Here is a 60,948-nt window from a genome sequence, read left to right on the forward strand (position 1 = left end):
AACAAAAAACAAAATCAGAAAGAAATATCAGGTTTAAAAGCATATTATCAGAGAAAACCCAATAATGCAATGATGAATGATTCAGATCAATAGTAAGCATAAGTTTTTATCCATTATGGCTTATATTTAGGTAATTAATGATCGGTAACATCATCTTGTACCTCCTTTCTGATTTGCTGCATACTGATGTGATGTCCACTGGTAATTTCATCCATATCACTCTAATACCTTTGCATAATTCAAGGATCCAATTTTTGTTGGAACTTCTCTGGTAACTTAATGATTGGACTAGATAAATAATCAGGCTATCAGGTCTGATTCTCATATTATTTGCTTCATTAAGCACACTAGGAGAAAGCCTCCGGATCGAGGATGTACAATAAAGAAAATAATTCCAACTATTGTTCATCCTAAAATAACTATAAATATATATTGCACAAAAGCATTCAGAGGAGAAAGAAACATGTAAAGGCTTATACCCACAAAGTTTAAACCATTTTACATGGTATGTTGTCGATTGCCAATTTAAGTACCATTCTGAAAACAGAGATAGCGATATATACCTTGACAAATCCAGTTCGGCGATCCAGATTTAAATGCAAATTCTTGACCTGACCAAATTCACGAAAAGCATTATGGAGATCATCTTCTTGTGCCTCCTCATGGACTCCAGTTACGAGTATTATCCACCCCTCAATGGCTGTATATATTAAGAAGGGAATAGATAAAACAAAACATAATTAACCAGATAATGAAACAAGCAAAATTTTCATTCTGCAGCTCAATGGACAAAGGAACACATGCAACCTCAGAGTGTAGAATGAATGCAAGCCTGTTCTGCAAAGCAATTAAAATATTCTAATGGACCATAATATAGAACTGCCAAAAGAATAGTGGTATATGTCAATCTCAAAGTAGAGAAGCTAAGCTGCGCATGATTTTTCTTACAGTCTCTCAAGGGAAATTCAGTTCACAAAAGGTTATTCTTAAATTAACATAATATGTCAATGTATAGCATTATTCCTAAATTAGTATCATATGTCAATATATAGTCCAACAAGAAATAAGTGCATGATGTTCCCAAACATCAAAATAAATTAATAGTTCAGGTAGAGAAGACAGATCTAGCACCCATTTATCTTAGAATTATTACTTATTGTTGCAAATCTCAACAACTAATATTCAGAAATGCTTGTACAAGATTCAAATCTTTGACATCCTCAACTTGTCATGCTAACATCATTAAGCAACATAATAGTATTCACAAAATAACAAGGCCTGTTCTTTAAATGCATGAGTGGAATCAACAAAAGAACTTCTATGGAAAAAGTAAAAAACCATAAACATCCAAAGAATATAGGAAAAGTAAAGTGCGATAAATTAAGCTAGAGTGATTTAAAGGCCATCTTGGCAAAGCACGATTTCAGAAATATAACTGGGAAGGATAGAGTATACATGCTTTATAGCAAACATTTTCCTAGCAATGCTCAATAAATCAAATTAAAATCTGATCTACAAAGGTGTCCATGTCAATAACAAAGTTGCTGCCAATCATTAGATGTAACACTATCAGTGACTGAGCAAGGATGGTCCAACATACATAATGATAAGAGATGTAACAGAGAGGCCATGAATTATCCTACACTACATTTGTACACAGGGGTCATGAATCATCCTATCCTCCTTCTTGCATATATAGATTTAACGACTATTCATATCATTCTTATATATCTATATATTGTTTTAAAATACTTCCACCTTAACATATAGGCTCCTTTTTCAGATAAAATATAACTAAGCTCTGTTTATGTCCTGCCTAGCTTAGTATCTCTTATCATATATTAGCATATACATCAACTTTAAAAACTTGAATTATTGTACATGCTGATAAACTAGTGGATTCTCATAACTTACTACAGTTCTTAACAAGAATGTGTTAGTATATTGTCACAGATTGTAGGTACTAATTTTAACTTTTTCTCTAACTATTATTTCTTGTATTTGTTTATTTTTTAACCTTCTTGAATTTTGGGTGCCTAGGCAGGCACCAGCCTAGCACTTAAGCGCTACATGATTCCTTGTCCGCCTGTCTATCGCCTACAATCTTTTAGAACTTTGTATCCACAATAGCAGCGCACTAAGCTTTCAAGCACTTGTCCATAAATATGATTGAAATTAAAGAAGATCTAAACAAACTCAAGATTTTCCATGTAGGGGGTGCATCTTTTAACATAGCTAACCTCGATAAAGCTCTCTTTTTTGCATCTAGTGTGGTGACCAGAACTGAGTATGTTGAAACCCAAATTATACTACTTCAAACCGTGCTGGCTAAGAGCATAAAGAAAAAAAAAAGGAAACCGTAGAAAGAAAGAAGCACACAATGGATGAGAAATTGTAGGAAATCAGCAAGATTACTCACATCGCTGTGGACCAGGACCGCCGTCGGAGGCGAGGGAGTCGAAATCTCTGGCCGCGAAACGGGAGTTTCGGTCGGCGGCGGCGGCCTCCTCGCGGAACCCACGGCCCTTGGTCTTCTTAAAAGCTGCCGCCGGGGTGTCGCCGCCGGTGATCGTGGAGCGGATCTTGGGGACCACGGGGGAGGGCTCCACCGCCTCGCCGCCGCCATCCTCGTCCATAAGATCGTCTTCGTCTGGCTCGAAATCCACCACCTCCACGTCAGCCGCCGCGTTCGCCGCCATTGCCTAGACCTTTCTTTCTTCCTTCCCTCCCCCTCTCTCGAAAGAAACGGAGACACAACACCGAAAGAGAGGTGGGAAGCAAAACTGCGAAAGTTAGTTCTAAGTAACTAAAGTCGGCTTTGTTTTCTAACTGATTGCTGGTGCTATACCTTGAAGTCGGCGCTTCTTCTTAAATGGTTTTATAACTTTAAAGCCGGCAAATAAGTGATGAAGAATATGCATATACTTTAATCCAATCCGTTTCGGATACAGGTAGAATATAATTTTTAAATTCAGATACAAATATTAGATATTTATTTACCTGCATATTTTTTGAATGATTTACAATTTTTAATTTACTTATTTAAATAGTGAATATTGATATTGTTACTAATGATGTGTTACATATTATTTGCAAAGATTATTTTTTTAATTTTATATGTATTTGACATACAATTTTTTTTAAAAAACTCTTAATATTTTTGTGTTAATTATCTCTAAATAAAAGAACATAATTCAACTAAAATTTGATCAGCATCCATTTAAGATATGATTCTACATCCAAAAATTATTCATATCCTTTTAATTAGAATATTATTTTAAATTTTGCTATCTATCTAATATGTATAACCAAATTAAGAATATGAATTTGAATGTGAATTAAGCACTATCTGATTTATATCTAATCTATTTTCACCGTTAAGTCCAATACTCATCTTTGGGCTTCCGTGAAAGTGGTCAGTAGTTCGACTGGCTAACTATGCTCCTATCCTTACAAGAATAAGATATAGCTAATTCAAAGCTGTGGCAGTCCAAGAAGCTTTTGCAGCATTTGGAGGATTAAGAAAACATCAATAAGTGGAAGTGAGATTCACTTCTTCTAGTCAATATTTTGAAGGGTGAACACCTCTTAGGACTCAATTTTGGATGATGTTAGTACATTAACTCATAATTATTAAAACTATATAGAGTTACTCACCGCTATAGAGAATCTAATCCTGCTATAAATTTGGGTAGATTCTTAGTATATGGTTGTACTCGGGACGAGGGTTTTTATAGTAATATACGCGGGATGACTCTATGGAACATTTTATAATTGTGTGGTAGCTAATTTACAAAATTCTTTTCTTTTTTTTTATAAAAAATAAATAGAACTTGTAATCGCTAATATATCCTTAAAAAATATTTTATTTATTTGTGTGCCCGCCTCTAAAATTTATATTTACATATATACCCCTCAAAACATATATTATTTGCATAGATACCTTCTGATTTATTTTCAAGTTAAGCCTAAAAAATTTAAAAAGACAAATATATATATATACCTTTAACTTAGAGAAATACTTAAAATTTAAAAGAGTTTTAACTTTTTTAATTTAAATTATTCAAATTTTAATGGTTAATTAATTTCAAGGGTATTCAATCAAAAAATAAGAGTTTAAAAATGTATACATGCAAAAATAATATACTTTTAAAAGGCATATATATATATATATAGCCCTTATATTACTTGCCTTTTATCTCTTAGTAACACCCTTTAATATATTTGTTTCAATGAAACAGGACCTTTGTGACCTTATTAAAAAAACAATCAAATTATTAATACATCTATTAGTCGAATTGGGCCTTCGGCCTCGAATGCCATGGGCTGAACCATTCCGGCCTGACCCAATATTGACTCAAAATTTTGGCCCAAAACTTTGCCCAAGTTATCGGTTATCTCAAATATCATATACCCAAAATTGTTGTTTGCTTAGTACATTATCAATCTTTTCAAAAAAAAAAAGACTCTTATATAATTTAATCGAGTCGTGATCGAGTATGAATATAATAGTTATTTTACTTATAATTACTCTATCAATAGTAATTATTGCTTTATAAATATTGACGACGGAGAAAATAATATAAGACACATACCCTACCGAATTATTCTTAGCTAACTTAAAGAATTTATACTATATGAGTATTTTTGAGAGCCCAAAATTTTAGCTCGAATCCGACTCGATCTGATCTGATCTAACCCGGTTCGGTTCATTTCTATCATATGGTAATAAACAAAAGTTAATTAACACCCTGCCAAAGATTCAGATAACCACAAGGCTCTACTTCAAGCTTTTCACTCCTCATGTCAAAAGGCCATTTGTTTGGATCCCTAAATGGCATTTCTTGGAACTGGCAAACTGGCATTGTTCCATAGATCACAATGCCAACGAGTCAAACCAAAAGAGTTGTTTATATATGTATATATATTCTCTTGGGAATCCCTCCATATGGATAGGTTCAAGTATACTAATATATATCTATATATCTATGTGTGTGTGTGTGTGTGTTATTATTGTGTTAGTGTACTCCAGAATACCATGGGGGGGTGTTGGAATCATTGGAACAGTGTCAATGGCCGGCAGTCAAAACACTAGATGCCAAAGTTTAGCTGCAGTTCTTCAAGTCAAGGGGTGGGCATATTTGCAGCCATTCACATGCAGGCTATTTAGCTAAGCTTTTGGAAGATACCTAATGGCCATTTTTATGCACCGAATTTCATGCACAGGCACAAATTACTTTGGCTTTTTTTATTCAAATGATACAAATTAATTACATATGACCCAAAGTAACTTACTGTAGAAAAACTTTATCAAAAGCATAGCATAGGAGCTACTAGTTCATCTCTTTTCTTAGTTTTTTCTTAATGCTCACAATGTGTTAGATTAGTTTCAAGTGTAATAGATTGGTGTGTGAATGATGATGAGAGCATTAATTTTTGTTATGAAGAGCACTCAGGGTTGTCTCTTTTACTTCTTGGGAAGAAATGTGTGATTCGTACACGCATCCAACTGGTTAAGTATTGCTTGCTGTTGTAGCTTCATTATTTTCTTGCAACTTGAGCCTTTGGAGCATATGATTATTGTGTTATGTGTAGCATAACATAATATTAAGCTAAGTACATACATTTTGTTTTTATTATCTTTTAATATTTACATTTATTAATTTTAGACTCCATCTTTTGGTTTTACTTTCATTAATATGGTAGATTAACATCGTGAGATTTTTTTTTTAATTTTAAAAATAAAAGAATTAAATAGTCATCCATAAAGTTGTTTATTAAAGGAGGCAATGATATCATCACAAAGGTGAGTGGAACCGGTTGAACTTCTACTGTATAATTAATTTAACTCATCTTATATAGTAACCATTGATTAGATATAATAATAGGATATATTTTATAAATTTTCCTTGATAATAAAAGCAACATGCAGCTTCATAGAAGGGTAAAAGATTATAAAAGTCAGAAGCTAGATTGTATGCTTTCATTCTTCGGCAAATAAATACAGTGCTAAATCATTATCGGACCAAACCCTAAAACCCAATAGCTACTCTAAAAGTTTAAGCTATAAAAATTATAATTTTTATATTTTGTATTATAACAATCCTGCTCATCTAGGGTCCGACATATTACGAGAGACTTAAAAAGTAGATTTAACTTAATTTTATATTTAAACTCCTCTGATCCAGTCAAGATTACAACTGTTATATTTTCCTATCCACTATTTTTCGTCATGAATAAATTATAAAAAAAAATGATCAAATTAACCTTACCATCTCCAAATTAGACTATAGTTCTATGTTACATCTTGATTAATAGCTGACTAATAGTTATAATTTAATCCGGACCACAAGAAGAGAAGAGAAGACAAGAGAGGAGAAAGAGAAGAAGAGGAATAAGAGGAGGAGGTTTAAGTGCTTACAAAGAGAAAACTACAGGGAAGAATGTGGGCAATAGCTTTATAATGGGAGGAGTTGGTGATTGGGGGAACAACTAGCTTGGATTGATGATGGAGAGGAAGAGGGAGGCATTTGAAAATTTAAAAGGTTTGGGGGGTGGTGGGGTTTTGAGTTGGAGTTAGTTATCTCACATCTCCATCACATCCACTAGAGAGACAGCATGTCATTGCCATTGTCTTTCTATCACTTCCCTTCTTCCCCTTCTCCCCCTTGCCCACCCACAAGGACAGAAGCATATTGTAAGGCTAGATTTCTTGCGAGAATCCAGACCTTCTTGTTCCTCTTTTTGTCAGACTAGACTACCCTCCTCCCCAACAAGAGTTCTTTTTCTCTCTCTCTCTCTCTCTTTTTCTTCTTTTGTTGACAAAAAAAGATTTATACTTTGGCTATATATAATCTTTAGTTTATGGGATGTTTTGTTATTATTATTTTCTTCTTCTAATAGATACAATTGAAATTATTAGATATGCACGATCGATGGTCCAGCGTTTGACTTTTTATTTGTGGGATGTTTTGTGATTATAACTACGCTTGTATAAATGAAATTGTATATAAATACTCGGATGAACGAAATGAAAAGAATTTTTTTTTAATATTTTAAAAAAGGTGGACTTAATTATGTTATTGAAATATTCTTATTTAGACATTATGTTATCTTTAAATTGATCAAATTGTGGTATATAATTTATAGGCAAAAAGTAAAATTCTGAAATAAAATCAATAACTTAAATCTAAGTAATTGTTTATTAATTATATAAGTGCAAAGAGATTTATATCTGAATAATTAAGTTTATTCTTGCTCCACAATTTAATTGAGGCAAAGTGGTATTTGAATATTTACATTTTGTGAATTTGTGGATGATAATCTTTGGGTTGGATATTTTTAGGGTAATTCAATGCAGTGCAACTTTAATTTAGGATTATATGCATAAGTTTTATTTTTGTAAGGAAATGTGTCTCTTCCTTGCAAGGAAAAAGGTAAGCAGAGATAGCAGCAGACCTAATCTGTTATGCTTTGTCCTTTTCAAATCTCACTAGTTGCCATGGCCAACTGGTACTTTTATTTTAGTTTATTTTTGATTAAAAACAAGTGATGCTTTAAATTTGAAAAACTATTTACTGGTAGGCATAGTTATAAACATTCACACTATGTTTTTAAGGTTTTTGTTAATATGTATCTTTACTATTTTCTTTATAATTTTTATTTAATATTATCCGTTAAATATTATCATATATGAAATAATTTATAAATACCTAAATTACTCGTGTCTTCTTTAGAGGAGAGGCATAGAGGAGGAAAAGATAATATTAAGAGTATTTTAGTAATTTGATCGATATCAATTAGTTAAGATAATGTTAAATAGAACTATAGAGAAAAAAAAGTAAAAGTCGAGTTGTAAAATGACGAAATATGAATTACAAAATACCTAATAAAATATTTAACCTTATACGTATAATATTAATTTTTTTTGTAGATTATAAGTTTAACGCGTAAATTATTTTGCCCTTGAGGGCAGAAATTATATTAAACTCTAGGTCGATAATTATAAACAATAGTTGAGTCTTATTTGAGATGACCTAGTCTTTTGTTTAGCCTATGATTAGCTTACGCGTTTATAATTAGAGACTTTTTAATGTTTTGAGGTTATGCCTATTTAGGTAAATAAAATTGTTATGGGTGCACTATTGACCTAGAAAAAAGAGTAGTTTAACACACACTCACACACATACCAAGTGGTCTACTATCTAATTGATTCTTTAATTGGAGGCTTCATAGTGCGCCATTTACTGCTTTGATGACTTTCTAGCCTTATCATGCACTTAGATTAATTATTCGTACATATTTGGGCATAAATTGAATGGTTTTATTTAATTTCTTAAAATCCAAAAACTTTTGAAATAGGAGTGTAAACGAAGCAAACTTAATTTCGAGCCAAGGCCTGTGATCAAGTTTGAATTAAAATCATTTCAATTCGAGTAAAATTCGAGCTTAAATAAGCTGCTCGATAAGTAATTTCAAGTCTTATCAATTTAAATCCTTCTCCAACCAAAACAAGCTTGTATTAATTTAAACTTAAATTAACTTCGAAATAAAACCTAATTCAATTATAAAAAAAAAAAAACTGAGTCATTAAATAAAAAAATCTAATGATTTATATATATATCGAGCCGGCTCGAGATCAAATTCAGTTGAAATTCAATTTCAAGCTTGACTCTCACTTATTTTCAAGCTAAAGGCTAAAGCTTGTTTTTCTTTTCTTTTTAAAAAAAAAAAACCTTTTAATCGATTGATAAACAGGCGATTCCACTGGAGGATCGATTAGTTTGACAACCCTAATTTGTAGTGCCTCATTGTCCCCCACGTATTGTAGCAAAACAAACATATTATTCAATGATATATGCATAGCGACCAACTTTGTGTACTTTTTTCCCCTATAGACTATAGTTCATGAACCAAAGTTGGGGACACAAAAGAAAAAGTTATCAACGTCAAATCAAGTCCCCCTAACATATAATAATAAATTATAGACAAAGTTCTACATAGGGAACGTGCAAATCGCCATCACTTGCTTCCCAAAAATAAATTTTGTCCGCGAGCTATATATATATATATATATATATATATATAATGTAGAGAAAGAGCATGTGACTCACCGCTTCGTCTCTATTAATTATTTTTTATGTTAAATTTTAACTATAGTTTATATTTTCAAAATTATAAATATAATTTTATAAGTCCAACCGCTGACATAAGTAATACGAATTACTAACCTTGTTATCTTCCATGTGACTAAAGAGGTTATGGGTTCAACTCTAATTCCAAATAATATTGTGAAAGAATTGTTTGGTGGTTTGATTCGATTCGGTCGATGACTCGGACAGTGCGGTTAGTTTGGAGGAACAATTCGACAGCGCAACGATTTGGAGCAAGTCTCGACGGCGTTTGGTTCGAAGCAATTGTTCGGCAACACATATGACTTAAAGCCTAGACTAGACAGTTAAAAGCTCGGTAGGACCTAAGTGCTTCTATATATAGGAAGAGTTTGACTTTTTATCTAGCTCATATCAAGTCTTTTAGGCTCACGAACGATATTAAAAAAAAAAATAGTGTCAACACTTTTTGTATTGCTTAATTGTCTTACGAATGATTTTTTTTTTTTTTTTTCTCTCCGGGTATTAATGTCTTTTATGCGAGCGGTGTTCTAATTAATGAATTTTCTTTATATAGGCTTGGAGGGATGAAAATGTAAATTTCCCAACCCTTCCATCCCCGTTAAGAAAACAAATTCCATCAAAACGAGGAAGAAGCAGCCACGGCAACAACCATGTGAGGTGGGGACCACTCAATTACATACATACACACATACATACATGCATACATTATTATGTCAATAAGAGCGAAGAGTTGTTGAATTTTATTTGGGTTAAAAAGTAAAATTGGCTGCGTTCACACGCTCTTCACGACTAACGAGAAGCTAAGCGTTATTATTTCACCTTGCATTCATGCATCATGTGACCTTGCTTGCTAATATTATTGGCTTAATTTGTAACGCAACAAAATAATAAAAAATAAAAAATAAAAAAGCCTTCCAAGATAAATGCTTTTCATTTTAACCCCAAAAATTAGGGTTAATTACGACTTTCACATACATCTCCTCGTTTTGCAAAATAGTCCCAATCTTTAACGTATATTCATCCTAGGCGATAGGCATTGTGATAAGAGTAAGCTTTCGTACGAGCACTTATATTGAACTTTGTGAAAGCACGCATGATGATAGGGAAATATATATATATATATATATATAATATATATGTAAATGTGAAGGACAAAGTCTATCTGATCTCGAATTAAAGCTTGATCTGAGTCTTTAGAAAGTATGGAAATGATGAGAAATATAAGCATGCTTGTGTAGATCGGATATCAAACTGCAATCATGAGGGCAAAAATATCGAGTCAAAAGCTTCTTTTGAGAATTAGGCAGATGTTGTAGAGAGGAAAGTTTATGATTCTACTTTTAAATTCTCCGAGTTAAGAATAACTTAATTCCCCGGCAAATGGAGCTAATTTTTGAAAATTAAGCACTCCTTTGGTGCGTTTTGATCACTAAATGATAGTAGAACAGAACTAGCTTTTAATTTTGACAATAGATTGGTTGTCCATAATTGAATTGTGTGAAAGATGCACCGAATTTTGATATATCTAATTTGAACCCCTCTAAGTGTGTGTGGGTATTTTGTTTTCAGTTCGCTAGCTAATGTGTATTTATTTTGATAATAGAAATCATTTTTTAATCTTCTGATGATCACATGATCGTGTACCTACCAACTGCCAGATCGTGATGGAGTCCCAGAGTAATCTTAGCTTTCCTATTATGTTTTGTTAGCGCCTATGTCTTATTTTCATATATGGTAGAGTTTACTGTTATAATTAAGTGGAGAGCTTATGTTAAAGAGGCGTCACTCTATCTGTTTTCTTTTATTATGTATTAGGTCGTATTTAGAGGATGAAATAAAATTTCGGAAGAAAATTAATTCTCACTCTCTAAACTATCATTTATTTTCCACAATAACTCATTAATTTTTTTTAATATATAATAACTATATGAATTATTAAAAATATCTCACTTTGATTTCTTCCGTGATAGGAATCGTTATGTACAGAAGTAAAATTTTAGAATTATTATATATAAAAAAAAGTTAGAGAGTTATTGATAGAAAATCATAATAGTTTAAGAGAGTGTAAATAAAATTATCTCTAAAATTTATGCCTACTTAGCTTTCACTCAAATATATAAAATAAAATAAAAAACCTGGGCACACAGAAGCTTCAGATATTTTTTATAGAAGGCCTCCATCTTTCTCTATCATTTAATCCAAAAATCAAGCATATCCAAGTAGATTACCGCCATGGTGAGCAGTTAATAAGCTTCACTCAGTATTTCAAGACCACCATGCTTTCTTTTCATCAACTATTCAAGCTAGCTCAAATTAGGTGCAGGAAAGTTGTTGGATCTATTACCAAAATTATTGAGCATTGATGGATCCATCCAACTTAACATCTTCCAGCTACTGTGAGAAAGAACAATAAAGCTAAGCTAGCAATCATTTTAAGGATAAAACTTTTCTGGTTGGGAAGCCACAACATAACAACCATATATGCAACTAGTTCAATCTTTGAAGCAACTACTCCCCAAGATTCAATAATGGCCCCCACAAAACCTGGAGTGAAACCCGGGAGAGTACCCTAGAAGATAAATCTTTTACTGTACTCCAACATCTATCTCCATAACTATTCGTCATTAATTAACCAAGTAGAGAAAGATGACAGCACAGGAGGAGAATGGAACACAACCCATTGCTATTATTATTATTATTATCTTTATTATCTTCATAAGATTTCCAACTTGTAGAATGACATATAAACACAATCCAACCATAGAAGAGCCTCCAACTCCTCCATTTTAGTCTTTCTAAACTTCTTTCACATCTTATATATATATATATATATATATATAAAGGGAGAGAGCCACAAGAAAAGCCTTCAATATAAAAACCCTATAAAGATCTATATAAGTAAATACTATACCTAACTTGAGCTTCAAGGGAGAAGATCTTTATAGCAAGATGAACACAAATTAAGAAGAAAGGGGGGGAAAAAAGAAGAGAAACTTAAGTTCCAGTTTCCATGTATTATATCCAGCAGCAGACTCTCCTCTGCACTGCACTCTTTTTAAACTTCTCCATCAGTTTGCTCACATAATTGAGCAGCTGTTTGGGTTCTCATCACTGAAGAAGTTAGTGTATGGCTCTCCATGGGGATGCTGAGGTGGCGGGGGCGGCATGTAGGGCGGCCGGCCGTACCCGTAAGCCATCGGCGGCGGGTACCCCGGCCCGCCGTGGCCATTCATCATCATCCTCTGCTGCTGCTGCTGCATCAAGGCAGCCATGTACTGCTGCTGGTAAGGGTTTGCGGCGGCGGCGATCATCTCCGGTGCCGTCGTCGAGCCCTGGTAATACCCTGGCGGCATCGCCCCGGCCGGGAGGCCCTGGACTGCGGCTGCTGCCGGGATATTGCCCATGTGGCCATTCATGGGCCCCATCTGGCCCATGCCATTGAGACCCATCATGGTGGGCTTGCCCATGGGATGGTCCCCTCCCGCTCCATCATTCTTCCCACCCCCCTTCTTCCCCGCATTGGATTGATTGTTATTATTTCCACCATTGCCGTTTCCACTCTGACCCCCCTTGCCATGATTCCCTCCACCATTCTGTGGCCCACCTCCATTTTTACCACCACCACCTCCACCACCTTTCTTACCTCCATTTCCATTATTGCCACCCATGGCCTTGCTCTGCACTGGGACTTCACTCCCACCGCCTCCCTTCTTCCCATCTCCACCATTGCCTTTCTTATCATTCCCACCACCACCACCACCCATGCCCTTCCCCTTGCTGGCTTGCTCATTCATAGCCTTCATCATCTTGGGGTCATCATAGAACTCATCATCAAACCCGTCATCAAAGTCATCATCCTCATCATCAAAGTCATCATACTCGTCATCATACTCGCTACCCTCGTCGCCGTCGTCCTCCGGCGGGAGGCTGAACTTGACTGTCTTCTGGTCCTTCTGGTCCTTCTGGAAGGGGAACTTGAAGTCCTTCAGCTGTGGGAGTTTCAGATCTTTGAAGCCTTTCATCTGCTGCTGTAGTTGCTGCAGCTGCAGCTGTTGCTGTGCAGTTGGCTGCTGGATAACTTTTTGGTCTTTGCCTCCACCTCCACCTCCACCTCCATTACCACCCTTTTGGCCCTTGCCATTCTCCTTGTGGCCTTTTCCATTGTCAAGATGGAGTTTTTGGAGCTGGTTGTTGAGGTTGAAGTTGGTATTACCACCACCACCCCCACCACCCCCACCACCACCTTTTGAGCCCCAGAGCTCTGCATGCTTCCCAGCCTTGTTGAGCTTCTTGATGATGGCAGCTGGGTCGACATTGCCAGAAATAGTCACCTTCCCATGCTCTGCATCTATGTTGGAGGTATACACCCCTAACAAAGAAGAAGAAAAGATTGTAAACTAAAGAAAAATGGAGTAAAAAGGATGGAATTTTTAACAAGGAGCAGAGGAAGTACCATCAATCTTGTGAAGCAGCTTCTTCACCTTCTTCTTGCATCCATCACAGTGTATGTTTACTTTAAGAACACATGTCTGCAGATTGAAAGGACAGCAACAAAACAAAACCAAAGCCAAGAAATCAAAATAAAACACAAGCATGAGTCCAAACTAAGAAAACAGGGAACTTTCTCATGTGGGTCTTGATTCTCAAGCAACATGAACACCATTCATGGAAGCAAAAGAGGCGGGGAGGGAGAAAAAGAAAGAAAGAAAGGTCGTACCTGTATCTTGAGGAACTTAATGTCTTCTTCTTTACTCATGCCTTCCAGCACCAAAGAGACCAACCTACCCCAACCTTATTGCACTCTAAAGAAGCAAGAAACTTGAAGAGATCTGGGTGACCCAAGTCTCAAATCAGAGGAAGAAGGCAACCTACAAGTACACAACCCAGAAAAGAGAGAATAAATTTGCCTTTCCTAGCCTTCCCAGCCTCAAGTGAACCACAAGCTCAGATATACAGATTATAATATATTATCTGTTCACGAGTAGAGAGAGAGAGAGAGAGAGAGAGAGAGAGTTGCAAGATAACTAAGAAGGGTAAGCTCTTGTACTTAGAAGGGTTAAGAGAAAGAGAGGCGAAGAAGGCGGAGAGCTTTTGCAAATGGCAAAGCCAGCTCTTAATAACTTCTCTCTTGCGCCCTCTATTTAGCTAACTTTCGAGTATTTTAAAAACATTTTCCTTTTAAGAACAAGTGCTTTCTAGTTTCCTCCCTCCCTACCTCCCTCCCTCCCTCTCTCTCAATCATCTCCGAGTCTCTTACCATCACTCTTAATTTACCTATGCGCCCTTCTATGAAAGTATAATTAAGACATATATAGCAGTTAATAAAGCTATCCATCACTACAGGTGTAATTTGTGATTTTGGAGGGTATATAACGTAAGAAAGTCATCGGGGTTTGTTTGGAAGGTAGTAGTAGGTACTGTGATGAAATATTTTACGTTTCGAGGTTTAATATTATTACATCAAATGGGGAGTTAAAGTGCAAAACTCCAAGGAGTTTTTGAGGAACCTGAGCAGCAGAAAGCAGAGCAGCAGAAGCAGAGCAGAGTAGAGTATTAGAGTGGTCAGGTCACCGCACGGTGAGCGAGAGCCGCAGCGCGTGAAAAATAGTAGTCACATGGCGTGGAGCCGAGCACGGTGTCCCACCGTGTCAGAGGGAATGCACTCGAATTCGGCAACCGCATTAACTCCATTATTTATTGGCCCCTCTTCCCCCCTCTCCGTCCTTTTTACCGTACTACCCTCCCATCTTTGGCTTTATTACGATTTAGCCCCCACCCCACCGTGTCTACCGACTCGACTGTAGATCTTTGGGATATTTTACGATCCACACCTTATCCTTTTCCTTATTCACAAAAAAATAATTATATTTTATTGATTGATACTATATCAAATTTAATTTTGTAATTATAGGTTAGAAAAATAAAATAATCTTATTTTCTTTAATCAAGAACTCTTTTTAAAAAATATTTGATTATAATTTTTTTTTTTTTTTGGGTGTCCTTGTGAAATCACATGAATACATGATTCTTTATTAAAGTATATAATTTAAGGAGTCATAGTCTGGAAGGTGAGAAAAAGACTATTTAGCCTTGATATTTCCGAAAATGCCTTTAGATCGGACGGTGGAAAGATGGCGATGGAGAGAGTAAAGCGGTCGCCGTCAAGGGCAAGATGGGCTATTTTGTGTTTAAGTGGGCTGGGCTTATCGTAGAGAGGGTAATTTTGGGGCCCAATAGGTCAAATTTTTAAACTTATTATGTGAATTTCTAAAAAAAAATTAAAAATTATATATATATATATATATATATATTTACATACATACTTGTGGTAGAAAAACTAGAATAAATATATTTATGGTCTTTTATGAGGTTTTATCCAATAAATAAAAGAAGCCAGCTAAGGGCTAAGGTGGGCAAATGGAGAGAGACATTGCATTAACGTCTATGCATTTCCCTCATGATGTGCGAGCCTCTTATTAATGTCATAAATGCTTGGTTTCAAGGTCTTGTAAGGTATGCCATGTTTGCATTTAAAGTGGTCTTAAAGTTTAGCTATGTAAATAAAAAATTTAATTAGGTCATTTGTAAGTAAATAAAATGGTTTTCTATATATATATATATATATATATTTTTTTTTTTTTTCATAAGATAACCAAATTCAATTATTCTTAGCACAAAGTTACGAATCGAATCGATCCGATTTTTACTGCCTGATCTATAACTACACAGAAATATTGAATTACTATAAAAAAAAAGTTATTTATCTCTGGATGCATATGTAGGTATAGTGCTTAGCTCCATTCTTGTCTACTAGAAGGCCTTCAAACTATTAAAGTTTGGCGTTTCAGTGATTCTCTTACTGTGATTAAAGCAGTGAATGATGTCGATAAAATGATGGATTAGGTTATTTTTGGCATTGTCGGAGGATGATTTACTCTTCCTTTTTTTCTTCCTTATATTAAGGTGAGCTTTACGAGCAGATGTAACAACATTGCTTTCTATAACCTTGCCTGTCTAGCTATTGGGGGCCACTCTACTAAAGACTTGTATGGTTCCTTTCAGAGATCTTTACTGGCTTCTTGTCTAATAAAATTTGTGTCTATGGACTCTTCTAAGAAAACAAAAACATAAAAAAAAGAGTCACTAATTTTTCTTTTTCTTTTTTTCCTTGGACCCCAATAATGGTGGCTTGATCCGATAAAGATAACAACATTATTAATCTCCAAAATTAATCAAAATTGTAGTGAGATTAGCCGGCAATAAACCTCATTGGATTCCCAATAAAGGAATAAGCTGGCCTTATCAAATTATTTGTTACATCTTCCGCATATTATTATTATTTATATTATTATTCTGTCTCGAAGTTGATATAAAAGCCAAAGTATTTTCTTTGATAAAAAATAAAAGCCAAAGTTATATGATGATTGAAAAGGCCATCATAATAATAATAATCAAAACCTTCGAACTGACGTACTAACTGTAATAATAATAACTTGCACGCATTCTTTATTCTAATCTACACTCATTGGGCTAACCGATCTTTTAAATGTTACACAGGCGATTCATTTATTAGGTCATTCATTCTCTAATCTCTCTCTCTCTTGCGTGATATGATTGTTTGATTACGTAATGTAATTAAACTTTGGGTTCTGCCTTAATCTATCAGATAATACTATATCTATCAACAGTGCGATAGGACTCAATCACGAGAATACAGTAGTGATCTCATTTTACACTAGTTTTAATTTGATTCTTTGTCCTTCTATTTTTTCACACTTGGATTGATTAAGTGGATAGCAATCTTTTGATTTAGGATATAAAAATTAAAGAAGAAGAAGAAGAAAAGTCCTCTAAATCTTGTTTTTGTTCATAAAGAAGCATTCAAGAATCGTTTTGGATCTGAGATTCATAAGTGGGAGCTCAACCCTAGCTGTCAGCAATTAAATCTTGGCTGCCGACTTCCTTGAGAAACGCGGTTAGGATCCGCTGCGTTCGTAACTGTGGGAATTTGATGCAATCGATACTTGACGATTCCTCATTAGTGGAGAACTCAACTTACGAGAGTGCAAATTATATGAACAACCGTATCATATATTTAACTTTATATGGGCAACTAAGCACTATTTATATAAAATAACTATACATTAAACACTCTTTATATAAAATAACTATGTATTAAATAATGATGTAACGTAAAGTTATAAACTCGCATTACGGTATAATGCAAAATTATAAACATATACTCAATATAAAATAACCATACACTAAAAGAAATAAATAGTCACTGCGAGTTAATATAGTGTTATAAGCTTGTAATGCGGTATAGAGTGCGAAATTATAAACCCGCACTGCAGTGTATTGCCAGATTATAAGCCCATATTTTTTATTTTTGCAGAATTTACTAGTTCGAGAAAATATAATCTTAATATTTAAAAGAAGATATAAATGAGAAAGAAAACATTAGTTGTAGTTGAAATGACCGATATTTAATAGAAGAGATAGTTAAGAGAGAGAAAAAAAAGCTCAACTATAACTGAAATGATATACAATTAAATATTATTTAATCTAGAGACAAAATAATAATTATAAATTATTATTAAATTATTATTTAAAAATTGTATAGAATAAAATGAGAGAGAATGATGAAACATCATAGGAGAATAAGATAAATTATAACACTAGAATAAAGATAGGAATAAACTTATTCTTATTCCATATTCAAGTGAATGGAGCCTAAAAAGTTTCAGAAGAGATGTGAAAAATGGTTCTGCATTAAAAGAAACATGTTCATTATGGAGGCGGTCAAACATCCAGATATGAAACATCTAAAGATCTTATCCTTAGCAAACACACAACTTGGTTAAGTGTTGAAACACCGAGAAATTTAGAGGAGCAAGGAGCTTCAAGAGATATACCAATGTTAACTGAATACACCAACACCGTCCACTGAATGAAGAGTTGTTGGCAAACAGTTCTACTGTTTAGTTTGCAGCAATGCATGATCACATTGACTGGAAGAACGCTGTAATGTGACCCTAGAAATGTACAGAATTGTATGCTTATTTATCTACATTCCATTTAAAAAGGAATCTCTATGGTACAACAAGGGTAATCCGTCAGACGTTAAAGAACCCCATCTTTTGCCATTTTCAAGAAGTGGACGAGCGTAATGTTTGGAGGAATCTCTCGCGAGCCAGCTCTCTTCTTTATTCTCGTTGTCTTCCATACCTTTCCATCCCTCGAAGTTGTATCAGTTGCAGAGATTAGATTGTAGAACTGTATCCAGAAAGCGCAAGAAGGTCGCTGGTGTTAATAAATTTATCTTGAAATTCCACCAGGATGCAATGGAGCAACAAGATAGAGCACAACAAAAACAGGCCATAGGTCGTGACTATCTAGAATCCGCTACCATAGATCCTTTTCCTCCACTAAGATTACAGAGAATAGTAGCTTTCATTTCAAAAGGTCATGGAGTTGTATTAGTATTTTCATCTCGTATAAGAAGCTTCACCAAAAAAGGGAAGCATGTCGCTACCTTAATGGGCCTCAGCTTGTCTAATAAAGCCAGAGGACAAATTGATCCTGATAGCATCCATAGGGCTAATAAAATTTTACCTCACATACACCATGAAGCAGCAATCTGTGAAATGGGTCCTGAACATGCAGCACAAGAACACCTCCTTCTTCAGTATCTCTAATGAAGACCCGTACACGTTCCTGAAAGTATAAGCGATTTAGCAGTATCCTGGCAAAAGCATAATGTAAGCATGGCAAAATATAATGCATGATAAACTGGAATAAGTAAATCTACAAAGTAACACTCAAGATATTCTTAACTCAGTAACACAGTATGTTCAAAGCACTAGAATCTCATTGAGTGGCATTCAGATGTGAGCTTGTTTGTATTAAAGAACATGGTAATAAGATAAGAATGTTAAAAATATATCTAATGCAGAGAAATAATGTATCAGCACGGAGAAGTATAAGGTTGATATGAAACGTTTGGCTCCGGATGTGAAGATTGTCGCAAGATGGGTGAAATTTCTAGTTTTTGGATTATAAAAGATGCAATAAAAGCATAAGAAAAATGATTTAAAGAAAATATATAATTAATTTATAATAATATATATTACATCCTGACTATCAGATTAGGACTTTGAATTTCATGGAAGCAGAGGATATCATAAAAATAATGTATTTGCCATTAAACCTATAAAGGGACTGGCAGGCTAGATATATTTAACTGTTCTTTACTACATTGCTAGGCAACTGCTGAATCTTGAATATTTCTTCTATCACTTTCTATCTACTGTACTACATGTTAATGTCAGTACATCTGATGCTTATGTCATCACATTATTATAAGTCCAAATGCTTCATTTGAACATGTAAAATTACCACCCAAAACATGGAAATACATGTGCTATTAAGGTTAACGATACAAACAATAGAAATTACATGCCAAGATCAAAAGAATAAGTTTGCTTACAGTGTGCCAAGTTGAGGTAGCATTAGGGGGGAAAGCGGGTCGGATTAACTCCGACCTGACCCACTATCTGATCCGACTCGGATCGGATTCGGATAAAAAATTTCTATCCGATTCGGATTCGGATATGGATATCGGATATCCGTTTACCCGCATATTTTTTTAAATGATTTACAGTTTTTAGTTTGCTTATTTAAATAATAAGTATTAATATTATTACTAATAATACGTTATATATTATTTATAGAGATTAATTTCTCTAATTTTATATATTTGACATACAAAAAAATTATTGTTGTAAAACTCTTAATAATTTTGTGTTAATTATATTTAAATAAAATATTATAATTATTTAAAATTTAATCAATATCCGTTTAAGATCCGATCCTTTATCCGAAAATTATTCGTATTCGTTTAGTTAGGATATGGTTTTAAATTTTGCTATTCGTCCAATATCCGTATCCGAACTAAAAATACGGATCCGGATATGGGTTGAGCACTATCCAATCCGTTTTCACCCCTAGGTAGCATTCATTCAACATGTAAACATACCAAAAATAGATTATTAAAATCTATCAATAAAAACATTATTGAAGGACCAAAGCACAGGCAAGGAAGAAAAGCATGACACAACAGATAAATACACAGTTCTGACTCCTAATAACAAATGAGATTTAATAGGTAAAAAAACATACTTCATATCCCTCAACAAGATCTGAGAGAAAACTCCGTCTTAGAGCTTCCCTTGTTCGGCAATCCACACGATGCCAGGCATTCAGTGCAACCAGCTTGTCTTTATCAGCATGGTCTTTTCTTTTTGATGAAGAGTTTTTCATGTTCTGTACGATGGTTGCCTACAGAGAAGTGAAAAATATACTTAATAACTTTAAAGAAAAATCTAGCAAATTTTTTTTTTTTTGTAAAAAATTCATGTATCCTGCGGATTCCTTCTCATGTCAATAAATAGTATTCGAGAAGTACAGACTGATATAAGTGCATCCCTGGGAATTGCCTCTTATCAACCAGCTTAAGTAAATGTGCTCCTTTAACAACTCAAAAACAACCGAATGATTTACCTTTAGGCTGTATTTAGTTCAAGAATTAGACTAGAAAAGTCAGGTTCATCCCTGATAGGCTGCCAAATGTTGCTACATTTGCTAGAAGAGGGCAACACGTTACCTTCCTTTAGAAAACCAAGACAGTGAAACTGCTCTGTCCCATTATCTCTAACTATGTCCCCCCCCCCCCCCCCCCTCCCCCCCCCCGAAAAAAAAACGGGTGGAGAAGTTATGAGTGCAGTTATCCCTGAAATTGTTATAGTTTACAATCAAGCTAATTCTTTTCTATCCCGGGACATGTGGAACAACTTGAGGGAGCGCTCCATGTATCCACTCTACTCATATTGTCCCTCTTCATTCCATGTTGCAATATATAAACTTATTAATTGATTATACAGGAAATACCTTAAAAGTAAATTGAGAACTTCAGATTACCGGAGCATGAATATCCCTAGGAAGGAAATTACATTAACTAACCTCAACATCCATGTCAATATTTCTAATTGCATCCCAGTCTCCAGCATTTGTCATGCAAAATGCCGATAATGGTGTATTCTCACCTATTAGAAGAAAACCAGTGACATATAGCATCATTGATAAAGTACAGAAAAGTATATAAAAAAGAAAGTAGTGCATAGAAGGCCATAAAATGTAAAGGGCACAGCTACAAACAGAGAGATGCTAACATGTCAACAAAATAAATGTAGTGATCTTGTCCAGTAATACGAGTTTAGAGAATGTCGTAAAATTTTAATGAGAGAACTGCGGGAAAACCAATATTTTCCTAACATAGTCTACTGCAAAGAAGACCAATTCTATCTGTTGTTAACTTCCCACTTGGGCTTCAGACAAAATAATTCAGCTTAAGTAAGTTTTGCCTATTCACTGGAAAGCATATAGAAAACAAGAAATTCCAGCAAAGGGAAGACATGAACATACATGCCATCATTCACTAAAGGGAGGTGTTTGCAGGCCGCACTATGAAAGTAACGATTCAATGATTCATATCATGACATAGTCATACCAAGTCACCAACTACAGAGAAACCAACTCTTCTTCAATATGTCAAAATGGTGTAAAGGATGAAAATAACAACAAACATGCAACCAAGTTGCCGAGTTGAAGCTTTCTTACCTAGGGTTTTCAATATGATGTTCACTAACTAGTGAATTACACTTCAAAAGTTGTTCCAAACTCCATACCTCTTTATGCACATTTATGAAAGCACATATGGCATCTGATAGATGTTGAACATTTCATAGAATCTTAGGCCCCTACATAAGATGAAATCTTAAGGACTGTTCCAGATTCAATCTCTTATGGATGGAGTCATGTATTTGTCTATAAGACAGGGTCCATTTGAAATGAGTGTAGCACTTGAACGCGGATAGCTACACCCATTTCTTACCCTATTTTATATATCTTAAATAAGTTAAAGGAAGTTGGGTGTTTAGTTGTAAACTATAATAAGAGTGTCATTAACTCATTATTACCTTTAACGTTACATAAATATATGTAAGGATATGTCATGTAAATGAACCAAAATACTCTTTGTAGTTGAAGGATGTTAGTACCAAAATATTAATATTAAATTTAATCTCTAATCAAATTGAAATTGTCTCAAAAATATGCCCTTTAATGAGCTTTCTTTGTAATGCATCCTTCTAAGGTAGCAACACTGATTTATAAGACAACAATAGTTGTTCCGTAAGTAATTCCAAGGCAACAACGATCTTATTAGATAACTATGGGTACTTAGTAAGTCATTCCAAGGCAGCAACGATAAACACGACTGCAAACAATTATCAATGCTGACTTATAAGACAACGGTGGATACATAATGAGCAACTCCAAGACAGCGACGGTCTTATAAGACAACGATGGATACTTAGCAATTCCAAGAAAATGGTAAATATGACTGCAAGCAATCATCAATGCTGACTTACAAGACAACAATAGATAGTAAGCAATTCCAAGACAATAACGGTACACAGGATCGCAATCACTCATGAGAAGTTAACAATATTGTCAATAAAAGTTTGTAAACAGTTCTTGCAAATCATATATAGTAAAAGCACCCAAAAAATGTCATTTGTAGTTGAAGGATATTAGCACAGAAATATTATTATTAAATTGAACCTCCAATAAAGTGAAATTATCTCAAAATGTACCCCCCTTTATAAGAGAGGAGTGCACCATGAGAGGGAGGAAAGAGGACATGGAAAAAAGAAGTATAAATTATTTCAGGGGTAAATTTATAATTTGAGAACTCCTTTGTCACCATTCAAACAAATTTAAACTTGTAACCATTTAATTTTTCTCTCTTCTCTTACCTATCATACTTGGGTAGAGATAAACTACCGTTTGGTTACTAAATCTAGATGGTGCCTGACTAGCTTAAAAAAAAATTCTACACTCGTTCCAAGTTCCACCTAAGAAAATAGGGTACACATCAAACATTGTTGCTTATTTTAATTAGGGTTAGACTCTCTAAGGCTTAAACATGATTTCGTGATAATTGAATGGTCATACTAACTGAACATACCAGTCTGCTTTACAACAAATTGCACAAAGGCTGTACAAACTATTCTTTTGATACTTTGATATTCTCTTGGCTTCTCTAAATTCTCAGCATTTCCACTAATAACTAATAAATGTGACTTCCAATCCGTCCTAGACTAGAAAAAAAACTCTAAAATCAAGAACAATCAAAGCCGGTAATTAATCGCATACCTGCAAAGAATAAAATATTTCAAACATCAGCAATGCTTGTAGCCAGAGAGGCCAGATCGAGCGGCTCCCACACTTTAGTTTGTCATTTTGACTAAAAGATGAAATTTGGTTATAAATGCTAGTACTTTGCTTTCCTTCTAAAACAATATTACCTCCTAGGCGAAGAAAAGAAAAAACAATTTGTACTCTAGCGCTAAGCCTATAGATTTCCCTTCTCGAACTTCTAACCCTATATTACAGTGTCACACATATAACAACATTGTATAGCAGCTTATCACTAGATTGAATAAGCATTTGCTATTCATCATTAAAAAAATAGAAAGAATAAACAGTCTTACAAGCCTGATGCTGATGCAGCCTTGCTATGTATCATCAACAAGTATGAGTGAGGCCGTTGATTCTTGAATTAACAGTATCCCTTTTAAGCACACTAGTAACTTAAATTCAAAGGGTCTCAAACTTCAATATAGAAGAGCGCAGACATAATTTATCAGAAGGAAGCAACACAAAAGGAGAAAATGTACCCCATGGAGGTGGAGCAAAAAGGCCTCTTATTTCTTCAACATTTAATCGGGGAACAAGTTCAATTAGCAAACGATCATTTAACCATCTGCGTGAGCGGCGATTGCTAACCTGTAAGATTGCAAACTGTCAACCTATAAAATAATCAAGCACAGTCAGTAAAATGACTTGAAGAACTTACATAGATTTCTTTGATGCTAGCATGTCAAAGTAAAATACTTCTTAACATCCAATAAAATCATGTTTATATTTCTCTGCTAGCATTGAGAATTGAGTATTCCAAAAAAAAGAAACTAACACAATTTTCTAAGCATTATCTTTCTTTACCAAATAATAAGAGACCAATAACAAACTTCAGCAGGTCATAAATTTGAAAGATAGTGAAACTTATGGTAATCTTGTTTACATTTTGAAGTTCTTTAATGGCCTCCAATATATATTGGTGACAGAATCAGCTTAACTAAATGGGTTCTTCTGGTTTTATTGATATGACAATCTGAGAAGCTACTTTTCTGTGAAGCGGAAAGCGATCCAGTTCTTCTGGTTATGATAGCAGTTAAATTGTCTAAATCTACTACACAACCAAAAACTCATTTGCTTGTCCCATAGTACGAAATACTACATACACTCCACATTTTAAACAGTAGGAAGTCCCTCCCATGAAAGCTATGGCTTTAATTGTCTTCTTGACATGCTAAATAGCTCTCATTCTCAATGGTCTTCTCAGGCAAACAAGTTTCTGAAGTGTTAGAGAATAATCCCCTTAAACAGTACAAGGTCAGCTATCGTTTCTCTCCATGCTTTCTTCTTCTTTCATGTTGTAATTTTTGACTCTATAATTTGAAATGTGTGACAGTGTGAAGGAATATTTAAGTCATGTTTGAATGTAGTGACGAAATTTGTATGGTTCAAAAAGGTATATTTAAGAAAGATATCCATGGACCAAAGAATATTTTTTCCTTACTCCAATTGTATCATCCCACAACTTTATTTACCACCTTAATATGTTTCAACTACTAACTAAGTATATCTGCAGTAAGAGAAAGGCAAGACAACAAAAGGAAAAGCCCATACCTTGCCTGCCAAGCTTTCAAGAATGTCAATTTTCTTCTCAATCAACTGCCCACGGGACTTCACTGCCTCACCTTTCATCCGAGAATAAACAAATAGGCATAATAAATTTTTAGAACAAACAAATAGCCATATAGGTAATGCTACATATCTAAAGATCTATTGCAGATAGCACCAAGAACATACTAACAATTTCAAGAATGGAATCATTGAAACTTAAAAAAGAAAAATTACCGTTTTGCAAGTCAAAGATGGAAGTGGAGAGGAATTCCTCCTCCCTCTTTAAGATCTCGGCCCTCGCCATCAGAGATGAAAAAGATTAGAAAAAAGGGAATAACCAACGACTAACTCTTCTACGCTTGCCGCTCACTCTTTCTCGATTTCTTCTTGCTGGCAAATGGAGAGGAAGAGACGATGAGAGGAGATCAGGAGCGGTGGTCTACGAAGAGGGAGGGGATTAATTTTATCCGGTCACATGTGCTGTTGTTATTCCAGGATAGATAGAGTAGAGGAGGATATGCTTTATTATTATTCCGCACGTTATTCCAAGATTCGAAGGAATCGCGAATAAAGCCCAACTATTCTTTTGGTTCGGCCCGTTTGGAGAAGGCTTGGGTCATCCCATTTGGGCTTATGGCTTTGTTTTCTTTCCATAATCATATAAAATATATATTTTTAAGGTTAAATTACACCTATGCCATAATGACAATGAATTATTACTCATTTTCACATAGATCTTTGGGACAGTTTGACCCCTCCAAAATCGGCCTAGAAAAACATATAATTACTATTTTATATTTAATATCTTTTTCTTTTCAGAATTATTTATATGGCAGGCAGATTTTTTTTTTTCATGAATAAGTTAAAAGAGACGAGGGATGAAAGTGGCATTTGGAAGATTTTATATAGTTGAGGGAGGTCAATTATCACAAAAATGGACAATAATTTAGAATAAGATATAATTGCCGAAAAATCCTAGAGCATTAAAATAAGTAGAATAACGACTTAAAAAAAACAGCATCTTATCGAAAATGGCATTGGGTTCAAAGGATTCTATAAACACAAAGATTGGTCTCAAAGTCCACTCTTTATTTTCATATTATTTGATTCCCAAATTTCAAATATATATTTTTGCTCATGAATCCAATTTCTACGTGAAGTCCAGCATTTATCAATTATCTCATGCTAGCTCCTCTCCTCTATCTATCTCTTCCTCCTTCTGTTTTTTCCTCTCTCTCACCTTATTCTTTTATTCTCTCCTTTTTCATCCTATCCATTTTCACTCGGCTACCACCAGCCTCACATCTCCTTTCTTATTCGGGTCGCTGTCGTCTATTTCACCCTGACTCCCTCATTGGTCGCTTGCGTTGTCACTATCAGAGCCGAGCAACATGGATTTCACCCTGATCCCTCCCTTGGCCTTCCATGTTGCTATGGATTAGGCTAGGAGTTGTGGATCTAGCCGGTCCCAGCCTCTCTCAACTCGCAATAGCTGCTGGCCCTGGTTTTGGCCCGTCCACACCTCGCTCCATGCCTTGTCGTGCCTAGCCCGTTTCAAGCTCCGTCGCATCACTTCTAGTTCCACGACGCCACCTCCATCTTCGCCACCCCATTTCCAGCTCTACTTATGGTTAAGATCTGCCATGGTTTTGCTGCATTGGGTTATTTTCTTATATAAAATAGATTGTGCCAAGTGGTTATATCAAGGATGTATTAAACACCCCAGCTGCCCTCCTTCGCTCCATATTTGTTTTTTTTATTTGCTCTAAATTTGGTGGTTTTTCTTGTTTCTCGGGATTTCTCAAATGAGATTTTTCAAGTGATTTGTCACTAAATTCTGTCATTGGCGAGCATGAATTCTTACCTTAGTTTGCTCCTTTACAGAGTGCTCAGTCTTTCAAGACTCATGCTAAGGTTTGCTTCTAGATCATTTGCTCTATCTCCTATATATTATTGTGCTTAAGTGCTTACTTAGTTACCTACTTTAATTATTGTTCAATATATAATACAATCAAATATGGGATTTGTCCTTAGGGCTCTTGTCATATTTTCCCTCTCTTTTTTTGTATCACCTTGTAATTAGTTGCCTGAAATGATTAAGATACTTATATATCTATTTGCGCTTCACTAGATATTCATTTCTGCTCCAAATTTGAGTCCGATGGGATTCAAATTTACATATATCAAACCTGACACATCTATTATATGGATAAAAAGAAATTAAGATTTATATTCCAGTTAGTCAGATACAGATTCAGTGTGAATTCAGGATTAGGTAACTTGGATTTATTTATAAACCCCTAGAGTTCGCCCATGATTGCTAATGATGTGATTTTGCCTAAGAAAGATTAGGATGGTTAATTGGTTATGCATCATCGGAAAGCATATGGCCATTCTGGCCATTCTATCCATTCTATTGCTAAGTGATGTGATACGTATGCTCTACTCTACCAATGATTACAAGATAATATGGATCATGATTGATATAAGATAAGATTATACTTGGATGGTGCTGCATTCTTGAGTATGAATAGTAAAGCTTAAAGTGGCTTTTCTCCATAGAGGTTGTTTCCTTCTCATAAGTTTTCAATTTCACATAATTAATTTTTTTTAACAAGTTGGAAAAATTAATAGCTTTAATATCATATCAACTAATCTAAAAGGCTTGAATTATTAAATAGCGAACTTTAAAAATATCACAATCACTAAAACTTATCTACCTAATAATAATAAACTGTGACGGTCTATCACTTAATTAAGGTTGCGGGTTCAATTCGAAGATGTCTTAGTACATGTTTAGTACTCTAATCACTTTTTATGATAGTACCACTACCCCACTAATTGTGTCATTAATCGGTAAAGAAGTGATTCTTAATATTATTGTGTGGATGAGTTCTTATCAACCTAGTCCCTCAACCAAGTATCAAATAATGATATCTTATGAAATTAACTATAACATTCTTTATTAGTGTTACAAACTATGTGCGTTCACTCAATATGTTAGCAAAGATGTTGATAAAAAAAGTAATTAATGGAAGAAAACAAATAGGTTTCTGATAGCCAAAACAAATGATTGGAAGGTATGTCTTTGACTCCTTTGTTCTTAATCATCCAAGGAGAATATAAATTAAACAAAGGCCAAGGTGGATGGCCTGTGTGATGAGTTACATCTTTAGACCCATCTGTCACACCACACAACTAACAAGAAAAAGTTTGGATGATATGAATGGTATGTAATTAAGAAATGATATTAATATAAACAAAGTTAGTACCATAATTTGTATGTGCTTAGGATTACATGCATGATTTGCTCCATCCAATGCAATGGACATTCTATGTGCCACATATGCATGATATCTCTAGAAATGCTGCATATTTGACGATTTTGATCGTATGAATATGAATGAGTGTAATATAAGTATATAATTCAAACCAAATTAATCTAAAATTATTTAAAAAACGATATAGAGATATTTGGAACAAAGGAAGTATGAAGAACACATCATTTATTTTGCACTAAAAGACTTTGGAAAACACATCACTACTAAATTTACATTTATGAATCACCTCAATATTTTGTTTTAATTTTGGAGTATTTTTTTTTTGGAAAAAAAATTGAGGTGATCATAGATGGAATAACAATCTTAAGAATTAACGTCAAACTGTGACACCGACGACGGCAGCCAAAGACTTCCCGGCGAACTCTTCCTCCCCTTCTCCAAAACCCATCACGACGCTTTTATTACCCAAGCCATTCATCTTGTTGTTCTTGTTCTTGTTCTTCTTCTTCTCCTTCAACTCTCTCTTCCCATCTCCAACCGCCAAAAACCTCCGCACTATCTCGAAGCTTCTTTTCGCCACCGCCTCCTCCCACGCCTCCTCCGCCGCCTCCCCCTTCCTCCTCACCGCCTCCGTAGCATCCACCCGGTGCACATCCCACCCGTACGCTTGCGTCAGCCGCCGGATCTTCTCCAGCTGGTGGAGCGTGAGCCTGCGGGTGTTCGCCTTGATCTTGGCCACGGCTTCCCGGAGGATCCTCTCCCTCTCTGCTTCTCCCAAGAGTCCCGCCGTTCTCATGTACCGGTCCAGCTCCGGCATCCCGATGGCTCGCCGGATTCCGCGCGAGTAGTCGGAGTCGTCCGGGTCGAACGCACTCCTCACCTCTTCCACCATCCCCTTCTCCACCATCCGGTCGACGCGCTCCGCTACCGACCGGTGCAGCACGGGGAGGCGCACGTCGACCCACAGGAAGCAACACTCGCGCCGCGACAGGAACTCCCTCCCGCCCCCCTCGATCAGCTCCTCGACGAAGGAGTTCGACCCGCCGGCGATGATAGGTAGCCGACCGCGGGAAAGGATTTCGTCCACCGCCGCGGCAGCCTCTCTGCGGAAGTCAGGCGCGGTGAAGTCGTCCCGGGGCGGGATGACCCCGAGGAGGTGGTGGGGGACGGCGGACCGCTCCTCGGCGGTGACCTTGTTGGTGACGATGTCAAGGCCGTAGTAGACCTGCATCTTGTCGGAGTTGACGACCTCGCCGCGGAAGTTGCGAGCGACGTCGATGGCCAGGCGCGACTTGCCGGTGCCCGTCGCCCCTATCACCACCAGCACCTTCTCCTTCACGTCCACCCCGCGGACTCTCTGAGCGCCACTCTTCAGGGAGCCGGCGGGGAACGACGGAGGCACGCACATTGACAACTCCTGCACTGGGATTCGCGGGAAATTGCACACCGGATTCATCTAAACAACAAGAGATCGATCTACGATAACCACACACTTATCTTAATATAATTAAAACATGTCTAGCTATCTACCCGTATATATATACATAATTTATATATAAAAAATCAAACACCTTGCAGTTTGCTTGTGTCATCGGTCACACTCAAATGTAGGGATATTTATCATTCGCACTCGTGTATTTTAGTTAAAATATTATAGAAATAGGCTATCGTTAATTTTCTTTAACGGTAAGTTACCTTATAAATGCAATATATATATATATATATATATATGTAAGATTAATTATATATTAATTATCTCAATTATTGCTGCATACTCTGATGATATTATCCAGTTGTATCGATTTGCCTCTCCGATAGAAATTTTGTTAGACAAAATGTTAGATAATTGAGTAGCTAATTTGATGGATAAAATTACCTTTATATTCTCCTATTAAAATGATAGCAAATTGGACAAGATTAATTTCGAGTTTGAATAGAAAGAAAACATACGCATTTTTTATATATCTATTATGTTAGTCAAACTTTTTAAAATTACTTATATCAAAATTTCTAACGAAACATTAACATATGGGGGCTTATTGACACATTTCAATAGTTTCAAGAGCTTATTTATCTAATATTTATTTGAGAGGGTGAAATTGAAAATGAATAATAGTTGAGGGTTAATATGCAATTAACACATACATGTCTGCTAAAATGTGACAGATATATATATATAAAGAGAGCAAAAGATAGAACGTTTCAGATAAACTTTTGATAAATTATAAACTATGACACCGTGATCAAATTATGGGGCTAAGTACGTGTTAAAGGATCTTCGAAAGGCTTAGTGGCTCTCTAAACGAAGATTAGGTAAAGGGGTTGAGTGGGTTATTATTAATTATTTAATATGACTTGGTAATGAGTCGATGGGTGATTTGCTGCATTGTAGATTAGAGGATTATTTTCATGGACAATAAGGTGGGTAGGAGGAGGTTTTCGAAAGCAGTGGGCTAATATTAATTAAAATGGAATTGTTATTTAAAACTCAGTAGATTGTAGCTACTGCGAATAGGAGGTGAGTTTTTTAATTTTCATTTATAATGTTACTGTCGATTAGATAGTTAATATAATGCTCATATTTGGCGCGTTTTGAAACCGTTATGCCGTTACTAAAAGCGGAATAATTCTTGGGTGGTTGGGCTTTACTCCTTATTCCTTCCCCTATCTCTGTTCCTCCACTCCTCCCTTATCACTCTTTCTCGCCTCTCCTGCCCTCATGGCCGCCGCCGCCACCGCCACCACCGCCGCAGCCGCTTCACTTCTCTATCTGCACTCCCCAGCTCGACTTCCCCTCACCACCTACTCTCTCCCTTCTCTCCAGCTCCCCGTCTCTCTCCCCTCCAACTCGCTCTCTTCATCCTTCACCCACCACTCCTTCTCCCCCATCTCCAAGCGCTCTCCTTTCCCCACCAATTCTTCGTCTTCTTCCGGTTTCTATGTCAACGCCGCGGGGGAGGAGAAGAAGAAGGTCCTCATCGTCAACACCAACAGCGGCGGCCACGCCGTCATCGGCTTCTACTTCGCGCAGCAGCTGCTGAGCTCGGGGCACGACGTCACCGTGCTCACCGTCGGGGATGAGAGCTCCGATAAGATGAAGAAGCCCCCGTTTACTAGATTCTCCGTAGAGTCTCTAATTTAGCCTTAATTTGGTTTCCTCCATGCCCTTTGTTTCCTGGTAGTTGATTGGATTTTTCCAGGAATTGGTGAGCGCTGGAGGTCAAACGGTTTGGGGGAATCCCGCGGAAGTGGGGAAGATCGTGGGCGGAGCCGCGTTTGATGTTGTTTTGGATAACAATGGGAAGGATTTGGATACCGTGAAGTATGTAAGCTGTTTGTACTCTTCATTCTCTTTGTTAGATCTGTTCGAATTTTTGTTAATTTTTTTACAATAAAAGGGACAATAAGAAAATTTTCATGGGGTATCATGTGATCATAGACTAAGTATAGAGTATAGATCATTACAAAATTCATTAAAAGATTAAGCTGCTACTTAAAAAAATCAATAATGTATAATTGTATAGCATGCCTTAACAAGAAGATTTTTCTGTGTGTGTGTGTGTGTGTGTGGAATTAACCAGTTCCACACATAATTGTAGATTATTTGGTTTTGAAAGTTCTATTATCATTCCCTTTCATATCTTGAAGCATGTAGCATGTAGCATTACAAGGATATCCCAATGATCGGCTTCCACAGTACTCTGATCCCTTCTGATTTTGCCCAATTCCTGATGCATATTTAGAATGTTAACAGGAAAGTACCTTGTCTGGTGGCATACATTCAACCAGGATTTGGTTAACCTTGTTCTGCTTCCTTGCCGCATTGATACATTCAGCAGGTTGTAGAAATCTTTCCTTGCCAAACTGTCAGCAATTAGTTTGATAGTCCAAAACTACCCGATATCAAGTAGTGGACTGTACTTAATTTAGTTGGCACTTACTTGTCCAAATGTAACAATTTGGTCAATCTTAAGATTCCAATGTTTATCGAATCTCGAGAACTTTTGAACACTAAATTACATGAGAGAACTGTACAATACATGCTTATATTAACTACTGTGTATGGACAAAAAATTAGTTGTATGAAGTTGTCAATGCATCGCCATTTCATGTTTAATGTAACAGAACTCATAGTGATATTCTAATACTGCTGTCAGCATTGCTATCAGGATTCCTGTTGTGATGCTAATATTGATTACCCAATGCAGGCCTGTGGCAGATTGGGCAAAATCTGCCAATGTCACACAATTTTTCTTCATCAGTAGTGCTGGAATTTACAAGACTAGTGATGAAGTTCCTCATGTTGAAGGGGTATGGATTCAACTTGGAATTCCTCACATTTTTCCTGTGTACATGTATTCATGGATTTACATTTGCTGGAATTACACGACTCTCTTTACATGAAACTTCTTGAAGTGTTATACCTCCACTGGACATTGATGATAGCAATCTGTAAAAGTTTTACTAACGTCTTAGTTCTCTTGTTCAGATAAATTTTTATGTTGCTTTGAACTTCAATTCTCAAGTAGGAATGTCGGAATGTAATATGAAAGCTACATGTACATAAAGAACATTGGAAATCAAATTATCTATCCCAAGCAACAAATATATTGGTGAAATGTTGGCTTTGACCCCTTACACTCTTTAAATAAACCATATTAAGCTAATGAGAACCATCTTGATTCTATATGGAAGCTATTATGCCTTTGTAAGAGACTTGCATCATTATTTGCATGACCGTCAGAAGAAAATCTATTGGAGTAGCCAGAGAAGGAATACAAGTTGAAATTTTGTAGGGATATACTCCATTATGCAACAGTAAATGAGTAAACTACATATCCGTGTCGGTCTGATGATCATTTTAAACTAGTGGTACTAATCAAGAATGAGATGCTGACACTTGTCTAAATTGTCTTACATAGTAAATCTGCTACTTTATAATGTATGAATTATCAATGCAGGATCCTGTCAAAGGTGATGCAGGTCATGTATTGGTCGAGAATTACATTGCAGATCTATCTTTTCCTAGCTGGGCGGCATTCCGCCCACAGTATATGATAGGCTCTGGAAACAACAAAGATTGTGAGGAATGGTTCTTTGACAGTAAGAACTCTGACTTGTCTTATTCTTCTCTTCTATCTACTACTGTCTATCAACCCAAGCATTTGATCCTGTGTCCACATCATTGTTGTACTAATATTAAATTTGCTACAAGATTATGGACTGCGGACCTAAAAGATCCGTATTTATATGCATATAATGATATCGGAACCAACCATTAGTGAAAGCATGTGAAAAGAACTAACAAGAGCCAGTTGAGAACATAGTTGAAAATGATTGGAGTATAACTTTCAGTATTACCTGAAAACTATTGCAGGATAACTTTCAATATTAGCTCTTACATTATAGGCCTGGTTTTATGGTATATGCATCACTATGATGAAACTGCTTATATCATGTAATTAAAAGAAAAGAACAAGAGTTATAACTAATCTAGATATAACATACTGTGAAAAGGTATATCCACTTGACTGTTCTTATTGAACTCTTGATTGATAAAACAGAGAGCATTTCTCTATATGAGAAATCAAATGAAGGATGAGATCTTTAAAAAATTGTGACAGTAAAAGTTGATAGCAGCCACAAACATCTAAGCTATAATTAGTGAATTGCGATTTATTACTGTCTGATCTGCACATCGATGGATAAACTTGGCTGCCTCAAGAGCCTTCTAGTTGGTCAGCATAATAGAGTACATGTATCAATATTAAACCCTTCAGCAGTAAGTAGAAGTCCAAAGCCGAATAATCTTGGATGAAATGCCAGACTTGCTGCCATGAGATAAGAACAAGCTGATGTGAAATGTGGAGATATGCTAGGTTGCTTCAGTTCCTAGTGATCCAAGTTCCTTTTCTTTATTACTTCTACAGGGATTGTTCGCAACAGACCTGTTCCAATTCCTGGATCAGGAATGCAGCTAACCAACATCTCACATGTGAGGGACTTATCCAGCATGCTGTCGCTTGCCGTTGAGAACCCTACAGCTGCAAGTGGCAAAATATTTAACTGTGTTAGTGATCGTGCTGTTACTTTCAATGGACTGGCCAAACTCTGTGCCCAAGCTGCAGGCAGTGAACTCAAGATTGTTTATTATGATCCAAAGGCTGTTGGAGTTGATGCAAAGAAGGCATTTCCCTTTCGCAATATGGTAAATATCTTTGATAGTTCTACCACATGATGGAAGATAAGTTGTTGTTCCAAACTTCTCATGTAAAATGATGTTGTGTTGCAGCATTTCTATGCCGAACCAAGAGCAGCAAAAGAGATACTTGGGTGGACTAGCAGTACAAACCTTCCTGAAGACCTCAAGGAGCGATTTGCTGAGTATGTTAGTATTGGCAGAGACAAGAAGCAGATAAAATTTGACACAGATGATAAAATATTAGAGTCTCTTAAAGTTGTGGTCACTGTATAGTTAATATTACCAGCATAAGATGCTTCTAATAGTTGGATGCTGGCCCTTATAATTCTTCTATTATATTGGTTTCCTTTTTGTATCAACCCATAATTATATGTATAACCAAATCTCATTCTGATGCAAAATAAAGTTTTCAGTTCTCTTTTACAAGCCTAACACTTGTTATGCTCTTGCTTGGAGATGCATCTTTGTAGGACTTTCCATTAGGCTCGTTAAGGGCCATGGCTTCCTATCTTAAGTTCAATAACTTCCGCAGACGAAAAAGAAGACCCATTTGGTAAATTATCTTTTTCTCATTTCAAATGTTTTCACCAGATCTAGGATAAGATCCATAAAGTTTGACTTTCGATTCACGATACAAAAAATTCTAAAGGAAATCTGTCCAACATTCTTTTTAAGTATTAGAATGTTGAAACGAATAATTGAAAGCTGTGAACTACATTCCTTGTCTTAATCCACTTCAGTTCTTTCAGTCAATATTCAGATGATGCAATTCAGCAGAGAAATACTTAAAAAAAAAACAATAATCATCTTTGGGCTTTCAGCAGAAAAAATTTACATGATCTTTCACAGCCAAATAGACCAATAACCATCTAAAGCAATCAGTTAACCAAAAATTGATTCAGAAACTAGAAGAGATATCCAACGACAGAGTGAGCAGACATCCAAAAGACAAAATTGATATTATATCTTACACACACACACACACACAAACACACATATACAATCAACCAACAACTCTAATTAACCTAAATTCTCATGTTAAACTCCATATATCTATCTCCTTAAACTAGTCAATTTGGAAAGGTCAGACCTACAGAATTGAGCAGGAGCAGGAGGGACTTGGGTGCTGCTACTCTCTTGGAGCTGGGAACAAAAACCCAACACAAGATGATGCAGATGTAGTACCAGCGCCGCCGTCCCTGGAGCCGTCCTCTTCCTCGACCCAGAAGCGGCAAACTCTGCTTCCTTGCACAACACCCACGCATGCAGCTGCAGCAAAACAGAAGTAAGATAATCCGCAGGCAGATACAAGAAGATTATAACAAAATTAGAATTGATGGAGATAGGAATCGAAAAGGTACCTTCTTGGGATCTTCGACAGACACAGAAGAGTTCTTGATGGTGTACACATCCATGAGCCACTTGGTGGTCTTCTCCTTCTCCCCCATTTCGTCTTCCCCCTCTTGGCAACCGTGGCGTTCTCGTCGTCGCCATTGCTATATAAACTTGGGGTCCTACGAAGAGCATTTATTTTAATATTATATATTCACTTATTTAAATTAATAAAATAATAGTTTTAAAGTGACCATTATGTATAAAAATAAAATAAAAATAATAACATTAAAAAATATTTATATGGTATATAATATACCAATTCCATTTATTTTTAGGCCCATTTTGTGACTGAATATATATATATATACATGTCATCAAAATTGTTTACCTCTATAAATACGAAAGAAGTCTCAATTCATTCATATATTTTTAATTTTTTTTGTTTTTGTATTGAAAGAGTATTGTATTATCCTAACTTTATTTTTATCTACTATTCTAAAAATAATCGATGAATAATAAATTAGTCTTAGAAAGATAGTATTAATAAAATCGAATTGTTCTCAAATAGAAGTTAGAAAAAAAGGGAGAAAAATTCTTGATATCGAATAAGCGTCTCGAGAAGAAATCTTACAGTGATAAACTTTTTATAAATAAAATCTTGCTATTACCACTAATTACATTTTCTTTTTTATGTTTTCTAGCATGTATACCCTTAACTTGAATATCTTATTTGTGTAATTGTAGTTCCAGGATTAGTGTCTTTTTATGTATTATATATACATGCAAAAGTCAACTCTATTTACGCATAATTTTTTACATGAATATCGTTCCAATGTAATTAACCGTTGAAAATACCGTTATTTGCACCCTTTCATTGTATATTACAAATTCAAAAATTACAACTACGTACATATGCTACTGATTTTATGTCAAACTATAAAATATGCAACCCAAAGTGATCATGAAAAGGATTAAAGCAAGATAATAAACTATCTGGAGTTATTAATTGCTCAGCCCGATGGTGTTGAATTAATTCAAGTTTCTAATCATGGAGACATATCATCAGCGAACGAGTCATCGACGCTTGGCTCTGCAACCAGAGAAGAAGGTCTCGCGATCCGTTCGTTTCGGTGCGAGGTCGTCATCGAGCAAGCCAGCTTCGCGGAGGAGGAACACGTCGTCGTCGTCATCGACGACGTGCTCCGGAATGAGGCAGTTGCCTTTGTCGACATCGTCTACGACTGAGAAAGTCGAATGGGGTCTCTTCCTCAACTCCTGATCGGGAGCCACGAGAGCTTTCTTGGGTAGCAGCAATTGGACGTGAGCAACTCGGTGGCTGTTACTACGACTTTCTTGGAGCTGGCGATTAGAAGTCGTCGGCTTCTGCCCAGATGTACTGACATTGATGGCACCGAATTGGGCAAACGCCTCATCGGAAGAAGATAGCCACGGCTCCGCCTCCGCCTCCGCCTCTGCCTCCGTCGCCGCCGCCGCCTTCCCCTTCCTTGAGGCAGCGGGCACCTCTGCTTCTATTCTGGCTCGAGCTTTCGGCGTTAAGTGCACCTTGCACGCCACCCACTGATGCAGCTGGAGCAAATTAAATTAACGACAGTAAGATTACTCGACCGCAAGTAGATAGAGTTAATGGAGAAAGGAGGAGTTGTGATGTATGCTACCTTCTTGGGATCTTTGATAGACCCAGAAGAGTTCTTGATGGTGTACTCGTCCATGAGCCAGTCCGTTTGCTTCTCGTTCTCCTCTTTCGTCTTCTCCATGTAGGCGAAGCTCTGCTTGGTGGCCTCCAAGCCGTTGACCTTCAAATCGGACTTCGCCTGGGTGGACTTCCACCGGCCAGGCCCGGCTTCTCGCGATGGCCGGCTGCTCCTTTCATGCTTTCGGTTCGTCGACGTGAAGAAGTACCACTCCAAGTAGCGATTATGGGGAGCGAATTGAGCTGAGACCAAGAAAACCCAACGAAAGAAACGAAGAAATTATTCGATCAAGGAAACACAACAAAAACCGAAAAAAAAGAACCTTCTTTTTACAAGTGAAATTCTTGGGGTGGTCGGAGTAGAGGTCGATCTCGGGTATCAATCCAGGTGAAAACTTCTCGCCGACGAGCTTCTTGCGGAGGTAATGGCCGACGAGCACTCTCTCCTTGGGGCGGAAGTGGAAGCCGGAAGGCAACAGTGCTCTCCTCGTCGACATTGGCAATCTCGGAAGACAGAGCGAGAGATAGAGATACGAAGGGATTCTTGGTCTGGAGGCTCGTTTCGGGTCGGGGAAAGATCTTTAATAGGATAATGGAGCGGAAAACCGGATAGGTTTCGGAATCCGATAGCCAGCAGTAGAGCAGTACTCGAAAACGATTACGCGCGGGAAATGAGAAATTAGTAAATAACACCCTGTATTATTTACTTATTATCATGGACACCCCAACTTTTGGACGTTTTACGGTCCGACCCAGTCTTTTTGTTTTAATTTGGTCAGCTGACCTCCCGAACTTAATTTTGTATTAATATTGTTTCACTTTAGAATGATCTGACCAAAATTAGTCAACTGAGTAAAAAAAAAAAAAAAGAAGGTAGTATTTTGACTTTCTACATTGCCTGGAATTCATTTCAATATGCTATGTTTTACCCATGTGTGTGGTTTGTTCATATTTTACATAGAGATGTCAGAAGTTAGCAATAACTCAAAGCATTTAAGAAAGGATATTTTTATATATGAACATTTTTTAACATATCTATCTCAATATGTGTGGATTCCATATGCTAGGTTGGTGGAGAGCAGTATTTATAATCATAAACTTGTCCCTTTGCCCGAGTAGAAGCACTGAAAAAAGAATGAGTATAGCACTTAATAATTGCAATTAGCTAGTCTAAGAAAATTGAGTATCTAGTTGTGCACTAGCCTAGGAGTGTTATTATTACATTTGATATAATATTAAAAAGTATTAATTTTAAAGCAAAATTAAGAATACATCACATAAATGGAATCTCGATTGTTTACACAATAATATGCTGACATCCAAAGAAGAAAAAACCACTGGGTTTAAACTCATAGGCTAACTGAATCCTATGATATAATGTGGTTTTAGGTTGTAATTTTTGCATCAACTTTTTGACATATTTATTATATAAAGAAATCGCATGCCATTTTAAAGGAAGTTCGTAGACTATTATATTCACGTAGAATTCGGGTTACATATATTATAAGATTGAGCCTACCTAAGCCATCATCTTAGAAGATATCGAAGGATTAAGATATAACAGTTTACAATAATCCTAGAAATATGGTTTGAGGACCAATCATGACATATTATCTTGCCCATAATTGTGTTAAACATCCACTTTTCTACGCCCACACCACGCATTAGATAAAAATTATCTATGCTATGACATGATATATAGCTCTAATGACACACTAATTATCACAGTGTATTTTAATTTATATGAATTTCGAATTTCTGAAAAATTATTTATTATTATATTTATTTATTTATATTTTTAAATTTGGATTGTTACACTAATTATGTTAGAATTTAATTTATAGAATGGCAAATATATGCTTTTATACTTTATAACAGAAAATGTGGTCAGACAACCAAGTACAATGATCATTATTCTTCAATAATTCTTTATAAACTCTACTAGAAAATGAAATTGTTTCAAATAAATTATACATTACTATTACATATATATATATATATATATTGATTTATTATTGTTTTCACTCTGTACTTTTGACTTGAGTAAAACATATTTTATAGCTTCTTAAAGTCTTAGTCTATTGATCTTAGATAATGGAACATGTTATTTGCTTGATATAGACAAATATCTATGAAGATGGTGATGGCCCTCAACTAAGGTCATAAATAAGTGGTGGGTTGTAGCAGATATCAGTCAATTGTTCATTGAATGATGGTGTATAATTATTCTGTTAGGGGTGTACTTTTTCTTTTCTTTTTAAAATTTTTTTGGTGAGGGAGGGGGAGTGTCGAGAGTGATGAGTTGTTGGATGGATTTTAAGAGTAGTAGGTTGTGTAGGAGTTGAACTATACTAGCTAGTAAAATATATGCAAATAGTTTTATTACCTAGAATGATGCAATGTATATTTATTTATACACTTATTGTGTTGTGTGAACTTATATATATTTACTTTATTTCTTGAAATAATGCTACTCCGTGAGTGTTAGACTTATCTATATTTAATATATGACGCAGATTGACTATAGTCTTAGCGGTAGCTTACGTAATAATTTACTTAGAGAGATATTAGACTGCTTTAATTACTTATCTTATAGTAATATTGTGATAGAATGTATGCTTTTTTTTTTCTTTGTTGTGTCTTATTTTAACATATACTACCATATTTGGGAACTTTATCTAATTTTGTACTATTCAATGATTTGTAGTGACCTACGAGCTCTTGTTGCTTCATTTATTTTAGATGTATTGATGATGATTTTTTTTTAATGTTAGCTCTTTCGGTCTCCATGTGAGTCTTATACCAGGGCAACTATACATGAAAATATGTGACGTGTTTAGAAACTAATCGATGGTTGTACTATTGATGAGTTTTATTTTATTTCTAAGTAAATAAAATATACTAAATTTATTATTAAAAGAGATTTATTTCGCTGTTGCCCTAAAAAAAATGCTGAACTCATAAGCATTTTACTTTTGTGAATAGAAACACTAGGAAAATAAGTATCTTTATATAAAAGTAAAATTTTAACTTAAGTAGCTAAAATACTAATTTAAATTATTATAAATAAAATATTTTTAGTATCAGATAAAAAAAAATACTAAACTAAATTTGAGGAATGATTTATTTTGATAAATAAAATTTAGAAGGGGGTACTTTGGTCAAATCACTCCCCTGACATTGGTATTTGGCAGCAGCCATCCCTATATCGTTATCTACTTCGTTATTTTATTTTATTTTATTAAAAACATCGTTATCTACTTAGCTTGCCGTCATTTTCTACCAAATCTTATCAATTATTACGTCACGTTGGCGTCGGTTAGCGTGCCCTATCCATTTTCCTTGCGCTCTTACGCTCCCTCCTGCAACACTTACATGTGTATCATCTTTATCTGAGGAGTGCCGTGTTCGGTGTTCTGGGCTGTACAGCCTACCCTTGCTTTCGAACGAACCCGAGAGGAGTCCTAAATATGGGAGACTGGTCATAGTTTTTTTTAATTGTTTCTTTTTAATCATATCATATCATATCGAGAGAGGCGTAGATTGCAAAGGAGTAGGGGGAAGAGAGATAAGAAGAAAAAGAAGAAGAAGAAGAAGAAGAAGAAGAAGAGGACTCGTGACGTTTCATGGATTCCTCCGCCGCGGAGCGTCGCCTGAGGGCAATCTCCGGCCATCTCCTCCCTTCTTCCGGAGATCGCGATCGGGTTTCTCGGCTAAGCACCAATCCAACCGCCGGGGAGTTTTTCGACGGTAACTCCCCTTCTCTCCATGGATGCTTGCAATTTGATTTGACTTTATTTGGTATTGGATTGAAATATTCGAATGGGTGCTTTTCTCGCTTTTGATGGTTAATTGGATCAGCTCTTGTACCAATCTGGTATTAGATTCCACGGTACATTACTTCATCAATTTGCGGTGGGCCCACATTAGAAGGGTCGTGTGGGTCTCCTGTTCCTTAATTTATGGTTTCCTCCTATCTCATTGGTCACCTACTTTTCCTCCTTTTGCGGTAAATTTTATCTTTAGATCGGTTGGAGAGCAGAAGGAAGGATCATGTATTTGAGCTTTTCAACGGATAACTTCTACCTACAGACAAATTGTCAAATTTCTTTTCAGGCTGGACATGTACGTCTGAGAGAAACAAGAAATGAGGGAAATTTGGGATCGGAAACAAGATGCCGTTGGTGTTAAGAGCTTTGACATTGATTTTAAGAGCGAATACGCCCCCTTATAGGCTAAGAGGATCTCGAGTATATAATGAGCCTAATTGGTATAAGTAAATGCAAATTTGGTTTCTGGTAGCCTAGTTGTGCGAGGATCAAATTTAACACAGGGGACGGGGAATGGCTCAGAAAATGGGGAAAAATGACTTGTTTTTGACATTTTGTAATTTGCTGTGATATTGTACTCAAACAGTTGCAATCCCATAAATAGCAGCACTATAAAGCCATGAACATGCAATACTGGCAGATACTGATGCTCATGGGAGATACTGATGCTAACTTAACCAGGGTTTTTCTTTATCAATATGGGAGCTAGGATTAAGAATAATGTGGATATATTAGAAACTATGAGCCTGAAATCAAGTTTGAGTTTTTAATGGAACATGAACTGAAATTTAACCTCATCTTCAGTCCAGAAGTTTGAGAATCTTAAATGGCATACTATTATAAATTTATAAATATTAATCAAAATGTTGAGTACCCTAAATATGTTCATAATATTATAGGTATCCATTACCTCTGAAGTGGATGACTGAGAAGTGAGGAGAAGCAAATACGAACTGTTTTGCTATCAATTATTGAATAATTTGCCATTGGGTACCTGACTTGTGTGATTTTGATTTTAAGATCTCTTTCAAGATATTTTGTGTGTTTTGCATTTATTTAGCATATATCATGTGATTATAATGTATATTTTTTTAACTGCATGTGTTTTAAATGTACCATGTTGATGCATCTTGATATTTTTTTTTTCTGTCAGTAATATATACATACTGTAGAGATGTCAAGATATCTTTTCAGTATATCATGATTTTATGTCTCCATATAACGTTTAATAGTTTGTAGTAGAGTTTTCATGTGATTGTGATGCTTCAGATTTTCTTTTTTCCTTTTCTCATGTAAACATGAAAAGAAAGTGCCTTAAGGCTCTCGAGCAATGCGATTGTTTCCATTTATCATGATCAAATAATTGACCAGGGGAACTCATTTTTTGTTGGTTTTCCTTCATGCAGTGCAGGGTTATAGTGTAGTTCTTCCAGAAAAGTTGCAAACGGGAAAGTGGAATGTGTACAGGTATGGCATTTATTTGTAAATTATAGATCAGCAGACAGCTTCTGTATCAATATCTGTTCTATTAATGCAGATCTGCGCGCTCACCATTAAAGCTTGTGGATAGATTTCCAGATCATCCTGAAATTGGAACATTACATGATAATTTTGTGTAAGCATCCTTTGCATACTAGTTTTTTCTCAATTACAGTTCCTTACTTTGATCCCATAAAAGAAATGCTTATATATTTTCAATCACTTTTCTCTTCCTTTGGTTTTGAGAGAGCATGCCAAAGTATGAAAGTGCTTATTTTAGTGTAAGTCATAATGTGTCTTCAGATTTTTTTTTGTTTTTTGTTTTTTTTTGTGTGTCAGACTTTTTTTTATTCTTCTTTGATGTGGGTCACATATCTTGTCAAGATGCGAATGAGTCAGTGTCTTTGCTAAAATTTTTTTTAGTAGCTATCAGTTATATCTTTTATCAGAAAGCACGACTTCTTGGCGACTGATAATTGTACCTATCTTGGTGAAATGTTGTTTTGATTTCACTATTATTGATTAGGTATGCTGTTGAGACTTTCCGTGATTACAAGTACTTGGGTACAAGAGTTCGTGTAGATGGAACAGTTGGGGAGTAAGGATTCTCTAATTTCCTGTATTTTCTGTTGCCAAGCATATAATCATAAGGATTTTCAGTTATTGAGTTTTCTTATATATATGTATATATTTATCTTGAAGGTACAAGTGGATGACTTACGGAGAAGCTAGTACAAATCGATCTGCTATAGGCTCTGGTCTGATTTGTCATGGGATACCTGAAGTGAGTAATTTTAATTGTAATATGTCTTCTAAGATATTGTGTGCTTTGCATTACATTTATTTAGCCATTAGCATATACCTTGTCATAATGTTGTATGCTATTTATTACATTTGTTTGGTGAGTACCATGTTATGCATCTTGATTTCTTCTGCCAGTAAGAGATCTTTTTGTGATAGGTAAGATCTTCAGACTATCAGTTCATTTATCCTTCTATCTGAAACAGGGTGCAAGAATTGGACTTTACTTTATAAACAGACCTGAATGGGCTATCGTGGACCTTGCTTGCTCTGCATATTCATACATATCTGTCCCTCTTTATGACACTCTTGGTATGATTTGATTTGGACTTTTGGAGAAAATTGATGATCTTTTCTTCATGATTTCTCTGACAATTAGTAAGTCTTGTATTATGCAGGTCCAGATGCTGTTCAGTATATTGTGAATCATGGTGCTGTACAAGCTATTTTCTGTGTACCACAAACACTAACAATTGTGAGCTCCAGTCCTTCAACTTTTTTCATCTATTTCTTAGATGTTGGAAACAATTCTTAGATCTCTAATAGTGAAGAGGAAGGAAACCTTGTACATAGCAAGGGTTGCTGTGTCAACAGTCAACACTCTATTGCAACAATACAATGGGGTATCCATGATAATTGATAACTCCTATAGCCCCTCAGGTTTGGAACAATATAGGGGATGTATTCAGCAATTGAGTAGCTTATGGGATCATAATCACTTCTTAAGCTCATTAACCACTCAAACAAGTCCAGGTGAGGAGAAAGCTGGAATTTTTAGGCTCAAGCAAATTAAATTAGTTTTGTTAGATTTATCTAGAATTTTTAGTGAAATTTGGGAAATGAATTTTTGCAATTGACACCTTGTCCGCATAACAATAGGGAATTGGATTCCATGTATACCACAGCAAATGCTGCTGTGACAAGTATTTTAGGAATATATTTTTAATATACCAACTTGTTGGTATGTACTGTGTTTAGATATTCAAACTGTTGGTCCATTTTTTCTTATGTAGCAAGTTTTTCTAACATGACTCGGTGTTTTAAACCTTGCTAATTTGGACTTCTGTTATGTTCTACAGTTGTTAAGCTTCTTATCTCAAATTCCATCTGTCCGTCTCATTGTGGTAAGTAGAGATGGAGCATTTAAATTTACAGTTTTGTAGTAGAGAATTTGTCTTCAGAATTTTCAGATGAGCATGTTCTCTTCAATTACATTGAAACAGGTAGTTGGAGGAATTGATGAAAACATGCCTTCTCTTCCATCAACAACTGGACTGGAGATTATTTCTTATTCAAAGCTACACAGCCAGGTGACTTTTATTCAAAATCTTGCATGCTCTCTTGGCATCTTGTTCTGATAAGTTGATTGGATAGAACAATTGCTTCATCTATGTCTCATTACTATGGTCTTAGGAGAAGTATAAGAATTAAAATTTTAATCACCTGAATTTATGGTTCAAGGTGAATTTCATCTAAAAGCTCTATTTTCTTTTTTTCTTCTTTTGTTGGAAATCAAGCTAAACATTGATGTGTGTTATTCCCTGGGTTATGCTGGCAAAGGTAGATTAGAAGTAATTGGAGAAGACTAGGTTGTCTTGTTTCAACTTTTGTATCTTGTGCGCGAGTTGCTATGTACTTTTTTCTTATGAATAATTCAGTACTTTTTTTTTTCAAATTACTAACACATTGGATTAGATGAACCCAAATACCTAATGTTAGTAGTACTAACCTCACCTCATTGACCTATTGACATGCATAACACTTCGATGGCCCATCTTATTTGAGCACATTTTATCATGTTACATAGTGGCGATGTGATCAATACATAATATGCAGTTTTATGACTTTATCATCTTAATGCTATTGTGTTTTTCTCTCTTAGAAGTCATTTTAGAATGCGACTTAAATTCATATGTTGAGATATTTTCAGCTTTTCACTAGCCTCAAAGAATTCTGAGTTTATAATTTGATCTTGTCCTTATGATTTAGTACTCCCTATATATTTATTTATTTGACTGTTATTTTTTTGCATTGATGAGTTTAGGGCCATAGAAATCTTCACCCTTTTCGCCCTCCGAAACCTGAAGATATTGCAACAATCTGCTATACAAGTGGTACAACTGGCACACCGAAGGTAATGATTAATATACTTCTTCATAGCTCACAGAATTGCTTTTGGCAGGCAATTTTGATTCATTTTTTCTTTTCTTGTTTATTTAGGTAACTAAAAGAGGATATGTTTTTCTTTTTCCCTTTTTCTCAGGGAGCTGTTCTGTCCCATGAGAACTTGATTGCAAATGTTGCAGGATCTAGCCTTACTGTTAAATTTTACCCTTCTGATGTGTGAGGATAAGTTTTTTTGTTTATATATATAGACTTGTTTTTTCTTTTTCTTTTTTTGGATGTAATTAAGATTTATATCACCTGTTTACTTCTCCAGATATAACTTGGGATTTTTTTGCCACTTTTCCTCAGATATATATCCTACTTACCTTTAGCACACATCTATGAGAGGGCCAACCAAATTGCAATGGTACACTTTGGTGTTGCTATTGGTTTCTACCAGGGGGTATGTTACTTTTACCTATACGAATTAGTTATGTTGTCTCGCAATTTCTTTTCTTTTCTCATTCAGAGTCATGATACATGGGAGTTGAGTACAGCAAATTGATGACTTGCTTTTGATGGAAAAAAGACTTAACACTCTATTTGGATAGATGTTAAAATAACTTTATCCCAATCTATGCTTCTAGTTTTTCCAAACAACATTTGTGGAGGAATAACAAACAGTCAAACAGCCAATATTGGCAGTTTGAGAAAGCAAAAATGTGGGTTTGTTCTCTCATCCTAGGAAAAATAGCTCCACCAAAAAATGTGGAATTATTTTATCCCTCTAGTTAGCATGGGTCATCCTTGATGTTTGATCAGTCAAAGGAATTAGGAGGGGATAAATTATTTCCAGCCATTCCATTTTCAAATGCAGCCTGAACGCAGTGGGCATATGTGTGACAGTCAAAAAATGGAGAATGTTTACTTATTCATTTGACACTGATTACTGAATTTTAGGTCCCACATTTTAGTAATTCATATAATCAGATATTTGGATCAATGTTTCTGCAGCTAGTAATTGCAGTTGTATTATGACAATTTACAATCATATTATCATTTTGACAGAATCACTTTTTGAAATGCATTTCTTCTTTTTATTTTTACCAATTTATGATGGACTGCTTACAGGATAATTTGAAATTAATGGATGATCTGGCAGCTTTACGACCCACATTGTTTTCCAGTGTTCCTCGACTGTACAACAGAATTTATGCTGGGTATATAACCACTATATGGCGGTCTAATTCTATATATGACATTCTTTATATAATTCCATTTTGGACTAATTAATAACTGGTTTTCTTGAACTGCAGCATTGTAAATGCCGTAAAAGAATCTGGTGGCATAAGGGAGAGGTTATTTAATGTTGCCTACAATGCCAAGAAGCAAGCAATTCTGAATGGTAAGTTATGTAAGAAGTTCATTTGCTTCAACTTATCAGGTCTGAAAACATATGCAGGAAGCTGAAGACAGATACCTGCCTGTTAAGTTTTAATTTAAGATTCCTGTTTCAATTAAAAGTATATCAGATAAGCGAAATGGACAACAAAGTCAATAAAGTGTTGGTTTATGCAACTTTATTGGAAAATTCCTTATTGTAGCATGATTATCTTGTATATTGTGCAAGGTCCATGAGATTCTTGCTTATTGGTTATTAGATCAAAGGTTTCTTTTTTTTAATTAAACTTCTGTTGTCAGGCTCAACATCTCACTAACCTGTTTTATCTTAATGTAAAATCATTGTTAGTTGAATTCTGCCGAAACTCATAAATGCTTCTGTACTTTGAAGAAATCATATGAGACCTGTTTTGACCAGCAGTTATATGGCCGGGCAATTTTTGTCAAAACATTAAACCAGAAAGTTTTTTTGCCTTGGTACCTGGAAAAGTTATTAATAGTACTTGAAGGTTATGAGGCTAATCAGTATGTAGCATATAAATTTTTATATCAATAGTACTAGAAGGTTGAAAATTTAAGAAAGTTGAAAACATATAATGTTTGTGTCAGATAATGATTTCTATTAAGAGGAGGGTGTGCAGTTGCATAAAGTTCCTGCCTACCGGGGTCTTGGGCAGGGAAAAGATACACAGCCATACTCGACTTTATCTTTGATCATGTGTGATTTGCATTCTGATGTGGATATAGTTCTGTTTCTTATATTTGCTAAGTCATCTTTATGCCCTCAGGAAGGAATCCTTCTCCAATATGGGACAGACTAGTATTCAACAAAATAAGAAACAAACTTGGAGGACGGGTCCGGTTTATGTCCTCAGGTGCTTCTCCATTGTCGGCTGATGTCATGGACTTTCTAAGAGTGTAAGCTAATTTGCCTTTTGTGCTGAATTCAACTTAATATTTGTTGCAACATGCTTATATAGTTATATCTTGCCATAGAATTCTAATGTTATAATTTTTACTGAACTTTCTTGCAGATGCTTTGGTGGTCAAATTATTGAAGGTTATGGAATGACAGAGACATCTTGTGTCATAAGTTCAATGAACGAGGACGACAATTTGACGGGCCATGTTGGTTCTCCAAATCCGGCTTGCGGTGAGCTTGGTTCATTGATTTCGAGGAAAAAAATCGTGTATTGCTAAGATATGTAGTTGTGATTTTATTTATTGATCATCAATAACTCTTTATGCAGGAAATGGCCTTTTTTATTGGAAAGAGTAGGTCTTAGTTTGTTAAGTTGTTGCGTAATGCTTTAATTATTTGAAGCTTTTCTGGAGACATTTTAGTGTGAGTTTCTTCATATTATGTTTAGATAATATCTTGATGAATGTAGTTTTTATGTCAAAAGAAAGCATTATGGTTCTAGGAGCCTAGGAAGCTTTATGTTCATGATGAAGTTGAAGTTTGCATGTTCATTAGCTTAATTAACCTTCAACATCAATTTTCTTTTGTTACATTGTCAGCAGAATTTTAAATAGGTCCCTTGTTAGGTTCTTATATTTTTCTTTTCTTTTCTTTTCGGAGGTCTCTTCCATTTGTTAATTGCTAGTTTGACATATTTAGTAAATTTAAAACATCCTAAAGACTTCCATCTTGCTTGTTGTAACCGTGATAGGAATGAAATTCTAACAGCTCCATTTCAATTTACTTATTAGAGGAGGTGGCGCTAGATAGCTAGTGGAAGAGCAGTGGATTCAGCAGCAGAATAAGCTTTTTCTGGGCCAGGCGTTTGAATGGCTGTCCTGTTCACCTAGTTAGGTGTTCGAATGGCCCGACGATGCATTTTCCCAAGAGTAAAATTCTCATAGGTATTCGAATGGGCTTCCTAGCGTTCAAACACTAGTCCGGTTTGCCTAGACTCATTTGAACAAGTCCATAATGCAATTTTCTGAGAGCATCAATTTTTGATGCGGTTGAATGCCTGACAGATAATTCATTGGGTCATTTAATTAATTTCAGAGTTTGATTGAGTTTGAGTTTGTTTTCTTTTCTTAAGTGATTAGTTCGATTAGGGGACTATATATATGTTGTTTTACTCGACTTTGGAAGACAATGAAGTATTATCTTCTCTTTCTCTTTCCTGTCAAGCAAGGTTCCTAGTTTAGCTGATCCCGATCCCACCACGAAACTAGTCTATTGACTGGTTTCCCCACCAGATCAGCTAATACCCGATTTGGATTGAGCAAGTTTCGGTCAAAATGAACTAAAATAAATAAATAAATTTAAATATATATATATATATATATATAGAGAGAGAGAGAGAGAGAGAGGCGATAATAAGAAAGAAAAAGAGAAAGTGAGGAAACTAAGAGAAAGGAAATAAATTGCATATCTAAGATCGCTAGAGATCGATGGAGCTGAATCTGCATTGGAAGAATTCGCCGAACATTGATGAAGGTTGTAACTACACTGCAGAAGCGTTGACTTAGGAGGGAGTGGGAGTGGGAGAGGAAGAGTGAGAGTGCGAGGGAGAGAAAGGCGAAGTCATAGAAGGCGAGAGCATCATTTTTTTTAATGGAAGTGAGATTAAAGATAAGGAGATGGGAGAGAGAGTACTAGAGGGTAAGGAAAAAAATTTATTTGTGTGAGAAAAGGAGTGTGTGTGGGTGGTAGAAAGAGAAAGAGATAGAGATTGAGAAATATTTTTTCATATTTTTTAAACTTCATATATGATTAATTTATATTTATACTTATTGTTATTTTGTCTAAAACTTTTACATTTTTTTTGTAATTTAGAAATATAGGTTGATACTGTTGATACGGTCGACGACCGGTAAGTATCGCTTTTTAAAACGGCTGATATCGAGTCCAATACTTAGAACCTTGCTCTCAAGTATAGCCAGGGGTTTAGGGTTTGTGATTTATTTTTTATTTCAATATTAAACTCTTATTGCTTGATAGGGTTCTATCAGGTCAGAATGTATCAAATGGTATTATAGCTTTTGTGGTTGGTTGACAAAACTCTATTCTTCAACTTGCAAAGTTTGGGAGTATGTTGAAGACACAAGCAACATCGATTGAAGACCGTCTCAATGCGTTGGAATTGACTCTTCATCAACAAGCAAGGAAACAATTAAAGCATGGAAAGCCATGTAGACAATAAATAATAACATGGAGAAGATGAAGGAGCAGATGCTTCGCATTGTAAAGACGTTGGCCAAGATAGAGAGGAGGCCGGTAGCCGCTCCTGCTAGGGTGGTTGAGGGAGGGTGTTTAGATTGCGGGAGTTCAGCCGAGTTATCCGTTTAGACTTTTTGAAGTTTTCTAGGGTAGATCCTATAGGTCGGATATTTAAGGTGGACTAATTTTTCACCTATCAAGGAACACAACCGGTGGAGAGGGTTAGGCTTGCCTTCACCTACAATATAAGGCCCTGCAATGGCTTTAGTGATTTTAAAAAATAGATCTATTAGCATATTGGTCAGAGTTTACTCAAGGGTTAATGTCAACGTTCTAGTAGTCTGTATATGATAATTTTGATGAAGCTTTGAAGAAGTTACATCAGACGGGAATTGCCTATGAATATCAGCATGACTTAGAGAAATTAGCCTTGAGAATCTACGGATCGCCGAAGTTGGCACTGTTGGGTTGTTTCATCAGAGGGCTCCGGGAGGAAATACAATTGAAGATGAATCTCTTTAAGCCAAACTATAGCTCATGCCATGGACTTGGCACGCATACTCAAGGATCAACTAGCAAGGGGAAGGTGAACATAAGGTTGGGTGGGAATCTTACCCATGTAGACTACTAGGGGGAACCAAGCGCCAACTAGGCTTAGTCGGAATCTAGGTTCTAGAAAGACATGAGACAGACTAATTGGCAACGATACAGGCCATAGCTCCATCGGATAATGTCTCTCAATGTTTTACTTATGTGTAGATGCAAAAGCGACAGGTAAAGAATATGCTCTAATTGTGATGAGAAGTTTGTCAGCGGACACTAATGCAAGGGAAAATTATTGTTTATACTGGTAGTCGAATCAAACTTCGATGTGCAACAAATTGGGAGACAGTAGAAGCATCCCTAGAAAATGAGGTGGAACCAACAGAGATCATCTTGCATGTTTTATTCGGGTGTGTGATGCTGCGTATTTTGTGGATTGCAAGATTCTAGGAAGGGAGGCCAATGATGGTTGACAATAGGAGCACTCACAACTTTTGAGCAAATCTATCATTTGGAAGCTTCGACTTAAGAGAGTACCTACTACACTGTTTTTGGTATTGGTGGCTGATGAAAATAGGCTAGAGTGCAGGGAGATTTGTCGTGATGCAGATGTTTGGTTGCAAGACTATAGTTTCCTTATTGATATGTACCTCTTGGGATTGCAAGGCTCTGATATTGTCTTGAGGGTGCAGTGGTTGCAAAATTTGGGGCCGTTCATGTTTGATTATGAGAGTCTAACTATGGAATTTATAACAGCGGGAAAGAAGTATTGATTTCAGGGAGATATGGGGGCAGACATTCTAATAGGAATGGTGGACTTGATGCAATGGATGATGAGTTACAGAGCATGCGCATTCTTAACGATGAGGACAGATACAACCCAATTTGAGCTGTTGACAACCATACATAATCTATCTGGGGTGGACGGAAGCCATTGATAACCGTACAAAATCTATATGGGCCGGATGGTTCAGATGCTAAAGAGTATAGCCAACAGATAGAAAGGTGATTGGCGTTCTACTCTCAACAAAGGCCCTTGACTACCACATAAATCACACTTGGGGCATATCTGACAAAAGTATGACCACATCGTTACCCGCACTATTAGAAGACTGAGATCGAGTAAATAGTCCGTGAGATGTTGGAGGAGGTTATCATTCGAATGAGCACCGACCCATATTCATCACCACTACTGTTGGTCAAGAAAAGGACAGAATGTGGTGATTTTGTGTGGACTATTAAGCCTTCATAGACATCATAGTTAAGGATCGATACTTGATTTCGGTGATAGATGAGTTGCAACCTTGCAAGATGATCTCTAAGGGGTGGTGTTTCATTTCTATCTGTCTAACAATTCAGGGAATTTAGGATGCATGATTTTGTTTTTTAGATCCTATATTACATTAGTATCAAATATTGTTCTTAAAATTATTTGGCTGTACATGCAATGTTGTGAATTCATGCCATGATGCACTAAAATTATGAGCTATATATGCTTCAAATCTCTTGTATTTGACGTTAGATGCACATGTATTATTTTATTGATGCAAATATATCTGTTAGTTCTTCTCCTAAAATCTTTTGCAATAACTCTCGATGATTACCTTTTCACTAAAATCTCTTTCTACCGATAATTCTCCATGATTACCTTTTTCACAGAAATCTCTTTCTACCGATAACTCTCCATGTTTTACCTTTTCACTACAAATCTCTTTCCACTCCAGAGGTTAAACTCGTCGACGTTCCTGAAATGAATTACACGTCTGATGACAAACCATATGCTCGTGGAGAAATTTGTGTCAGGGGGCCTATAGTTTTCCAAGGCTATTACAAAGATGACATACAGACGTAAGATAATGGGCCTCTTTTTTGTTAATACTTTTCATGCACCGGGGTTATAAATGAATCCACTAATATGTCTGTTAATTGCATAGGAAAGAGGTCATTGACGAGGAAGGCTGGTTGCATACTGGGGACATAGGTTTGTGGTTGCCTGGAGGACGTCTAAAGATCATAGACAGGTTAGATTTCTTATTAAATGTTTGTTGTAAGCTAACTTGATAATACATTCTATAATATATATTTCATTTTTTTTTAGTTTCAATTGTTTGTGATTGTTTAAAAGGAAATATGTTGTAATGTTCCTGTTTTAAGTTTTAACTCTGAACTACATGTTCTATATTTTTTTTTCCTTAATATCACTTACAAGATCTTTTATCTTTCCTTTTCTCGAGATTTATTTCTTTTAATGATTATAGAAAATAACTAATTGAATTTCTACACTTGTAGATTTAACTTTTGAGGGTTTTAGTAGTTTTATCAGTTTTTCTCCTCTAATGTTCTTTCATATTCAATAAATTTATTTCCTTTGTCATAATAGGAAAAAGAATATTTTCAAGTTGGCCCAAGGAGAATACATAGCCCCAGAGAAGATTGAGAATGTATATGCTAAGTGCAAGTTCATTTCTCAGTGTTTTATCTATGGTAAGTTATTTAAGGTCGCCATACTTATTTGACTTGAGAACCACATTTTTTAATGCTTTGTTCACATTTCCAGGTGATAGTTTAAACTCTTCACTAGTTGCAATAGTATCAGTTGAACCGGAGGTGTTAAAGGCTTGGGCTGCATCAGTAGGAATTAAGGTGTGCCAATCTTACTTATTTACTTCTTAGTACATAAACCCATAGCTTGTGCTTGCCTCTAAGATTCTCTTGCAAGCATACTGGACAATTGCATGAATTCCTCAAATAAAGTTGACGAGCAGTTACGCGTAAGCATAGAAGAATTTGTAGCTTCAATTTGGTTGCTACATGGTAATTGTGATCTAATGTTAAGGACTGCTATTGCAGCAGCTTGCAAGTCATTCTGGCTAATAGTCCTCCACTAAAATATAATATGTAGTGACTAGTTCCAATTACAAGTGATTTAAGGTATATTTTTGTGAACAAAAGGTCGTTATTCGATAATGCTCTGGGATTTAGGTCCTTGATTACATCCTTTATCTAGTCCCTTGCTTGCATGTCTAGATTATGGAACATAGTCTTAGTTTTTTACTTTGTAGTTTATCTTCTGGATTGCATTAATGACATTAAATCAGTTGCTTTGACAGGTATGTAGTTTTACTCCTAATTTGGAGTTTTAAGCACGAGACTTAAGTATCAAAACCAATCACCTATTCAATCCTTTTCAAATTAAATACTGTTTATCTTTAGTATAAGTCAAAATTAAAAGGGTTCCAATGAAATATTTGACTGAAGTTTCAAAATTGTTGGAGCTTACATCTGTTTACTCTTTTTGGCAATTAATTTTTTTTTTTTGGTCTATGTAATAAAAATTTCTTCCAATTTGTTGTTAATTGGTGCTTTGGACTGCTCGGGCATAGGACTTGCATTTGTACTTCAGTTTAACAAATCCTTCTCCAATACTTCTGCAGTATGAGGATCTAGGACAGCTATGCGCTGATCCAAGAATAAGGGCTGCTGTCCTTGCTGATATGGATGCGATAGGAAAAGAAGCCCAGGTATGCCCACATATTTCTGTAGCATTTTTAAGTTGCAAATGATCTTGATCTTTTATCACCCATTCTCTACCAGCTAAGAGGCTTTGAATTTGCAAAATCTGTTACCTTGGTGTTAGAACCATTCACTTTAGAGAATGGTCTCCTCACTCCAACATTTAAGGCAAGTCCTCCCCCATTTTAAATCACCGGGATAATTACTTACTGACAAATTTGTGGATAGCAAACTTACTCTTGAATTCTCTTTCTCTTGAATTCTCTTTCTCAGATTAAGAGACCTCAGGCAAAGGCTTATTTTGCCAAGCCAATTGCCGATATGTATGTGGAGTTGTCCAGAACTGATCCATTACCAGAGAAACCATTGTGACTTCAAATCACAGCCACATTTATCTGAATCAGCTCGGTGGATAGGAATAAAGCAATGTCTTTCTTAAAATCTCTGCGAGATAAGTTGGCCCTTTTCTGCAACAAATTGGAGGATATGCAGGATAATCTGAAACTATTCCTCTTACGGTAACAGTGGCCATTTTTCTGAACACTTGCTGATGATTATTTACAAGGGAATGCCCGTATAAAGAAGCAGAACTAATTCTGTAATTATACTCGATGAAACACCTTGTATTTGATTATTTGTTCTCCAACTTCAACCTCCTTGCTTGTTACACTCCTGCACATCCATTCTGTTGTGTGCTTGGTGGCATTCCATCAAACGAGCAAATCTTTGAAGTTGCTATAATTTTTTAATAGATTCATTCGTGCAATTGGTAGGGCAAAGGACAAGTAAACTTAAATATTTGACAGGACGCAGGTGAGAAACACCTACCAAATAAGACTAGCAGCACAAGAGGACAAGGGGTTCTGGTGTTGAATGTCTTTCAGCTTGTCGGATTCTTTGCTTGTTTAATGTTCGAACTACAGCACACAAGATCAAATGTAAACTTTCGGCTTGAGATGTAGACAGAAATATTCAATTCAACGCTGCCATCGATGATATTTTCCTTCTCGATGGAGAGGCGTTGTGTTTCTCACTCCCTGGTATTTCACAAGGAGTTTTTGATTATTTTAAGTTTGCATAAATTTAAATACGATACTACATGACTAAAAAAATTATTGAATCGAACAACTAATAACTTTAAATTATAAGTTATTGTCTGGTTCGGTGATCTATATATAAATTTAAAAGTCATTCCGTTTAGCGAGTGAAAGTCGATCGCTGAATCGAAATAGTTCTTCAACTTAAAAAGTTTTGTATTTAAGTTTTAAAATATACTTAGATAGTTAGATGACTGAAATGATGTTTGGAAGTGCTAGTTCAGTGAAAATCACTTTCAGATACCCACTACTGGAAAGTGGAAGTGCCGTGCTCCGCAAACCCGCTGGCCTCCCATTCCTATATAAAGCTAGTAAGAAGCGAGGAGAAGGGAGATAGGATTGAGAAGACGATGAGCGGAACCGGCAAAGTGGTGTGCGTCACCGGCGCGTCTGGCTACATCGCCTCGTGGCTCGTGAAGCTTCTCCTCCAGCGCGGGTACACCGTTCGAGCCTCCGTCCGCGACCCCGGTTTGTTCCCGAACCTTGCAATTGGTCGCCCTTCTTCCGAATTATAAGCTCGACCTGATGCCCTCTCATCCACTCTTTGGTTTTGATTACTGCTTCTTTTGCCGATTTGAGGTTTCCTGATTTTAATGGTTTCGTTGCTTTCTGATCGAAAAAAATAATCAATTCGGTAGACTTTTTTTTTCCCCTATTTTGATACTTCTACATCTTTTAACGCCGTAAAATTAATGTATTTCACTGCAAAATATTGTATTTTTGTTATGATGGTACCTTCCTTTCAGATCAAGATGTCGCTCGACTTATTAATTTTGCATTCACTAGCCATCTTAGCCTTTAACAGAATCAATCACTCACTGCGAATACTTTGTGTTGTTATTTAGCTGATCCGAAGAAAACTGAACACTTGCGTGCCCTGGATGGAGCAAGTGAGAGATTGCATTTATTGAAAGCAAATTTATTGGAAGAGGGCTCTTTTAATGCTATAGTCGAGGGTTGTGAAGGTGTTTTTCATACAGCGTCTCCCTTCTTCCTTAACGCTGTAGATCCACAGGTTTGCATCTTGGATGCTGTTATATCATTGTCTTAGTTGTCAAGGGGTTTATTAGTTCCTAACTTCCTATTTCCGTAACTTTGTAGCCTTAATGCTGAAAGCATAATTATCATCAATTTCTTTAGTAATTAAATATGATGAGATCGTATTTTAGTGAAATCAGTACTTGGTAGTTTTATTTACAACCAAGGTCGGGCATGAGCTAAATGCCTAAAACATTTCAATCTGGCGCAGAGGATAGAATCAAGCATGGTTGGGCTTGTGTTGTGTTTTCTTATGTTTGTTTTCCTTCAAAATAAGACAAGCAAACCAAAGTTGGGCGTGGGCTAAAGGCCTAAAAGTCTAAAACATTTCAATGAGGAAAGAATCAAGTGTTGGGCTGGTTATTTCTTTTAAAATGTTTGTTCTCTTTCAAATATGATGAGCAAATCATTGTCATTTTTGTCTTTCAACTATCTAATAGACCATACTAGTAGCAATCCAAACATTAGGCTTTTCTTTGGATGGTATACCGTAAGAAACTTCACACCACAGTTCTCTTGGCCTCCAAATGCTTGTCAGGCTCGACGTCATGTCCCCTCTGCAACGATGCTCCAGAGGCGGTCAATCATATATTTCTCTCTTGTGGATAATTGAATACTACATATCTGGTCCTCCCATCTGCCAAGTGCCAATTAAAGATCGGAGGCAGAGGAGTTGCCAGGTTATTCTATCATGATTGTCGCATAGAAAACGGAGGATAATATCACTTATAAATCTGATATTTCATCTCCAACTCCATTATTTCAAATGGATTGGATTTTTTTAACTGTAGGATACATTGCATTGAGGTATTCTTGAAATGGACTGAGTTCTCCTGACCATAAAAGGCTATTTCATTAACATCAGTTATTTCAAGTTTTCAAATTCATCGAATCTTCTTTTGAGTGGGCCAAGTTTTCTCCATTTTTGTGGAGTTATCTTGTACTCAAATTATTAAATTTTTTATTCATCTTGTCTATCTTTTTGTATTATTGAAGGTACTTTAGACAAGTAAGATCAATACAATCTTTTGAACCACTGCTGACATTTTCCTTATGTTTCTTTGTTTCTTCCTTATCTTTATGTGAGATCCTTAATGCTGGGCATCCTGCAGGATGACAGCCTATAACTTCCTAACAGAACTTTGTTTTAATTCTTAGGCCGAGTTAATTGACCCAGCAGTGAAAGGCACACTAAATGTATTGGCTTCCTGCACTAAAACTTCTTCTGTTAAAAGGGTGGTCATAACATCATCTATGGCTGCTGTAGCATATAACGAGAGATCGAGAACTCCCGATGTTATAGTTGATGAGACATGGTTTTCTAGTCCAGAAGTTTGTGAGCAATCAAAGGTATGTGCTGATCCTTCATCCACACTCCTGTACAAGTCCACCTCCTTGTCATTTTACAGTTTACACCACATCTCTGCTCACGTTTCTCTCTGCGATAAATTATTGAGGGAGGTAAAAGCATAGTTGGTTTGTGGTTAATTACTTGGGGTGTGCTAAACAGATCAATTTCTGTTACTTATGAAAATAAAAATATAATCCTACCGGATTAGGTGTTGATTGACAGCATTCAAGTCAAAATATGGTTATTGTATACTATATTTTATATAAAATGAGTGGAGCCTAAAGTGCATCCACTATAAAGAGTTGTAAAGGGCTATGTTGAATTTGTTCCTTTAACTCGTATCGTTCTGCAATTATTTTTTTCAAGAATTTGGATGATCCAAATAACATTTTGGTATCTATTAGGCGTGGTATGTTCTCTCAAAGACTTTGGCAGAGGAAGCCGCCTGGAAGTTTTCAAAAGATAATGCTATCAACATGGTTACTATAAATCCTGCCATGGTCATTGGTCCTCTCCTGCAGCCTACACTTAACACTAGTGCTGCTGCAATCCTGAACTTAATCAATGGTATGTATCTCCGCTCAGTGTTAAATTTACTTTTGAAGTTATTTGTCTGACCACAACTCAAGTCCTACAATTTACTACTAACCTAATTGTGAAATGCTCCTATGAGTACTAGCAACTTTATGGCAGATGGTCTTCTTTTTCTTGTTCTGTGATTGTGTAGCTGGACTCTATGGCAAAACTTCTCTTTCAGTTTCTCTCAAATATTGTATAGTAAATGCCTGTTTCTCAAGTGGCTGAAATTAAGTAATGGTATTCTGGCACTTTTGCGGGATAAGGATGAAATTTTTTGGGACACAATGGTAAATAGCACTTGCATTATTCATGGTTTGCTGGGCAGCAGTTGGCTATCAACATGTGCAGCCTACTGAAGTAATGTATACCTTTTCTTTTATGGGACTGAAAGACTCCTGTGGATTAGATTAATAGGAAAGAATAATCTTTTCATTTGCTTAACTTATGGATAACTCTAGCCACTCCTTGGAGTCGGCTTGGACCATTGCCAATTTATATCGATATAGTGAGAGGAGAAAATTCTTAGATATTTCTGTCTACTCTTTTGGTCCATGTAGGTAAAAGGAATATTCATTATTTCAAATTGTTGTTTTCAACCAATCTATTTTTTTTTTTTACTTTTAATTAGTCTTTACTTTTGGTCTTTTGGGAGCATGTAACTGGTAAGATCAAAATTGGAATATTCTCTTTTCCTAAATATGAGAAGCTTGAAAGTCTGCATCAAGCTATTATTTCACTCTATATGGCATATAGAATTGGTCTCCAGGTCCCATTGCATGTCCAAAGGAGGATGAAATAATGATTTACTTGATTTCTTGTAGGATCATCTACATTTCCTAATACAACTTTAGGATGGGTGCACGTAAAAGATGTTGCCATGGCTCATATTCTGGCATACGAAATTCCCTCAGCAACTGGAAGATATTGTCTGGTTGAAAGAGTTGCTCATTACTCGGAGCTGGTGAAGATCATACATGAACTATATCCTACTCTTCGAGTCCCAGAGAAGTAAGTCAGTGTTTTCATCAGCATTATTTTTTATCGTATGTGGCATCTTCTCTTGCTATTGTACTTCCATCCGATTGTAAAGTATTTCATGAAAAGTAAGGCCATCCGCAAATGTTGAATTTGTGTGATATTCGACAAGAAATCTACTAGACACTAATTGCTAGCCAGAAATAGAACATGATGGAAGGGAGGGGGTCTTCTAGATTAACAAAACTCTACAGATCTTTCCAACAATCTGAATAGGCAAGGTAAGAGGAAGAAAACACTAAAAGAAAGCCAAATTACTAAGAGAAAATTTGTAATTCAGCATTTAAAAATATCTCCATGATTTGATAGGATAGATGAATCCTTCATTTCCCAAAGAAGCCTCTTTATCTCCTTCCAAATCAGAACCAGCATTGTGTCATATCACATCTAAAGCTATGTGTTCATCCTCTGTACAAGTATGCAAATGTTTTCATCCTTTTTTTTAAAATTATTGTGGGTGTGATATATATGTTCATTGGCAGGTGCGCTGATGACAAGCCCTTTGTTCCAATTTACCAAGTCTCGAAGGATAAGACGAAAAGCTTGGGAATCGACTATATTCCTCTGGACACGAGCATCAAGGAGACCATAGAAAGCTTGAAGGAAAAGGGCTTTGCCAGTTTTTAAATTTCACACATCCAAAATAATGCTGAGACCAAGTAGCAAGGAACACTTTGATAGTTGCTGAAGAAGATGCCCTCCTCAGCAGACGATAAGCTTTGTTGAATTGTTACTATGGCTCTGAACTGCATTGAATCTTCTTGTTAGCGTTCTTGTGGACTTTATTATTACTGTCAATTCCTCTTATTTGGGCAGGCTTGTAACAGTCTTCAATGGGAGTAGTGTTCATAAAATAATTGTCATTTAGGACATTGGAGTTTCTACAACATAAAGGCAGCATGTTCTCCTTTTCAGCTAGTAATGGGCTTAAATTTTAAATGCTGAAAAAGGTGTGAACTCTAAATGCAAGAATTCTAGGTGTTAAATGTAGATTTTCTTTATTTTTTCCTCATTTTATGCAAGCTTTAGTTAGAGATTTTAATGAAAGTAAGTCTTATTTGAGTATTGGAATCCTTTATCACCATAAGCTTCGAATCAAGAGTCTTATAGTTTGGTTATGTGCAGAAAACATTATAAGTTAGATTTAGACTAATCCCATAAAAATATTTGGATAAATAAAGATATTTTATTTTTAAATAATTAAAATATTTTTATTTTTAAAATAATTAAAATACTCTTAACATGATTTGTTTGAGAGTAATTTTATAATTTTCTAATATAGTTGATTTAACTCAGAGGTTTAAATAAGTTTAACTAAAAAAAATTTATAACAGCGCATATTTACTTAAAAGTGTAGAGCGTAAATTATAATTTTGTTAAAAGATATAATATTATATGCAAATATAATTGTTGAAACCAAAAAGAACTTATGTGAAAGAAATTGCTAAGGAAAGTTGAACGAGA

At 35.8% G+C, this 60,948-nt stretch overlaps 8 protein-coding genes across 8 annotated transcripts in view; 3 read left to right on the top strand and 5 right to left on the bottom strand.

Annotated features, from left to right (window-relative positions):
* LOC140775535 (RNA-binding protein Y14A-like) overlaps window positions 1–2,786 on the bottom strand; it is a 4,502-nt gene extending 1,716 nt beyond the window's left edge. The window contains exons 1-2 of the mRNA XM_073118889.1: window positions 2,420–2,786; window positions 564–700 (exon numbers count right to left, since the gene is read on the bottom strand). Coding sequence (XP_072974990.1) covers window positions 564–700; window positions 2,420–2,699 — 417 coding nt within the window. The 5' untranslated portion in view covers window positions 2,700–2,786. The remainder of the gene's footprint in view (window positions 1–563; window positions 701–2,419) is intronic.
* A 9,014-nt stretch (window positions 2,787–11,800) lies between these two features.
* Window positions 11,801–14,342, bottom strand: LOC140776821 (uncharacterized). Its single transcript, XM_073120692.1, has 3 exons — window positions 13,852–14,342; window positions 13,588–13,663; window positions 11,801–13,503 (listed from the first exon to the last, which is right to left on the bottom strand). The coding sequence occupies exons 1-3, from the start codon at window positions 13,888–13,890 to the stop codon at window positions 12,212–12,214; spliced, it is 1,407 nt and encodes a 468-aa protein (XP_072976793.1). The 5' UTR covers window positions 13,891–14,342; the 3' UTR covers window positions 11,801–12,211.
* A 3,652-nt stretch (window positions 14,343–17,994) lies between these two features.
* On the bottom strand, window positions 17,995–25,495 carry LOC140776414 (uncharacterized). Its single transcript, XM_073120122.1, has 7 exons — window positions 25,239–25,495; window positions 25,008–25,078; window positions 23,936–24,044; window positions 21,156–21,238; window positions 20,316–20,474; window positions 18,750–18,851; window positions 17,995–18,410 (listed from the first exon to the last, which is right to left on the bottom strand). The coding sequence occupies exons 1-7, from the start codon at window positions 25,306–25,308 to the stop codon at window positions 18,258–18,260; spliced, it is 747 nt and encodes a 248-aa protein (XP_072976223.1). The 5' UTR covers window positions 25,309–25,495; the 3' UTR covers window positions 17,995–18,257.
* Window positions 25,496–28,661: 3,166 nt separating this feature from the next.
* LOC140775720 (adenylate isopentenyltransferase 5, chloroplastic-like) lies at window positions 28,662–29,729 on the bottom strand. Its single transcript, XM_073119127.1, has one exon. It carries the CDS (start codon window positions 29,691–29,693, stop codon window positions 28,662–28,664), a length of 1,032 nt encoding a protein of 343 aa, XP_072975228.1. The 5' UTR covers window positions 29,694–29,729.
* A 1,184-nt stretch (window positions 29,730–30,913) lies between these two features.
* On the top strand, window positions 30,914–34,919 carry LOC140776737 (chloroplast stem-loop binding protein of 41 kDa a, chloroplastic). The gene is made up of 6 exons (XM_073120560.1): window positions 30,914–31,409; window positions 31,486–31,607; window positions 32,494–32,596; window positions 33,247–33,388; window positions 34,216–34,493; window positions 34,578–34,919. Exons 1-6 carry the CDS (start codon window positions 31,005–31,007, stop codon window positions 34,758–34,760), a joined length of 1,233 nt encoding a protein of 410 aa, XP_072976661.1. The 5' UTR covers window positions 30,914–31,004; the 3' UTR covers window positions 34,761–34,919.
* Window positions 34,920–36,740: 1,821 nt separating this feature from the next.
* Window positions 36,741–38,044, bottom strand: LOC140776572 (uncharacterized). Its single transcript, XM_073120311.1, has 3 exons — window positions 37,868–38,044; window positions 37,499–37,776; window positions 36,741–37,409 (listed from the first exon to the last, which is right to left on the bottom strand). Exons 1-3 carry the CDS (start codon window positions 38,028–38,030, stop codon window positions 36,897–36,899), a joined length of 954 nt encoding a protein of 317 aa, XP_072976412.1. The 5' UTR covers window positions 38,031–38,044; the 3' UTR covers window positions 36,741–36,896.
* Window positions 38,045–40,953: 2,909 nt separating this feature from the next.
* Window positions 40,954–55,150, top strand: LOC140776219 (long chain acyl-CoA synthetase 6, peroxisomal-like). Its single transcript, XM_073119849.1, has 23 exons — window positions 40,954–41,283; window positions 42,770–42,830; window positions 42,901–42,978; window positions 43,369–43,440; window positions 43,545–43,626; window positions 43,850–43,955; window positions 44,042–44,118; window positions 44,723–44,767; window positions 44,867–44,953; window positions 45,688–45,777; window positions 45,907–45,986; window positions 46,119–46,212; window positions 46,881–46,969; window positions 47,066–47,154; window positions 47,939–48,068; window positions 48,185–48,303; window positions 52,596–52,719; window positions 52,806–52,892; window positions 53,252–53,355; window positions 53,429–53,514; window positions 54,306–54,392; window positions 54,466–54,552; window positions 54,658–55,150. The coding sequence occupies exons 1-23, from the start codon at window positions 41,160–41,162 to the stop codon at window positions 54,754–54,756; spliced, it is 2,097 nt and encodes a 698-aa protein (XP_072975950.1). The 5' UTR covers window positions 40,954–41,159; the 3' UTR covers window positions 54,757–55,150.
* A 595-nt stretch (window positions 55,151–55,745) lies between these two features.
* On the top strand, window positions 55,746–60,400 carry LOC140776220 (phenylacetaldehyde reductase-like). The gene is made up of 6 exons (XM_073119850.1): window positions 55,746–55,949; window positions 56,327–56,496; window positions 57,678–57,869; window positions 58,275–58,437; window positions 59,271–59,457; window positions 59,967–60,400. The coding sequence occupies exons 1-6, from the start codon at window positions 55,832–55,834 to the stop codon at window positions 60,109–60,111; spliced, it is 975 nt and encodes a 324-aa protein (XP_072975951.1). The 5' UTR covers window positions 55,746–55,831; the 3' UTR covers window positions 60,112–60,400.
* The last annotated feature ends 548 nt before the right edge of the window (window positions 60,401–60,948 follow it).

Source organism: Typha angustifolia, chromosome 14 (assembly GCF_048772165.1).
Source record: "Typha angustifolia cultivar Huaian chromosome 14, ASM4877216v1, whole genome shotgun sequence".
In the NCBI taxonomy this organism is placed as follows: Eukaryota; Viridiplantae; Streptophyta; class Magnoliopsida; order Poales; family Typhaceae; genus Typha; species Typha angustifolia.

Coding starts and splice junctions, on each gene's coding strand:
- LOC140776821 (XM_073120692.1), bottom strand. CDS start 13,890: ATGAGTAAAGAAGAAGACATTAAGTTCCTCAAGATACAG. Junction 13,664..13,851: donor TTAAGTTCCTCAAGATACAG/GTACGACCTTTC, acceptor TTCAATCTGCAG/ACATGTGTTCTTAAAGTAAA. Junction 13,504..13,587: donor GCTGCTTCACAAGATTGATG/GTACTTCCTCTG, acceptor CTTCTTTGTTAG/GGGTGTATACCTCCAACATA.
- LOC140776414 (XM_073120122.1), bottom strand. CDS start 25,308: ATGGCGAGGGCCGAGATCTTAAAGAGGGAGGAGGAATTCCTCTCCACT. Junction 21,239..23,935: donor TTTTGCTCCACCTCCATGGG/GTACATTTTCTC, acceptor TTCTTCTAATAG/GTGAGAATACACCATTATCG. Junction 20,475..21,155: donor ATATTGACATGGATGTTGAG/GTTAGTTAATGT, acceptor ACTTCTCTGTAG/GCAACCATCGTACAGAACAT.
- LOC140775720 (XM_073119127.1), bottom strand. CDS start 29,693: ATGTGCGTGCCTCCGTCGTTCCCCGCCGGCTCCCTGAAGAGTGGCGCT.
- LOC140776737 (XM_073120560.1), top strand. CDS start 31,005: ATGGCCGCCGCCGCCACCGCCACCACCGCCGCAGCCGCTTCACTTCTC. Junction 31,410..31,485: donor CCCCGTTTACTAGATTCTCC/GTAGAGTCTCTA, acceptor GGATTTTTCCAG/GAATTGGTGAGCGCTGGAGG. Junction 31,608..32,493: donor AAGGATTTGGATACCGTGAA/GTATGTAAGCTG, acceptor TACCCAATGCAG/GCCTGTGGCAGATTGGGCAA.
- LOC140776572 (XM_073120311.1), bottom strand. CDS start 38,030: ATGTCGACGAGGAGAGCACTGTTGCCTTCCGGCTTCCACTTCCGCCCC. Junction 37,777..37,867: donor CCACCCCAAGAATTTCACTT/GTAAAAAGAAGG, acceptor TCTTGGTCTCAG/CTCAATTCGCTCCCCATAAT. Junction 37,410..37,498: donor CTATCAAAGATCCCAAGAAG/GTAGCATACATC, acceptor AATTTGCTCCAG/CTGCATCAGTGGGTGGCGTG.
- LOC140776219 (XM_073119849.1), top strand. CDS start 41,160: ATGGATTCCTCCGCCGCGGAGCGTCGCCTGAGGGCAATCTCCGGCCAT. Junction 43,441..43,544: donor GTAGATGGAACAGTTGGGGA/GTAAGGATTCTC, acceptor TTTATCTTGAAG/GTACAAGTGGATGACTTACG. Junction 44,119..44,722: donor TACCACAAACACTAACAATT/GTGAGCTCCAGT, acceptor TATGTTCTACAG/TTGTTAAGCTTCTTATCTCA.
- LOC140776220 (XM_073119850.1), top strand. CDS start 55,832: ATGAGCGGAACCGGCAAAGTGGTGTGCGTCACCGGCGCGTCTGGCTAC. Junction 56,497..57,677: donor TTAACGCTGTAGATCCACAG/GTTTGCATCTTG, acceptor TTTAATTCTTAG/GCCGAGTTAATTGACCCAGC. Junction 58,438..59,270: donor AATCCTGAACTTAATCAATG/GTATGTATCTCC, acceptor GATTTCTTGTAG/GATCATCTACATTTCCTAAT.